Genomic DNA, 68940 nt, shown 5'->3' with positions numbered 1-68940 from the left:
GCACCCACCGGAACAAAATGCAACCGAGAAAGGCTGGTCCCCTTGCAAAAAAGTGCGACTTAAGCCTCCAAGCGAGTGCTAACACTCCCTTCGAGGCTCGGGGGCTACTGTCGGGGACCATAATTAGGGGTACCCTCAAGACTCCTAATTCTCAGCTGGTAACCCCCATCAGCATGAAGCTGCAAAGGCCTGATGGGTGCGATTAAGTCAGGGATCAGTCCATTCGAGCGACTCGATCGCGCCTCGCCCGAGCCTAGCCTCAGACAAGGGCAGCCGACCCCGGAGGGTTTCCGTCTCGCCCGAGGCCCCCCCTCCAATGGCGGACATATTTCCGGCTCGCCCGAGGCCCTGCCTTCGCTAAGAAGCAACCCTGACTAAATCGCCGCACCGACCGACCAAGTCGCAGGAGCATTTAATGCAAAGCTGACCTGACACCCTTATCCTGACGCGCGCCCTCCGGCAGAGCCGAAGTGACCGTCGTCACTTCACCGCTCCACTGACCGGCCTGACAGAAGGACAGCGCCGCCTGCGCCACTCCGACTGCAGTGCCACTTGACAGAGTGAGACTGACAGGCAGTCAGGCCCTGCCAAAGGCACCATAGGAAGCTCCGCCCGACCCAGGGCTCGGACTCGGGCTAAGTCCCGGAAGACGGCGAACTCCGCTCCGCCCGACCCAGGGCTCGGACTCGGGCTAAGTCCCGGAAGACGGCGAACTCCGCTCCGCCCGACCCAGGGCTCGGACTCGGGCTAAGTCCCGGAAGACGGCGAACTCCGCTCCGCCCAACCCAGGGCTCGGACTCGGGCTAAGTCCCGGAAGACGGCGAACTCCGCTCCGCCCGACCCAGGGCTCGGACTCGGGCTAAGTCCCGGAAGACGGCGAACTCCGCTCCGCCCGACCCAGGGCTCGGACTCGGGCTAAGTCCCAGAAGACGGCGAACTTCGCTCCGCCCGACCCAGGGCTCGGACTCGGGCTAAGTCCCGGAAGACGACGAACTCCGCTTCGCCCGACCCCAGGGCTCGGACTCGGGCTCAGCCCCAGAAGACGACGAACTCCGCTTCGCCCGACCCCAGGGCTCGGACTCTGCCCTGGCCTCTGCCGAACGACCTCTGCCTCGCCCAACCCAGGGGCTCGGACTCGGCCTCGGCCATGGAAGACAGACTCGACCTCGGCTTCGGAGGAGCCTCCACGTCGCCCAACCTAGGGCGCAGGCCGGCCACGTCAACAGGAAGCGCCATCATCACCCTACCCCGAGCTGACTCGGGCCGCAGAGAACAAGACCGGTGTCCCATCTGGCTAGCTTCGCCAGATAGGCAATGATGGCGCCCCGCATGCTCTGTGACGACGACGGCTCTCAGCTCTCTTACGGAAGCAGGAGGACGTCAGCAAGGACTCAACCGCTCCGACAGCTGTCCCTCCGCCAGGCTCCGTCGCTCCTCCGACGGCCACGACTTCACACCAGTTGGGTTCCAAAATCTCTCCGGCTGCCACATCGGCATGTACTTAGGACGCTAGCTCTCCCCCGCTAGACACGTAGCACTCTGCTACACCCCCATTGTACACCTGGATCCTCTCCTTACGCCTATAAAAGGAAGGACCAGGGCCTTCTTAGAGAGGGTTGGCCACGCGGGGACGAGGACGGGACAGGCGCTCTCTTGGGGCCGCTCGCTTCCCTCTCCCGCGTGGACGCTTGTAACCCCCTACTGCAAGCGCACCCGACCTGGGCGCGGGACGAACACGAAGGCCGCGGGATTCCCACCTCTCTCTCACGCCGGTCTCCGGCCGCCTCGCTCCTTTCCCCCTTCGCGCTCGACCCATCTGGGCTGGGGCACGCGGCGACACTCACTCGTCGGCCCGAGGGACCCCCGGTCTCGAAACGCCGACAAAACTGTTTGATGAAAGCAACTTAACTAAAGTCAAATAATTTTTTTTCTATCTAAATTCTCCACCACACATCCGTTTGGTTCCTCTGGTTAAAGTTGAGCTTGTGTCACATCAGATATTTGAATGCCAATAATAAGTTTTAAATATAGTCTAATAACAAAACTAATTGCATAGATAATTACTAAGCAATGAGACAAATTTATTAATTTTAATTACTCCAAGATTACTAAATATTTACTGTAGCATCATATAGATGCATCAAGAACTGATTATGTTTGATAGGTTTATCTTATCGTTTAGTCCTCGTATGGTTGTGGGTGCCGCTAAAGTCCCTGGTATGATCAAGACCGACAAATGTTGCTCCATTGTCTCATCGAAGAACGAGGAGGTCCTTCATGAATCATGACATTGTTAGTGCCACATGTTCCAAAGAAGTCCGGGGCTTCCTTCAAAAAAATATGTCTCATCATGAAGGCGCACATGATGTAAATTTGTATGGAACTTATTACATCAAAAAATATAATATGTTTGCCTCTGACTTATTTTGCAAGATCACAGGCATCTCTACCGAGCTTGCCACAGCCCACGCTCCTCTACGGGAGGAGGAGGTCCTCACCTTTCTGCTGACGGGGCTTTTTGAGCCACAGCTAACAAAAGTTATTCCATCAGTGAAGCTCAGCTGCCTAAAAAGGCCCACAGATAGACCTGCACAAGTTAGAGAACTAGGCAACTGGACGTGAGCCTAGGTTTAGGTCTTTTGTTGGCAATTATATGATATTACTAATACTCAAGTCATGAAGGTAGCAAGGAAGTTTTAAGTAATGACCCACCTTGATTTTACTTGATTTTACTTGATTTTAACCATTGCTCGTACATTCTGTGCAATGGTTACAAGATGAAGTTACATCTCAACAAAGGTTGTTGACGTTGAAAATAACTTGCTATTTGGAAATTTCAGTGCCATTCTACAAGCTTTCAAAAACGATATTTGGATTTTATGGAAATTTGTATTATCTGATTGCAGTATTAAGTGTTACTAGGTGAGTGCCCGTGCGTTGCAACGGGGACATATAATACCACGGTAACTTATATACAAAATGTGTGTTATACTGTTATGAGAAAAGGTTTCATAATCTATTTGTGATCCTGGCCATACATATATTTTGTTATTTTAATCTAGCAGTTTCACCACTGCATTGCAACCATTAGTATCATGCAGACTTTGATATATGTCATGATTTCTATGGTCTCATCATTGAAGAGCATGTCCCACATCTGCCGGAAGAAGTTCTCTCGTACATCGTCAGCCATCAGGCACACACCACCATACGCGCTTGCTCAAACAAAAAGCAAGTGTGTGTGTGTTTGTGAGGAGATTTAAAAGCAGACCAACACAAAAGCTACCCCGACGGTGGCGAGGATGACGAATTGATCATTGCTGTCGGTCCTCCTCTGCGTCACCTCCGGCGTCGAGATGACACCACAGTCCATGATATAGTAGTCGTCGAACGCGCGCGACATGGCGAGTACCGATGACTCTTGGGTGGGCTGCCAGATGAAGTGCACCTCAGGCTCATCAGCAAGGTAGTACACCTGGCCGTTGCACCACCGGATGCGCTACTCCTCTACATACATTATGTTCGAGGACACTCACACAACGTCAGCAACGACCGTCGTCCCAGGGCACAAGAATTCATGGCCGAGCAGTAGCGATTTACATGGCAGGTTGGGCTTCAGATGGACGATGAGTTGGACGACGTGATGGCGCCATCGTTGGATGCGGTGCCCAGAACAACCCGAGAGTCGCCGACGTTGGCAACGACCATGAGGTCCCGCTGCTTGACGATGGACAACGCGGTACAGCCGCTTTGGACCGTGTGCAAGCGGCGGCTGCGTTGGAGCTTGTCATACACAGCGGCTCATGCGACCATGTAGGACTGCTTCCAGAGGTCGAACTGGCAGTCGTCAAGCTTCTTCTTGTCGTCGACGAGCGACGCCAACGTGAGCGCCTCCTGCTAGTGGTGTTTGTTCAGGATATCCAAGCAAGAAATATGGATTCATTCTTGACGTTGGTTTATGAAAATGACTCACAAGTCAGATCCATGGAAAAAAATTACGGAGAATAAATGTCACACATGCAAAAAAAGAATTTAAGTTAAAACATTATTCAAACAAAAGAAATTGCATGCAAGGCTCTTCTAAATACTACTCCCTCCATCCAAAAATATAATTCAAGAATCTCTGTGAAACTTATATACTACTACGCATTGTGAAAGGGTAGCAGGTAGTCTTGGGGAGAGATGTAGTAGATGTTTTTTCTGTAATAGATGTAGACATAAACACACATGTGGTGTAGCGGTAGCTACTGCTTGCATTTGTCTGAAAGGTCGCGGGTTTGAATCCCTTTGGGATCATTTGTGTTTTTGATTTTAGCTAGACGTGGGCTATATGTGGGAATGAGAATGGGAATGGGCTTTGCGGGAAGTGGGAATGAGAAAGGCAGAACAAAGAATGGATTGTGCGGGGAGGAGGGAATGGGAAAGATAGAACAGGAAATGAAAAATAGCAGAACACAGAATGGTAGGCTACTCTTGCAGCCTGAATAAGTAGTAGAAATATGCATAAAAAGTTCCATAATGCATGCATGATGCCATCACCAATCAATTAAAAAAATCAATGCTCAGGTCTCAAAGCACATGACAGATGGATGACACCTACTATTTCTACACCATAGAATTGGGATCCTGCATTTTTTATAAAAAAAAGATTAGAAAAATATGTCTGAACATGGACACGAGGTGAATTCCGATTTACTGGAAGATAGATATAACCTTTTTCTTTTCTTTTCTTTTTGTGTGTGTAATTGGTCTGAGGTTGATGGCATCACCCATCTCACTTTCAGTCATTTAATTAGAAATTTTAATACTGTAGACAAATATTCGCTTCGGATTAAAGCCAACTGTTTAGATTGCTGCAGCTACAATCCATAAAGACAAAAATACTATAGAAACAGTAGAAACTGATATAAATTAAAGCTAAACGAACAGGCTAGGATAAGGCAAACAACCTCTAGGGAATGGCCGCCGATGTCGTACCTATATAAATTAACCTAAGGGAAATACATAGAACTGTTCATGATATAAAGCTTTGTTGATCTGATGGAATGGGACAAATCACCATTCATCAAACATGTAGGTCAGATGTGTCACGTGTGATTTCCAAGACAGAATCAAATCCCATCTCTAGTGTCTACTTTGATATTGTGCTACCTCCCATATCTGCAAGAATTTCATCTCCTCATGTCACATGCAATTTTTATCCACATCTACTATCCATCAGGAACAAAAGAATTGGGTTATGCGATATTCCGAGGTGAGATTTTTCAACAAAGTTTACTGGTCCTAAGTCTAGGCTTTGCTGCTACCAGCAATGGAATAGTAGTGTGCAATGTTGGCTCGAAGAGCAAGGACCATGAAGCACATGTGAGATTTCGCTGACAGATTTGAGTAAACACTGGGCCTGTAACCTTTCAGGCTTTGTGTAACTGAGCCATCGATGCGAGTTTCTTGTATGGAAAATCAGAAAAAACATGGAAATAACTCCTTTTTCTCTATATGAAAAAAAGAACTTGACGATTGGTAGCTAAAATTTTAGAGGGAACAATCCAACTTTCTTCAGAAAAAAAGTCGCGCCCAGTCTCTCCGGAAAACTATATAGCAAAATAAAAAGTTCAACTAATAACTGAGCATATGATAGTGCCAATTAGTTCCTATTGACATGTAAATAAAATGGTAGCGACCAAGAGGAACAGCAGAAGTATCATCTATTTTTCAGAAAAAGCCTGGCTGCAGTTGTACATAACAGAATCAAAAGAACAGCGACAACAAGAGTTGTTCCCAACTAACTTGTCGCCATATTTAAGGAGATTCTATGCTACCTTCTTAGAGGATTTAGCTCCCTCTGCTATCTACCCCTCTGAACCAAACTGCTTTCCTCGTCTGCTTCTGCTTTGCTCTTCATCTTCAGAGTGAACTTTGGTCCAAAGATTCAGAAGCGAAAGCTGCTAGTCGGAGTTGCACAACTGAGAGAACAGTTCCAGAGGTAAGATGGTGGCTGTGCTTTGGTTTGTTTTTTCTGTTTGTGATCCATTCATTCTACTGTATGCATAGGCCTCTAACAGTCTATTCTGGAACATGAACATCCAGGACACATGTGTATCCTTGTCATTCATGCAAATTGCATCCTTGTTTGATGTCTCTCTCTTTTTTGTGTGTTTCTTCCTTGCCATGTTTTAGTGTATATTTTGTAGCATGAAAGCTAAAATCTTCTCTTTGTACTACAAGGACATTTTGATCTTATTCTACATTCTTACAGGAGCTCTCTCTCTCTCTCTTCCTATCGAAGGGTTTCACCAGTAATGGCAATAAAGATGAAGGGGATCTTCAAAGGACTGAAGATAATCTCTCAAATGTTCGGTAATACTCTCATCCAGATTGCTTCTGCATTTTTTTTCATTACCTGACTTGAGTTTCTGTGGATTGGCTACTACATCCAGATTCTAAAAACTATAAAGGTAAAATGCATAAAAAAGCAGCACCAACCAACTCAAAAGCATACGGTGAAAGCACAAGTGTACCTGACCAGATACCTACTCTTTTGCAGTGCACAAGGAGCACGAGATGGAGATCGGGTACCCTACAGATGTGAAGCATGTGGCCCACATAGGTCTGGGCACCAGTGACACATCCCCAAGGTGGGTAAGAATGTGTGTGCGTTTTTCATACAGTTCTTCAACTGATGGCGATGTGTGTGTGTCTTTATTGTTAGACGGCTGAATTCAAGGGGACAGATGATTCATCAGCAGGCTCTGTGAGGAGCACGGCTGCGCAGTCACGGCAGACTTCTTGGACCTCTGCAGGTGATTCTTTTCAGCTCTCTGCTCATAATCATACTGGCAGCACGAGTAATCGTCTGCGCTTATGATTAGGGGGGCCTGAATCTTCTCGTCCTATTTCATACGGAGTAATGATTATTAGTGGCACGTCTATATCACATACACCAAGAACAAGAGCCTTGCTAACTGTCTCAGCGCTGCCTAGGTGGATCAAACAGGGGCAGCAGACCAATGGATTGCCATGGTCCGCTAGGGGACTCCTTGTTTTTCTCAGGTACTTCCTATGGTAAGGTCACATTTTGAATGAGAAAATTGGCTCACCGATCACCAAAACACACAAAAAAAGAAAAGGAGCATCAACCAATATATGTCTGGCAACATCAAGCGAAAAAGAACACGCTCGACATACTTGACGATAATAGCGTGCACCTTTCGCCTCAAATTATCCTTGCAGTGGCATATGTCAAGAATATGTTTGGGTTTCAGCACAGGAGCAATTAATTAGTCACGCTGAATGAACAAAGTTTTTTCATTCCAGAATAAGCAACGTGATTGCAAATTTCCTCACCTGTTCAGGAGCACCCTTGCTGACACGGTGTAGTTGCCATCGGCGTCAATATATGTTAGAGCAGTCCTCTTATCAATAGGGTTGAAGGGCAAAAAGTGGATTTCTCTGATACCAGTCATGGCTTCCTTAGGATCAGCAAGCATGCCATCCATGGCAGTATCGAAGGTGTCTTGGTTCTCAGTCCTTGACGCCCTTACAGCCAAGAGCAACATGTGACGATGATCTCGACGATGATGCCGACCACAATCGAGCAAATGCAGAAGTTACCGATTGCTGTCAAGACTTGGTGGAAGTGTCCAACAGCTTCAGAGCCTTGAGGAGGTTGCCTAGTTGACCGTCTTTCCTGGCACCCATGGACGCAACAGGGGTGGCGCCGTCGCTGGTGGCGATGGGGGAGCACAGATCAAATGATTGATTCCGCATAATCTTGGGAGGTTTCTATATACATAGAAAAATCGATTTAACCTCAAACAAAAACATAGAATTTAATGCAACTCTAGTTTTTGTTAATGAGAAAATGTACTCACATGTACTTAAGTTTAGGCATAGTGGAAACAGTTTATGGCACAGATTCAGAGAACTTTTTTCTGCAGGTTACCTGAAAACATAACATAGTTCGACTTTCCCTCGAACAACACCTTGTCTACCTTCAAAGAGTGCGCCTCACCTACCATTCAATGATTCACCATCTTTAAATACATAGAGCCTCCATCTAATCTCTGATTTTAAAGCCGCTAGAGAATCTAAATATAATAGTTTTACATCAGAAGTTGGAACAAAGTGTCATCTCTAAGGATAATGCAGTGTGCCCACAACACAACAGACACACACTATTTGCTGCCTATAATTAATGGTTTTACCATTTCAGCAATTGGATTCGAACGATTTATTTTGCTACAAAACAAGCAAATAGAATGTTTATTAGAAAATGGCAATTATTTATTAGCAAGGGAAACAAAGATCAGTGAATGGAGAAGTTTAAGTATTTTCAGATAGAAAAATTTCCTCACCTGTTCAGGAGCACCCTTGCTGACACGGTGTAGTTGCCATCGGCGTCAATATATGTTAGAGCAGTCCTATTATCAATAGGGTTGAAGGGCAAAAAGTGGATTTCTCTGATACCAGTCATGGCTTCCTTAGGATCAGCAAGCATGCCATCCATGGCAGTATCGAAGGTGTCTTGGTTCTCAGTCCTTGACGTCCTTACAGCCAAGAGCAACACGTGACGATGATCTCGACGATGATGCCGACCACAATCGAGCAAATGCAGAAGTTACCGATTGCTGTCAGGACTTGGTGGAAGTGTCCAAAAGCTTCGGAGCCTTGAGGAGGTTGCCTAGCTGACCGTCTTTCCTGGCACCCATGGACGCAACAGGGGTGGCACCGTCGCTGGTGGCGATGGGGGAGCACAGATCAAATGATTGATTCCGCATAATCTTGGGAGGTTTCTATATACATAGAAAAATCGATTTAACCTCAAACAAAAACATAGAATTTAATGCAACTCTAGTTTTTGTTAATGAGAAAATGTACTCACATGTACTTAAGTTTAGGCATAGTGGAAACAGTTTATGGCACAGATTCAGAGAACTTCTTTCTGCAGGTTACCTGAAAACATAACATAGTTCGACTTTCCCTCGAACAACGCCTTGTCTACCTTCAAAGAGTGCGCCTCACCTACCATTCAAAGATTCACCATCTTTAAATACATAGAGCCTCCATCTAATCTCTGATTTTAAAGCCGCTAGAGAATCTAAATATAATAGTTTTACATCAGAAGTTGGAACAAAGTGTCATCTCCAAGGATAATGCAGTGTGCCCACAACACAACAGACACACACTATTTGCTGCCTATAATTAATGGTTTTACCATTTCAACAATTGGATTCGAACGATTTATTTTGCTACAAAACAAGCAAATAGAATGTTTATTAGAAAATGGCAATTATTTATTAGCAAGGGAAACAAAGATCAGTGAATGGAGAAGTTTAAGTATTTTCAGATAGATAAATTTCCTCACCTGTTCAGGAGCACCCTTGCTGACACGGTGTAGTTGCCATCGGCGTCAATATATGTTAGAGCAGTCCTATTATCAATAGGGTTGAAGGGCAAAAAGTGGATTTCTCTGATACCAGTCATGGCTTCCTTAGGATCAGCAAGCATGCCATCCATGGCAGTATCGAAGGTGTCTTGGTTCTCAGTCCTTGACGTCCTTACAGCCAAGAGCAACACGTGACGATGATCTCGACGATGATGCCGACCACAATCGAGCAAATGCAGAAGTTACCGATTGCTGTCAGGACTTGGTGGAAGTGTCCAAAAGCTTCGGAGCCTTGAGGAGGTTGCCTAGCTGACCGTCTTTCCTGGCACCCATGGACGCAACAGGGGTGGCACCGTCGCTGGTGGCGATGGGGGAGCACAGATCAAATGATTGATTCCGCATAATCTTGGGAGGTTTCTATATACATAGAAAAATCGATTTAACCTCAAACAAAAACATAGAATTTAATGCAACTCTAGTTTTTGTTAATGACAAAATGTACTCACATGTACTTAAGTTTAGGCATAGTGGAAACAGTTTATGGCACAGATTCAGAGAACTTCTTTCTACAGGTTACCTGAAAACATAACATAGTTCGACTTTCCCTCGAACAACGCCTTGTCTACCTTCAAAGAGTGCGCCTCACCTACCATTCAATGATTCACCATCTTTAAATACATAGAGCCTCCATCTAATCTCTGATTTTAAAGCCGCTAGAGAATCTAAATATAATAGTTTTACACCAGAAGTTGGAACAAAGTGTCATCTCCAAGGATAATGCAGTGTGCCCACAACACAACAGACACACACTATTTGCTGCCTATAATTAATGGTTTTACCATTTCAGCAATTGGATTCGAACGATTTATTTTGCTACAAAACAAGCAAATAGAATGTTTATTAGAAAATGGCAATTATTTATTAGCAAGGGAAACAAAGATCAGTGAATGGAGAAGTTTAAGTATTTTCAGATAGATAAATTGCTATAATCATCATCTATAATATTCATCATGGATCACGCACCACCTCTTATTTTGCTTCAGGGGCTTCTGTGTCTGCTTTAATTCTTGCCAAAGTATCAGGATCTCCCTCTTGACCAAAATAAGAAGAGTTCACTGTTACCAAGTACAAATCACTGATCATATCTAACGGATTAAGAACAGAGGCTCATAACATGACAATCAATATAGATGATGGATATATGTGAAGCTAAAAGATAACATAGATACATTTTTGTGTCCAGATCTATATTTGAACTTACCATGTTAATAAGAGTGGTCTTTCCCAAGCCATTTGGACCAAGAAAGCCAAAGCGCTGACTATGTGACATGGCAATGGATATCCCTCTTGTTGCAATTTTATCTGCATTTTCATATTTTCACTGGTACACTTTCTCAAGATTGTCGCATATTTCTGAATAGGATCTACAAGATTCTTCTGATATCACAGATTAATCTAATTCTATATTTCAAGCTCTAATGTTTTAATGAATCCTAGTATTTACGGTTACATTAATAACCACTAAGCTGAAAATAATCTTAATTGTGACTTTTTAGGTAGTACATAGTTTAAACTCATGGATTATCTCAGCAACCTGCTGAATCTATTTCCCAAAAGAAATTAGACTTCTGGATATGTATGAAACTAATTGGAGTGTACCAAAGAAGAGAGTAGAGCACACCTCATTTACCAAATATGTTCTCTCCAACTGAATGGAAGCTCTGAACTCCTGAAGTTGTATGTTCTACTGCTGAGCTGTTTCAAATGGTTCCCATCTATGCGGGAGTGAACAAGTAGTGCTACTTTTCTCAATATGTATATGAAGGAACAGAAGTGATCCAATAGAACACAAATAAAAGGATTACACCTGCCAATCCACTTTCTTGATTACTCATACAACCCACTGAATCCCTGAGGAGGCCATATGATTCTCAAGTTGGGCAAATCGTGAGAATTCATAGACAAAGTGATACAAGAAAATCCAGGTAGAAGGCACTACATCAGCTTCCAGTAAACTCAAGTCCAACGAGATCAAAACCAAAATCCCTCACCGTGCTGAGTACAATCTCGCACTCTGACACTGCGAGGAGGAACATGTTGACCCAGCAATAATTAGAATTTCCATCACATTATGTTGCTCAAATAGCCACAAGTACTGCCTTACAGCATCTGAAGTACCCTGAGAAAATATAAAAGAAAATCAATACTTGTCGTAAGCTAGTGAAGTGCGCTAGCAAAATTCCTGTAGATTAGAATGCATTTGCAAGGCATGATGGTATAATAATATAATTCAAAGATCAAAGGTAAGTGCACATATCAAAACCAGAGATCAGTTTGCCGGGGAACAGAGCAGAAGAGATCTCTGGAGGTCGATGGAAGCAGTGACTCCAAATGTCCTAAATCTTACATGGCATAGTATGGGAAAAAATAAACTGATGACTGCTAAGTCCTCCGCGTCCGGTGTAGGTTTAGGAGTGTAAAAGATTCACACCACAAATCAAAAAAGAATAGGAAGACGAGGGTTCGATCGGAAATGGGTGCTCACGTGGATATCGTGGGAGAAGGGGTGAGATGTGAGGACCCCGGTGCAGGTGCAGCCTGATAGCTTAAGCGCCGCGATGTCGTTCGCCACCTTATTGGCGGCCACGGTCGCAGATGAAGACAACAAGAATTCCACCACGGCCTTGCCTCCACTCTCGGCGGTCGCGGCGGCCTTCCTCTTGCTGGCCTTCGACACCTCGATCAGGTTCAGGGGCGCTAGAGTTATTGGGGATGTGGTGGCTGGCGGGTGTGCTGTAGCGGCGTCGCACGGCGGGATACGCGCGCGGGATTCGTGGAGCGGTCGCGGCGGGGGTTTTGCGGCAGGCGTAGGGACGGCCGCGTGCGTGGGGGTCGCGGCGGGCTGTGCGGGCGGTTCCCGCATGCGTAGGGAGGAGGCCGTTGCGGGCGTGCGGTGCGGCATGGCTGGCGGGTGTGCAGTGTGCTGTAGTGGCGTCGCGCGGCGGCATTCGCGGCGGGATTCGTGGAGCGGTCGCGGCTGGCGTGCGGGCTGTTGGCGGCGGGGGCAGTCTACACTGCCCCCTTAATAGTTAGTAGAGATTTATTACAATGTATTTCATAGGAATGCAAGGCAAAGGCTCATGCCCATTTTACAAGCTCAGTGAAACCAAATGTTTATATGATCTGTTGCCCATGACTAGGACATGTAGTGCACTATGCGCAACACAGAGTATATGACTTTACTCCCCTGAACCCATACATTTATACACGAAACATAGTGAAAATTAATGGCGTCTCTTTTAGCATGATACTATCTAAATCTCAACTAGTGATGTTGCCTTTAATGGCGAAGAACATGTGCTGACATTTGCCATACCATATCCTAGAGCATGATATATGTATGCAGGTTTCCTTCTTATTTACCATTCTTTTGTTAGATTGTGACGCCAATGAATCATATGTGTTTTAGTATGCCACGAGCCTTGCTGCTGATGCACTGGCATAATGTCACAAGAAGCAAGTCATCCATAGGGGAATCAGGCCAAAGAATTTGCTACTAGACATCGAGGATCGACGCTGACCCCTTCTTTATCAAGTTGTTGCGGCTGATATTATTTCTAGTACTATATTTGATTTTTGCATTATTCTGTTGCCATTTATCGTTGTAAGCTAATTTATCTTTGCACGTATTTGTACTTTGGTTTTTGTGTTCCTGTAATTTTTATTACCAGACGGTCTTATTCTACACAGAATGGATTCTAAAATAATTGTTAATGTAAAACCAAGGAGACTATGTTCCTAATCAAGAACAAGGTGATGATTGATGAAGGACAAGGCATGAATGAGTTTTGTGACATTATTGTAAATACTTTGTTCAAAATATGAGGATGAACATTGTAATTGTGTAATTAGATGTATGTTTTCAATATAATTATGTGTTTATGTCAACAAAAATTATGTACTCCCTCCATCCTAAAACAATAGTCGTTTTAACTCTTAGTTTTTATGTTTATATTCAAATGGACAATGATGAATCTAGACATATGCAAAACATATGCATCAAGAATTGTATGAATCCACTAATTCTCTAAAACGACTATTGTTTTTTGGGACCGGAGGAAGTAAAAGAAATTTTGATGTGGAGCTACTGTGACTGTAGATTAATAATAAAGATCATGTATTAAAGCATTGAGATAGATAAAGAATGATGATAGACCTATGTGGTGTTGGAAGCAACGCATGCTACACCATTTTAAGGATTAGAAGAAGCTGGCAGGTCCCATGGAGACTAGAAGCTATTATCCTTCTAATCTGGTGCATTTGGAAAAGTAGAAATAATTGGGTGTTTAATGAGATCCCGCCCATGGTGGATGAATGTCGGGAAATGTTCAAAACAGAATTGCGTCTACTGTGTCACTGAGTCAAACTAGAGATAGGGGATAAAATTAGGACCTAGATTCAGTGCTATGTATTGTAATTTTTAGTTTACTTCCCTGTAATTGTTTTTCTATTTTTTATTTTGACTAAGCAATAAAAATACTGTAGGCCCTCCCTACAGTAATTTAAGCTTAAGAAAATCTTGTCTTTTTCATGGTCCTGCCACTTAGGGCCTGTTTGGGAATGCATTTTTGAAATACTGTAGTTTTGAGATACCATAGTTTACAATTGTACATGTCAAAAATACTACGGTATTGCTTTACCATAGTAAAACTACAGTATTGCTCAAAACCGAGATCTGTTTGGTTATATTGGAAAAACAAAGTATATGTAGAGAGAAAAGAAGAAAACCGAGGTCATGAGTGGAGTTTCGAAAACTCCAAAAATACCACAGTTTTGGGTAAACCATGGTATTTAAAACTGAGTTTTGACTATACAAACCAAACACCTTTTGAGCTCAAATACTATAGTATCATCAAATACCATAGTATTGTTTCAAAACTGCAAAAATACTACGATTCCAAACAGAGCCTTAGGGCCTGTTTGGGAATGTAGTTTTGAAATACTGTAGTTTTGAGATACCATAGTTTACAATTGTACATGACAAAAATACTACGGTATTGCTTTACCACAGTAAAACTACAGTATTGTTCAAAACCGAGATCTGTTTGGTTCTATTGGAAAAACAAAGTATATGTAGAGAGAAGAGAAGAAAACCGAGGTCATGAGTGGAGTTTCAAAAACTCCAAAAATACCACAGTTTTGCGTAAACCATGATATTTAAAACTGAGTTTTGACTATACAAACCAAACACCTTTTGAGCTCCAATACTATAGTATCATCAAATACCATAGTATTGTTTCAAAACTGCAAAAATACTACGATTCCAAACAGGACCTTAGTGTGTACGTTGGAGCTTTTGCGTCGAGGAATTTCGGTGCCAATCTCTCGTGCGTTGAGAGTCAGTGCACGCACCGAGGAGACATGGTCCCAATCAGCAATGTACAGCTATATAACACGTTCCCAATTGTCGCTGCTTCTGCAAAAGGCCAGCGGCGGCTCGGCCCAACTGCGCGAAAGGCCGTTTTGGGCTTGTTTGTCTTCCAAACAAGCCTGCCAGACGACCCGAGCATTTTATCAATCTCGCTCACCGGGCTCACACGTCAGCCTGTGCTTACGGCGTATACCACGAGCGCACCAACCACCACCACCATCCTCATCCTTCGCGAGGAGATCCCTTCGTCGGGGAAGAGAACCCGCCAGGAGACCTACCCTTCCTCAATCCTCCGACCCTCCATGGCCTCCTCCTCCCTGGCCCTCCCTCCAATCTCTCTCCTCCTCGCGCTGCTGCTCCTCTCCGCCCCCTCGCCGTCCGCCTGCGCCTCGCTTTCCTTCCTCACCGCCTCCTCCAACGGCTCCGCCTCCACCTCCGCCGACCCGGAGCTGGAGGACCTGGCCCCGGAGCCCACCTTCCTCGAGGAGGTCATCGACGCCGTCTCGGAGAAGTACGACTGGGATCCGGACGCCGAGGTCAGGGTCTGGCCGCTCGACGCCGGCGCCGTCCGCGTCGGCTCCGTGCAGCGGTACGAGTTCCGGGCGCGGGCGGGCGGGTCGGCGGCGCTGGCGCGGTTCTCCGACGAGGCCGTGGAGTGGAGACTCCCCTCCGCGCCGGCCGTCGAGGAGGTGGATGGGCCGGACGGGGTCGACGTCGTCCCCGCCGAAGGCGCGTTCGGGTTCGACACCGGCGTCAGGGACGTGGAGCTGGTTGGGCCGGTGGAGCTCAAGCTTGCTGGCAACCAGGACGGTAGCCTCGTCGAGCTCCAGTTACCTTCGGTGAGTGGATTGACTTTGACCTGTCGCTGTTCCCGATTTTGCATCCGATCCCGATCGGTTGCTTGCATGTTAGTTTTCGAGTAAAGGTTGGTGTAAAAGCTGTGTTAGCTCAAAGCTTTGATGGTTATGGTTCAACAGCTGAGTTGATTTAGCAGCAGCTATTACTGTTGAAGTATATCTGAACCTGTATATCCCCCACCCCAGTATTTAGTGTTGCTGATGACTTTATATTGTTTGTTTGTAGTAGTTGAATGTTAAATCAGTACGGACCCTTGTTTAGTTTGTTTTGTGTGTTCAACTTGTAGTGACACTTGGATAGCTTTGCCCAATTTTTTTATGCCATTGCGCATTGGTATGGTATTGTGTAGAATCAGAATTCAGCTTGATTCAAGGTGCTATTCTAACTTGTCTAAATTGGGGATATTAAGTAACGGACCATTGATGGTGAAGGTTAAGCATAGTGTAATAGATTGTGTTCATTTAAGTTTCAGTAGGTAATCATTGGTGCATGCTATATGGAAATTTGTCATTAATGAATACAGATAGATGGCAGTATTTGTAGATATTCAAATTAGGATGCTTCTGCCTTTTTTGTCCTCATTTTACTGATGCAAGTTTAGATAGATGGTGGTTTTCTTAGATAGAAGTGGATGTAACTTTCTGATTGTTTAAATTGGAACAAATGTAGCTCAATAAAAAAAACAAGATGGAACGACTGGTGACACATAAAATAAATGCTGTTTTTCTGGCTTGTCATGTACTGTGAGTATTGCTGGCTTTGCTGACTATAATGGAGAAGAGCATGAATAGGATAACAGGACATGGAGATCTGCTTTGGTTATGGAGTGAAGCCTATGGTTCTTTTTGGAGGGGTTTAAGTATTGCTGCAATGATCTTGCTATTATGTTTAGTCCCTTCCATTACCTGTTAAGAACTTCACGGTATTATTAATGCATAAAGCCATACAGGGGCAGAGGACCCACTGGCGGGGTATGACGCCCGCCATACATTGATTCCTCCTAAATAACCCTAGCGAATCACTTGACACTATCTCTTTTCTGCCATCCGGTGTCTTAGTTTACCATAGCTTTCTAGCGAAGCAACGAGAAAGAGAACAAACAGTTTTGGGCTATTATTTGGGCTTAAATGTACTAAAGTGCTAATGAACTTCTCTTAAGGCCAGCCCCCATACGGTGAGTGGCCACGACGCCGACACATTAAGTGATATAAAGTGGCCCATTCGGCCACCGGCCACCACCCAAGTCTAGCACGACTACACGAGAGCTGGCTGTTGAGTTCATATGATGTGCATAGGTCAGAAATTTAGCTAATTAGCACATGATGCGCAGCTTGTTTACTTGTTTATTATTTTAGTTGTTTTTAATTCATTGTTGTTAAGTAAATGGTTTGTTGATTTACAATGCTTTTGTGAAAGAGGTCAGGTAAAGAATAATACACTTGTGAGATCAACTCATGGCATCTTGTATTTGCATGCGTATTCAAACTTCTGTTTTGAGTCTTACACCATTGTGTATACTATCATATTCACCATACCTAAAATTTATTTCGTCCTCTGCCACTGGATATGAAGCCGGTGAGAGTGGGTGTTCTCAATATCAAGTATGAGCATGGTGTGCCACTGCTATACCTAAAATTTTAGGCTCCATCGGCCACAGAAGCCATACATTTTGCAACACCATTACAATAGCAGCAAAGCAACCCCGTCGATGCTTACCAGTTAGAACTTTGCTGGATAGATTTTAGATATCTGATTTTGAGTTATGCTGCCATTGTCACTTTTGAACCTGTATTAATAATTCACTTTTTAATTGACATCTGATGAGCATTTGACAAAAGCATATGGTTTCTTGGTTTTCTGCATATAGTACCCATTCTTTGATGAATTAGTGACCACTTCATATTCTGTGCTAGTATCTTTTCACTAACTTACAACAATCATCACAGGCTATTGTCGTTAGTAGATTTTGTATGCCATCCTGTTTCATTGAAAGTATGCTTTGTCAAGTCATAGCGTTAGGAAATGTGCACTATGATCTGTTCCTCGATTGTTTGCCGAATATTATGTCGCACTTATTAATTCTTATGCAGGGGAATGCCACATACACAAGGCTTAAGAGGATATTTGTTGCGGATGGCATTGCATTAAAGGTCATTGGTGCACAGAAAGTTTCTGTAACCCACCCTCACAGTATAGGTCTTCTATCAAATGGAAGTTTGTTGGCTAGTAACAACGACCTAAGCCAAATATGGCCTTTGAGCTACTCAACCTGTGCCCCATTACTTCAAGTGGGTATTGTAGGATCAGTCGTAATTGTTGTGCATCAAACAAGTGTATCTGGAGGCCATGTGAAGACTTTCTTAAGGTCACATGACACTATAGAGTTATTGTCAGACAAGTATAAAGTCCATATATCAAATCGGTTGATCTCAGAATTTTTGTTCTCCTCAATTAGCCCAAGACTGATAAAGCTTGAAAAGATCTTGAAGACTTGGTTTAGCAAAAGAAACCAGGAGAATAGTTCAGTGCACTTCATTGAAGCTAAAGTGACATCGATACCTCTGGTGAAATTCCGTTTGGAGTTTGAAAGGGATGTCACTGAGGATGATCCCATCTGGGAAGATGTTCCAGAGTGGAAAACGAGACCCATGGTCCAGCGAGTTCCAGTTGACATTATAGCTAGAGTGGAAGATGACGATAGGCTGAAGGCTATTTCGGTGAAGAAGGTTAGGAGGCAATTTCCAGTAGTGGACACCACTACTTGGGGCAGCCTGACTTCAAATATTTCCTTCACAAAGTTTCTGTCATTCATTTTGCCACCAGAACCGCTGTCGCTGGATGTAAAGTGGTAATAGATTCTGCTGTCATCTACTTCTCGTAGGGCTGATAGGAAATTACACATATACATCGATTTCATGTATACTTAGGCTGGAAGTGTGCCTGAACGTGAAATGGGTTGTAACATAATGTTCAAATTTTGTATTGCATCTAGCAATGCAGGGGTACAATCTTACATTGTTCATACTGCCTTCTTGCAATCATGCAATGACTATCTTTAGCACCTTGCATCTTCTGAGTACATATGCCTTCTTGTTAAATTTTATAGCCGTGCATGTATTGTTGATTTTTCAACCCGTATTATTTTAATCTTTACTGCATTATCTGCATTTTTTATGGTACTCCTGGCCATCAGCTCAACGACTGCCCGTTTCAGAACAGTAAAATACTCCGTCCATTCTAAAATAATCGTCCTCATTTTCTTTTCTTTCTAGAGAATGTCAACTATCCTCATCTTGTTTTTTTAGCAATTTTGGCAGTTATATCTCCATTCCTTTTCCTTTTCCTTTCCATTTTGATTTCTAGAGAATCGATTCCATTAGGCGGTTATCCAGCATTAAAACGCATCCCAAGTTTTTAGTTTTATTTAAGACAAATTTGAAATCTCACAAAGTTGTTTATATATTTTTGAGGTGGAGAAAAAAAAAATACTCACTCCATCCTAAAATATAAGTCATTCCAAGATTTTTGGAGAACCAAAAATTTTAAAGTTTAATCAAAAGTATCATTTTTAAAGTTTAATCAAAAATATTGCGAGAATTATAAAGATTTATGAGATATAGTTTAAAAATATATTTAATGGAGAATCTAATGATATATAATTGATATCGTACATGCTATGACTTGTATAAATAAATTTAGTCAAACTTGAAAACACTTCGACTTTCCAAAAAAATTGGAATAACTTATATTTTGAGACGTAGGGGTACAAACTAATAAGTTTGTCATAAATGTCATCTATTGAACGAAGGCATAATTCTTGCAGTTTCCAGGGGTGTTTGGTTTCTATGGACTAAGACCGTCCACAGCGCATTGCCGCGTCGTGCCTCCTTCCCTAGCACTATATACGTGTAGGGGGCCTCTATGCCCGCAATGGTGGCCTCCAAAATGCTCCCCTACACGTTACGGGAGGCCACGCCGCTCCCCCAGATCAAGGGGAGCACTGTAGGGTCCCTTACACAGTGCTTACCTATTTAATAGTTGAAAAATAGTAATAAAAGATAAATATGGTTAGATAATAATATTTTATAGTTGTAGTATGGTATAGGAGGATAATAGAGGGAACCGCTGCGGGAGATGAAAAGTTAGGAAGTAAAATGTTGATGATGTGACGCAAAAAAGTGATATAAGGGGAAAAATTAGGTCGCCGCTGTGGACAGTCTAAACCCCTAAGGGCTAGTTTGGTGAACAGGGATCACAAGAGGATTTATGGGGAAAGAATCCATTGCTATTCAATTTGAATAACAAAGGGATTCCTTCCCATAGATTCCCTCGTCATCTCTGTTCATTAAATCAGTCATATGAAATATCTGGTAAACAGAGTACCAGATGAAAAATATACAGTTACAAAGAAAATAACAGACAATAACATCAGGCAACGTAGTATTGAACCCGCACTGCGATTGAACAAAGCAGGCCAAACAGAACTATGCTCACAAAGTTGTATTACATCATAAATGAATACAGAACTAAAAAACACTAAATACTAGGGCAAATGCTAATCCAAAATTGCACCATCAAAAAACCTTATCTGGCAGGATACAAGGATTCAACCAAAACCTTTGCACCAGGCTGACTTTGCCTTGAATCTTTGATCCAAGATCAAGGAATGAAAAAAATACATAACACAACTTGGGCACTCTTCTATGCTTCGTATTTCCTTTACGTAAGTTTAGAGCACCATCTCATCTCATAAAACAAAAGAACTGCCATCCTCATCCTACACTCCTTGATGCTTATCTACTGCAACATTTATATGGCATTCATTCTTAGCTACGGAGTACAAGAATTGCTGTCTTTAAACAAGCATCTGCCCGTAGGGAGGGAAAAAAAAACTAATCTGTCAGCCAAGCTGCCCAATCGACATTTGAGGCAAGGCTACAACAAATAAATAAAGAACCCCACGGCTAAGCATATCAATTGTCAATAAAGCTATGCAGGGAAAGGAGAAATTGGCGTGCACCACGTGGTATTGCCACAATGTATTATCAGGATGCAACAGCTGTGTGCTGCACCATGTCATGCTGATATATTGTATCTGTTATCCTAGATGGTGGCCAGTATCGGAGCACAGATCTCCCGAGGATGTTCTTAACTGGAAGTGGACCCCTGCAGAAACAACAGAACACATGAGCTATTGCTGTAGAAACTGGGGTTAAAACTGAAACATAAAGCCTCTATTGGTGGTTTAGCATACCAGTTATGTGAATCAAAGCTGTTGTTTCTGTTATCCCCCAGTACAAAGACATAGCCTTCAGGCACAGTCTGGCCAAGCAACAACGATTAATCAGCACGTGTATATAGATTCAGTGGATGAAAGTAGTAAACTTAATATATGAACATAGAACACAGGAATACTTTTGAGGTCACAACCAATTTGTAACAATTCAAAAGTCAAGAATTGATGCCACATAACTATGATGGAGGCGACTTACTTACAGGACTACAAAATAGTGGCTCTTTAGTAGCATGTGGTAAGAAGATTAGTTATTATACCAGCGGATCCATTTCGTAGTCGGCTGGTTCCAACACAAATTCTTCCTCCTGAACTACTCCATTAACAATCAAGTTACCATCACGTACCTATTAAATACAAGGGACACCAGTTGGTTCATATAATCCCCAAAAATAAAAAGTAATGCCAAAATGAAGGAAAACATAGAGGTTACTACCATTGGGATAAAAGCTTACTTCAACGATATCCCCACCCTTAGCCACAACTCTCTTGATAAACACATCACCTGCGCTGTAGCCCAATGCCTACAAAGATTGTTCTTGTTATAATAAGCTCTGATGAACTACATTAGACAATGCACAAACATTGTATCACACCTGAAGGACTGGAGGTGCCCGAAAGATCACAATGTCCAGAATTTCCGGTTCCCGGAAAATGTACGAAATCTACAGTCACGATAGGGGCTACACATTAGATGCCTGTTCACCAATATAAGCAAATGATACAAAATAAATACACATTGGTATTCACATAACAAAAGGAACTGAAATACAGCATACCTTCTCAGCAAGGATCCGATCACCAACATCAAATGTTGGGAACATTGACCTGGATGGGATGGACCTCGGCTCAGCTAGGGATGATTTATAGAGCAGTGGCACGGTCACAGCGGCAAAGACGGTCTTCGCATCATCTGAGCATGAGCTCACCCACCTTGAGAGCCAACCGGTCTTCCTTCCCACCCCTGCACCAACAGGAAGACTAGCACCACTCTTCTTCACCATTCCAGCTGCACCAGAGGCAATGACCCCTCTTCCAATCCCAGCTGAACCTGAGGCGATGCTAGCACTATCAACCAATGCTTGTATGCCGACCTTGGAAGGAGCAGCAACAGCAGGTGACGGCACTGGTACATGACGGGGCGATGGAACGGCTGCGCATGGTGCAGGACGGGGCGATGGAGCGGCTGCGCGTGGTGCAGGACGAGGCGATGGTGCAGCTGTACGCGGTGTAGGTGCAGCCGTTGCACCTGCTGGGCGTCCTGAGCTGCGCGACGTCGTTGCAGCAGCGACTATGTCGCTACAGGGGAGCCACTTGCTCGCCTGCAGGAACGGGAGGAGCGACGCAGGGTTGAGCCCGGTTGATATTGACGGCGACGCAACAAGGGAGGATGCACCAGCAATGCCGCCAGTCGATCCCATCCCAGACGCGAACACCGACAGCAGCCCCACGGCCAGCGACGCTGGGGGGTCATCCACCGGCGGCGGCGCCTTCGCGGAACACGATCGCGGCAGCAACAGTGAGTAGCCATCTCCTCTTGCTGCAACGGCAGGGGACAGAGCCTTGGGCCCGGGCTTCGGGTGGTTCTGATCCTCGGCGTCATGGTGGGGGTCGACGTGGCGGGAGGAGGCGAAGAGGCAGAAAGGGCGGGATAGCGCGTCCTGGAGGAAGCGGCACCCTGGACCGGGCGCGGCGCCAGCGCCCGCAGCCGCGGCGGCGGTGCAGCGCAGGCCGAAGGACGCGGCCAGGTTCTGCGCCAGGTAGCCCGAATAGGATACGGTGATGCGGATGGCCATCGCGGCGGCGCTCCGCGCACGCGCGAAGGCGGAGGGGGGTACCCCTGGGTCCTTGGACCTTACTGAAGATGGCGGCCCATTCCGATCGGGTAGCCGTCGGCGGGAAGGAGCGCGGGGTATCGGAGATCTAGGGTTCCGCGGGTGCGCGGCCGGAGGAGGCTACAGGGATCCTCGGAGTAGGGATATAAGATCGAGCAGCGGGGGTGGTGGTGACCGGCGAGGTGCGACCTCGCCGGTGGCGGCCGCCGAGGTCAACGTCAGAGGCGGCGCGGATGGGGAGGAAGCGGAGAGATGCTAGGTGCAGGCCAGGAAGCCGGGAGGGAAGGGACGACGCGGCTCTTTTATGTCGTTGCAGCGGAGGAGTTCGTGGAGGCCGGCTCCCCTCAGATTTTTTACGGGGTGGTCCAACTAGGTTGGAACGAGAGCGGTGGGCGGTAGGTGGACACCGTCGTATTGGTTGGCATTGCAATGCAAAGTTCTGGGAAGAAGAAAAAAATGAGAGCATACAGCAAGAGAGGAAAAACAGTGACACGTTTGAACTTTGGGTCATTTGGTTTTTTTATTATGGATGATCATCTCTTTTTGCTAGTTTGTTAACCTTATTTTCCTAAGAGATTTCTTTTTTTTCATGAAAAAATAAACTAAATTTCCTTTAGAAAAATCTCTTAGAAAAAAATGAGGTTCTCAAACTATCTCTAAAGAGATAGGACAATGGACAAACCATTCTCACATCTCAGAAAGATCAATGAGGCTGGATGGATGGAAAAGAACATTCTAAGCATGTTATGTTCATCTCACAAGATGGAAATCTCATTGGTTCCTTTTTTTTATTCAAATACAATTAGCCAAGGGTAACACAACAGATGGATGCGATATTGTTAGGTCAATTCACAGCTGCATAAATTGAAAGAGCCTTTGATGGCATGGTCGCTATTCTTTTTTTTTTAATAAGGAACGTTGGCACATTGTGGGCGAGAGAATAGTTAAAGAAGTTCAGAAAGTTATTATATATAAATGGCGGATAGATGCATGGAATGACACAAAATATTGTTCTCGTACTTGAGGTGCTGGCGAATTGCTTGAAGAAGACTCTTCCAGAAGTCATGTCAAATATCCAAAGTGCTTTTTGTTTTGGACGGCTCATCACAGATTCACGGATAATGGTTTTGTGGCTTATGAGGTAGCTGGAGAAGAAAGGCGAGCATAAAGGTGGTGAAGATTTTGTCACAAGTCACCTAAATTGACATATTAGTGTTTATTTTTTTTATTGAATGCTACAAATTCGGTTTCTATGGAAACAAGGAAGATATTGGATGACTATGAGAGAGGCTTTAGAGAAGCTGTTAATTAATAAGGACTAGTTAGTAGTTACGTTCAGTGCTAATTAATGTGTCTGATGAAGTAAAAGGAAGTTGCATGTAGAATATAGGAATCTCATATGCTATTTATAATGAAAAGTATTTGAGCCTACCAGGCTTCGTCGAAAAATTTAAGTTTATATTTGAGGCTGGAAACAGAGTGGTCTCAAAAGCCATCCCTGTCTATGCTATGCATTGCTTTCACCTCATCAAATCACTATGTGATGACATATAACACCAATGATTTTGTGAAATTATTGGACGCAACGATAAAGACACACAAAAAAAATCATTGGTTGGAAATGGAGAAACCGGTGAAGCCAAAAAACAGAGGTGGATTAGGATTTCGTGATTTACACGCTTTTAACATTGTTATGCTAGCAAGAGAAGGATAGAGAATATCCTTTATCTTTGTGTGATCGGGTTTAAATGCAATTCTCTCTCTCTCTCTCCAAAATTCGATGTTCTTCATGCTCACTAAGGATGTGTTTGGTTATGGGACAAATGAGGATGGAATAGAATGGCCCCTGGGTTGGGGGATGGAATGATTCCTCGTATTGTTTGGTCAGAAGGATGAGATGATCCTTGTTTTTTGTTTGGTTAGAGGTATAACTGGGGATGGATTGGTCCTGTCCTTTGTTTGGTTCGAGAACAGAGCACAAAAAAATATTTGCAGCCATTGCCCCCATCTCATGATATGTTACAACTAATATTAAGTCCACAAAACACACATATTATTAATTCCACACAATACATAATAATATGTCCTAGCATTACACATAATATCAAGTTTAAGGCTTCCACAAAATCTGCATGTTCAAGCAAAATCAGATGACGTACTTAGACCACATTTCATTGTTTGATGTGGTTCAAGCAAAAGAACTGTCCAAGCCTATCTACTAACTGCCCTCACAGTCCTGGGTACACATAAATCACAATTCATTGTTCTATGTGGTTCAAGCAAAAGAACCCTCCAAGCCTACCTACTAACTGCCCTCACACTCCTGGGAACTTTTCACTGACGAAATTGCGAGCCCAGATTAACTTGTGGTCGAATGGCAACTTGTTGAAGGCTCTAGCAATGTGAGGGTGCGCCACCAGATAATTGAAATAAAGAGATATGTGGGTTTGCTCAAAACCTGCAAAGTTTAGCAAATTGTCAAAAAATATGTTACAATAGTTTTCAGGTTTTAGGTTACAATAGTTTTTATTGGACAAACAGATCAATAGAAAACAGGTTACAACATTTAAAGTTAAGAACAAAGCACACACACCTGGAAGGTTTATCAAACTGTCAAAAAGATCATCTGGCACATCAGTGTCCCCTGTGGCAACCTTCTCAATAGCACTGGATAAGGTATCCCCGACACTTTTGAATGCAGCAATCAACCCCTCCTCTTCACTATCACGTTTTTTTGCCTTCTTCCTGATCTTGCTTGTAGAAGATGTTGTGGCATTATCATCACAATTGGACATCCTTTTAGTGAAAGCATGTGCCATCACCTCTTCATTATCAACTTCATCATCTTCGCCTAAAGCTGCATTAGAATCCTTTGCAAACTTACCTGTGGCCATGGTGTTTCCAAATATTGTTTGCATCTCAGCAAAGTGTTCAAGAGGCTTATTTAAACAATCAGCATCATTCTTGTGATCCTACATTTGGACAAACAGATCAATAGAAATAATACCAACTACTACAAGCATCAGATTATAGAAAACTAAATAGAAAACTAAATAGCAGATTATAGAAAACTAAATAGCCAACATATTGCAGATTGAACATATATTGTAGAAAACTAAATAGCAGATTATAGAAAACTAAATAGCAGATTATAGAAATATTACCAACTACTACAAGCATCAGATTATAGAAAACTAAATAGCAGATTATAGAAATATTACCAACTACTACAAGCATCAGATTATAGAAAACTAAATAGCAGATTATACACATATTGCAGATTGAACATATATTGTAGGTAGAAGAAATAATACCTTAACATAGCCATTATAGTGCTCTTCATCCATAGTAATAGTAAAACTATCTTCATCCCAGCCTATACCACTCACTTTTCTTATCCTATTTATCTTGGCAAACCTTCTGGACCAAGTTTTTAGATGATTTTTAATCTGCTCGCCATTGAGGGCGATTTGGAACTTTTCATTGATAGCTTTTGCACAACTATTGTAGTGAACTTTCTTAAAACCAGACGATGTCCTTTCGCCACTTGACACCACATTGGACAGGTAGGACAACATGAAAGAGGACATTGCTGATGTCCAGGTAGCATGCCCATTAGTGAAGCCTTGTCCTTCAGCTTCCATTTCTTCCCTACAAGTATCAAGATCATAAAAATCAGCAAACAATACTTCCTTACAATAACATAGCAACATTAAAATTAGCAAACAATACTTCCTTACAATGACATAGCAACATTAAAATCAGCAACCAATATGCCCTTACAATAACATAGCATCCTTACAAATAATTCTTACAGATAAAAGATACATCCTTGCAATAACATAGCATCCTTACAAATAGTTCTTACTGATAAAAGACAGTAGCCAATACATCCTTGCAATAACATAGCATCCTTACAAATAGTTCTTACAAATATTACAAGATACTAGTTTCCATTGTAGTTCTGATGGTCTGTCCACATCTGGTCTGCAATTCCTTGCCTCAAAGCAACCATAGCAGCATGCTCACTTGCTTGGCCAACTAAAGATGTAGCATGGCTATGACTAGGCCAATTAGAATCTTGTATAATAAAATCATCACGACCATCTTGTATGACCCAATTATGAATGATACAACAAGCAACAACAATATCGACTTGTGTTGGAAAAGGGAAGAAAGGAGATGCATCATCTAAAATCTTGAATCTTCTCTTCAATGACCCGAATGCACGCTCAACTGTGACACGAAGAGATGAGTGCCTTAGATTAAACAACTCTTTCTCATTTTGTACGGGATTATTGCCCCATTCGTTTAAATGGTATCTCACACCACGGAAAGGAGGCAAGAATCCCGGTTTTGCTCCATATCCCGCATCAACAAGGTAGAATTTACCTATAATATAATAATAATATATATATTATGGTCATAATTCCATAAACATTGTCATTTACAAGCACATAAGTGAAACTATTACCTTGTGGAACGCGAAGGCCATTCACACGTTCTAAAGCATCTCGTAATACATTAGCATCATGAGCTGTTCCCTCCCAACCAGCCAACACATAAGTGAAGCGTAGATCAAAATCTACAGCTGCCATTACATTTTGAGTCGCATAGGACTTCCTACCACGAAAGGCATGCTCCATATCTCTAGGAACAGTGGCTCTTACATGTGTACCATCAATAGCTCCAATACAGTCCTAGTTTAAGGGCCATACAAGCATGAAACATTAGGGGCCGTATGTGCAACATGAATATAGACCTAAAAACAAAATAGTGATGAGTTTCACACCTTAAAGTACGGATCCCATCTGTAGTTCCCTGATATTTTGGTTGGAGTGTCCAATGAAGGTGGCCTAATTAGTTCGCCTCGTAGCTCACCAATTGCACGAAGAACTTTATTGAAACAACGACTAACTGTTTCCCCAGATCTACCAAAATTTGTGCCAATCAACCTATTTCTAAGGTTATGCCCAATTGTATTTAGAAACATGGCCACTTGTTGTTCAACACACATATGGACAGTGTCCTGAAGTAAACCACGCTCTCTATTTCACGAAGAACTTTATTCTAGTGATAATATTTTTCTAGGGACGGTCCCATCTGATCCTCGACTCCCAACCAAACAGTCTAATGTGTGGGATCGTCCTGTCTCATCCCGTCCTGACTCGCAACCAAACACATCCTAAAGGGACGGAATGTCATATACATCGAGAAGCATGAAAGCATATAGATCCCAATTTAAGTTTTAGTGAGTTGTAGTGGTTTGGTGTAAAATTTGATTTAAATTTCACACTATCTCAGTTCAACACATAGACCGAGGTCAATGAATGGGCATCCAAACAATTATGTTTTTCGTTTGCAAGGCTAAGTACTTATAGGTGACAGATAGCGAAATAGTACCGTGAGAAAAAGTGAAAAGAACCTCTCAGTAGGTAATGGAATAGAATTTGAAACTGTTTTGAGCTCATAAACAGTGGTAGAGAGGAAAGTGATATCTCACGCGCGTGTTGAAGAATGAACTGACGACTCAAGTCATTGGCTTGGTTAAGGAAATAGAATTTCCGTCTCTATTAACTGCTAAGGCATCGATCTCAAAAGAATTTACGAGTAACCTCTTTTTATAACTCTTTTTATAAAACTTCCTATTTTTAGAGGAAGTTGAATTTTGGCTCCATCCTTAATAGAGGTATGTCCTAAACCATTCGATGAGGTCTATCTGGAATAACAATGAAGAATTTCTACATTCTCGCGAACGCTCACGGTTGTTTTTTCTCTCATTCTCATCATCGTCGGGGAATTTATCTCTATAGAGAATCTATACTCGCCAGTAAATACAATATTTAGAAACAAATTCGAATTCATTATATGAAATAAATATAAATTAAATAAACAAGAGCTAAAATTATAAGAGTTATCTACTTTACACTTTGGTTTGTATATTTTATAATATGCTATGTATTAGATTTTTAGTATAATTTTAACATATCAAATAAACTAATTTAAATCAAGAGAAGCCTGGGGGAGGATACATGAGTAACAGAGACGACGGAGACTGAAATTTCTCACACATACGATCCGCTAGATTTTACACGTTGCAGTGACGGTGACGACACCTCTTTACACGTCGAAGGAAAGCAAGGCTAGCATTGACCAGCCTCTGGTGGTTGGGCCGATGCTTCGTCGCAGCTTCCCCATTCGCAATCCAGGTCACAGATTACCTCACGTGGTGGCCGCCCACGAGCCATAAGAGAGAGATGCATGACCTCACGTCTTGCACCGTGCACAGGCATGACCTCCAAACTGCAAGGGGAATTCAAGAAATGCAGTTAGAACCGTACAGGAGTTGAACAAGTTCAGGTTCCAACAGAAAAAAAAGAAAATTTATAGTATATCTTCAGATTTTATATTCATTCGTTGTATGTCACTAAGTGACATATAGATACATTTTTTGGTGTCTATGACATATGGGGTCAATGACACATAAAGAACAATTATATTTTTCAATGACATATAGAGAATTGACCCTAAAAGAGAAACATCTGAAATTTCCATCTTAGACTATTTCTAGTAGCTTATCTATCTTTATTCTCGTATTTAAACTTTACTCTAGGAACAATACAGTCTACGCACTAAAAAAAGTATTTTGGGTGAGCTGAACCCGGTCCCAACTCTCAGCTAGTTAGAACGATCAGAGTACCAGCACAGGGTCATTACTCAGCTTTAAGTAACAGCTTTTGCTCACAAGCAGAAGCGAAGAATCGTCAGGTGCATGGTAGAGAAGTAGAGAACTCGAAACTTCAACGGCTGAAGTGCCCCTTATTTTATGCTTCTGACATAGGAACTGCCGTAAGCGCTGACGTAGACAGATGCAGGTACATTATTTTTTTTGGAGGTAAGGGTTAAGGAGAGGCAACAACAAGTCAACAACCAGACTCGGCAAACCACCAGACTCTGAACGAAACGACAACGTGCCATTATAAACACGTCAGGACCCTCCTCCATGAAAACTTGAAAAGTGAGAAGTGGCACACCAGGACCACCTGACGCTATGGCGTGTCGTTTTTTTTAGCAGCACAAAACAAGATAGGGCGTGCCGTTTTTTTAGCAACACAAAACAAGATAGGAGTAGGCTCGGTCGAGTTTGAACTGACTCGTTTAACTCATGAACCACAACAAAAAACAATATGTATATAGATATACAACAATATAATCAATTTCTAATTCATATAGACCAATTTAATATTAGAATAGACTAAAAATCCTCACTATTTCACATATCACATCAATTCAATACTAAATTAACATAGATCATCACTTATTAGTTTATCTAACACAAGTGAAGGTTTTGTTTTATTAACAAATGCTAGCTCGTTCGAGCTAGCCTCATTAACAAACCGAGCTGAGCTGCCTGACAAAAATGAAACGAATCGAGTCAAGCTTAGTTGACCACGATCCGAGCGAGCTGACGAGCCACGCGTATTTTGTACAGCCTTACGTGCAGATATTTATAAGTAGATATAAAATCAACGCTCCTAAATAGGTGTAGAGGTCATGATCTGAGAGCGTTGACTTCTCTAATCTCACCAAAGGAGCTGAACTTTTTTGGCTCAAGTATATGTAGTAAAAGGAACGCGCAATAGTCAAAGCTTTCAACGTGTGCACGATAACATTTGGCCGTGCATTCCAAATACGCGGAGACCAGAGCAATGGTGACAAGTTGACCACAAGCAAATACAAAGAAACGGGGTTAAATAGCAGTAGCGCACGCTGGGCGGAGCCAGCCCAAGACCCAGCAGCCACCCAGGACTAGGCACCGTCCAGCTAAAGGCCGGCTCCTCCTCCTCTTGTGCTGGGCCGTGGAATGAAGTCTGGGCTGTACGAACAGACCAGATCTTGGCTCCGCCAATAGTGCCACACAGGACTGGAGGATGATATGCTATATACATAGGACATGACTACGGCTGGCGGCTTCTAGATGGTTTCCTTCCCTGTGGATCAGAGCCGGCCCTGAGCCCATGCAGCAGAGGCGACGGCCGGGGGCCCAAAACTAATAGGGGCCCAATATTTAGTATCTATATCACAATATAATACACTAGTTTACACTTTACAAAACTCATCCAACCAAATAATCCACACACTCATAATCTTTACTAAATCCACCAAACAAATTGCACTCATACTTAACACAACATCAAAGTCAACGGTTCAGATCGTTGAATAACATCATCTCTCTTGCGCACACAAATCTAATGGACAATATTATTTGGATCATCCTTCAGCCCTTACGTCCTCACATCCACACCGCCGTCAATCCCTCCCCTCGCGCCACCACCGTCGTCGTTCACCCCACTCTATCCCTTCTTAGGAACGTAGTGTTAACACAGGCTATATACTAGTAGTAAAATAGTATAAGTAGCAAGCCGGTAGGGCTGGGCACACGGACGCCCGATGCACATGGACCACGCGACATGTGTTGCCCACTGCCTAGTCATGACGCTCACGTCGTCGCGCGTTTGTACGACCATACCCTCCGTGTGATCGTCGTTCGCCATCTCGCCAATCCAGCCCTCTAGGATTCTAGGGCACTGGGCGTCACTGGTCCAGCCTCCAGGCACGCACGATCGAGCAATCAGGATTCATGTTATTCTGTGACCGTCGTTTTTATTTCTTAACTTGCGAAGTGCTAATCTGCATCGATGTATATTATCTAGCGTTTTAGATATTTTTAAAACCAATTTCAATGCACATCATTATTTACATACGAAATATTAATTTGCTCCACTGTATATCATAAACTTTTTTATATAGTCTAGAGGGCCCACTATAATCAGTTCGCCCGGGGGCCCTCAAAATCATAGGACCGGGGCTGCTGTGGATATGCACAGAAAACTGGCTTCAAATCAATAAAAATTGAATAGCAATCAACACACGCCACAGCTCTGACTCTGTGAAGTCAACTAACAATAGAAGGTATGCCAGAAGCTGCTGCTCCACCTGCATATGAATATTAAGGCACGCCATTAGGTAATTCTTACTAATAAGGGAAACCTGGAGGCTGGAGTATAATTATTTGGAAAAACAATAGCCAAAATAAGGCAGGAAGTAAACTAAATCCTGAAAACCAACAATCAGTCACAATGACCAAAGATTAACACAAAGTGCAAGCAGCGAGACAAAATGAACTGAAAGGGTTGGTTGGTGTGGAGCAGGACTGGTTTGTGTGCTTGGATGGGAGGCAAAACAGAAGAAGGCAATAGAACAGTTGGATAAGAGATTGGGGAAGTTGCTACAGTAGGGAATGAAGTTTGCTGTGGTTGGTTTGCTACCATTGGCGCGTCAGCCAGCGTTGGCGGCTGGCCTGGAGGTGTTAGATGTAACATCGGATGGACTGTTCTGTCAGTTGCTTCTGGCTTAGCTCCATCTCTTTTATTTGCCTTGAGTAAAGGATTACTCTCCACCCCTGCGCCTTCGATCATTCAGATACTGAGTTTCCACTGTTGTTTCAGCATACCGATGAAAATGTTCCACCAGCACAAACAAGAATGTTCATCATAAACGAACATGCCAAGATGTGTAGTTTCCAAACAGGGACATTCCCCGTTTACAATATATTAGAGGGGAGAAAACATAATGCACATGAGGGATTTAACTTCATGTTTGCAATTCTGATACGCAGCAGTTCACATTTTTTTATCATAATTGCAAACAGGAAGTTAAAAAAGATGGACATGAGCTAGCAACTCTGGGAAAGGAGACTGAGTGAACTTAGCATTCCCAGCAGACAAGTTTGAAGAAGTTGATTTGTGAACTCTGTTATCATGATAGAAAAAAAAATGCATGCCGTGTTAAGTTCTGGAGTAGCTGTGATGGTTATTATCCATTATGTGTAAGATTTACCTTAATGCCACATGGATTAGATAGTCATGAACATTACACATAACATTTGACAGACAGTCCAATGATTCAGCAAAGGCCTTGCCATCCTTCATTTGGGCAAGTTGTTCTAGTTCTAGAATCAATTTGCAGCAGCAGCCAAGATCATCCTCAAACATGGCAACGATGTGTTGCACAAAAGGAGAAGGAAGGCCGCCTGGTAGCGCTATAACAATGGAACCTTGGTGACATGGTCAAGAGCTGATGGAAATCAGAGTTTGCACTTTCAGCACTTAGACAAACCCGATTTCTTTGATAACAATCATTAAGCTCTCAATAGAATTCCTCTCTCTCTCTCTCTCTCTCTCTTCATGATGGTAGAGATAGGTATAGCCGCCTGCTACAGGAAGAAAACAAATCTGGTTATGACAAACAGTCTCAAAATTATAAGTGTTACTTCACCTAGCTGGATTAACACATTGTGCCAAACACACAGAGAGAAGCTATAAAAGAGCCTTGTGAAGAATGAAATACATTGTAAGCGATCTCAGCCTTTGGATCAAAGATCGGATGGCCAGTATTAAGCTTGACGTGGGCGTGCGAGGAAGTAGAAGTGGTATACGAAAATAAGTTATATACTCCGTATAATATAATAAGGTATACGGAGATGCAACAGTACACAGAACCTCGAATAAAACGTTCAGCTATTTACCACATATTTACAGCATAAAGCACACACCGGTTTTCATTAGTACAATTGGAAAAGAGTAAGAACACCCTAATCTGCAATTCTGCATAGATACAAATCTAATCTTACCACATACCACAGGCCATAAAAGGAGCCTCAGATTACCATGCTCCAAAAACTCCCACAAGGGACACTAGGATGGTGGGCAACTCGATTCAGTCGGTCTCATGATCAGGGCGTGGGGTGTACCAATCAGGGTACCTTCCCATCCTTCTCAGCAGCCTCGTGTATGGAGACTCCGGCATCAACGCCTCTTCTTCTTCAGCGAGCTCTTCTTGCGTTTTCGGTATCCCATCAGGCACGGGGAACGGCCTTGGCTTTGCGGCTCTACTACCCTGGGAGCTTGACGGTACTGAATTGCGAGACTTCTCTGCCACCTTCTTCCGCAGATCCGAGCGATGGTGGATGCTCTCTATCAGGTACCTCACGTCACCCTCCGAGTCCTTCACCATCCTTGCGATTTCGTCTTTGGGCAGCTCTTGCTGTGAAGATAGAGTTGGATGAGTCCAAGCAGTGAGACCCGTGGTTTCAAATATCTGTTGACGAGATTAGCGCGTACTGTACCTCAAGTTTATTCAGTTCAAAGTAAGCGTCCCAACAGCTGCAGCACTCATCGCCTTCGATGGCCGTGCAATAATCTGTTCCCAACAAGAAGAAGCATATAAACAAATCTGCAATAATCATGATGGCAACAGAACTATAAACAAATCTAAACTACACCAAACCATGGCAAGGACACCGCATGACACGCATAAAAGAACAATCAGAAAAACAGAATAGATCACGGAGCAACGAGGCGAGGGCAGTTGGGCCGCCGAGCAGCGTACCTGTGATCTGGTCCTTGGTGCGCTGGATGAGGGGCTTGTCCTGCCTGAGGAACTCGTGGAGGATGCTGCGGCTGGAGCTGAAGGGCTCCCGCTTCGGGATGGAGTCGTAGTTCCGCACCGCGCGCACCGCCGGCGCACGCCGCCACGCTGCGGGCGAGGAGCAGATGGTGAGGTGTGCCGGCGCCGGCGCCGGCGCCGGCGGTCGGAGTGTGGTTGAAGATAGCATTTGCTCTCGATTCCTTCTTGTAATTTTTTTTTGTTCAGTGAATCACTAGTGATTTTCCGCGTAGGTGAACTGCGACTGCGAACGGGATTACCTTCGGCAGTATATAAAGCAGAGGGTGAGGGTACAACGGATAAGGATCGGACTACATGATAAATATCCTTTTTCCCTACTTTTGCAGGTCGGTCCTTCATTAATGAAAATTTTCGCAAACAAGGAGTACCTTGCATTCAGAGCCTTACAATAGCCAGCAGAGAATAGAAAAAAAAACTTGTGAAGTTATAGGACTAGAATGCTTAGTGCGAATTCTGAGAAGTCGCGGTCGTCTTCTAGAAAGAGTACAAACCACACCCTAGAAAGGATACAGAAATATCTTCAGATACTTCAATTCTAGTTCCATCTGCGTGCGCGCACCCGGTATTGGACTTCTTTCTTGGGGCTTTACTGGCGCATGTGAGCCGTCGGTATAGAAGACGTAGATCCTGAGATCCATAATCCATTGGTGCTAAGCAGCTGTACAGAAATAAATATTACAAGACCGATTCTAGAATATGTAATTATGTAAATAAAAAATATTAGTGGCAATACTTTTATTAAAAAAAGTTTTGGATCTATTTTTAACGTAAAAATAGAGAATACCATTTAGACTCGTTTCTTACTCGATAACACCAACCTCGTCTATCTATACTAATCTATTAAGAACATAATTGTTGGAGGACTTCTTTTTTAAAGGTACTAAAAAACACGACTAACCATATGTTTCTAGTGTGACATGGGTTATTTTAGAGGGGAGCTTCGGGATAAAGATTTTTCTCTTATTACAAGATGTAAATACAATCCGGAGGTGATGAAAATGAACGACGAAGCTATAGCCAAAGAGTTTCGGCTTGAAGTGATGACGAAGACTAAGTACGATAATGGATGAGAAGGGACAAAGACTACTTAATCCCTAATAATTCATATTATGTTCATAGATAAATGTTGAGGTCATAAATATATTTTCACCCGGGCTACGTCTCGTGCCTATAAATAGATGAACAGTAGCATCGTGTTGTTCACACAATATTGTATTCACTCTCTCGCATCCTCACCTTCGAGCAAGCCGAAAGTATCAATGTAATATTAACATTGTTGTCATTCATATATATTTTATGAAATGCAAGAATAAATAAATTATTAAGATATAATTATCTTATTTATTCCTTTGCATTCCTTTCCTAGCATTGATATGATGAAGGTATGTCATTCTTGACCTTCGTCTGAGAAGCATTATATCCGTAAGGAGATAATGCTTCGAAAGACAAATGTCCTTAAAGATTAACAATTGTGTTATTTTGTTCTTGACTCACAACATTTAAGAACAAGTGACCAACAATAATATTGAGCTGGTGCTACCACGATTTACCCTCCGCGTTACCACATCGTGCAAAAAAAAAGTGTAAAGCAACCACTCAAATCCACAATCCTTTACTCAAAACATTTGATGTAACCAACAGAAAACACATAACTTAGTGTTTATAAATAAAAAAATAATTATATTTGAATAAGTATCTCAATACCTATTTATCTTCTATACTATTATATTAAAAATCTAATATGGGCATCTGGTGCTACCACAGCTTCACCCTCAAAGCCACGCGTCCTGACTGGTTCTCCCGTCCCTCTCTTAGCTATTGCCCCGTGGACACGATGACACTCTAGGTTGTCTGACTAGTTCGCCCGCTCCTCTCTCTACTGCCCTGCGGATCCTAGCGCTCACGCAGCCAGATACTGCGTCTGCTCACCGCGCAAAAAAATGCAGAGCGAGCACTTGAACCTGCACCCCAGCTCTAGAAATTTGGGGCTAACCACCAGACTATACATATCTTAGTGTTTAAAAAACAATAATTATATTTAAATAAATATTTTAAACTTATTTATATGATATATAAAATCCGTAGTAAAGCACAGATATCTGACTAGTATATTCTTTAATTTAGTATGGAAACGACATGTGTTTTATTTTATTAGGTCAAATGAATCATAAACACATATTACATATGTTGACTTAATTCAGAGGCGTCGAGGTCTTCAAACTCGTCGTGGCGTGTTGTGGCTATAGCCAAGATGTGCCCGTGCTATGTAGATGTGCTTGTTTTTTGCCACTTAGATCAGTTAATGGAAGAGGAAATGATTGATTCAGTAGAGGTGTAATCAACTTATAAAGTACAAATAGTGGACGATATGTTACAGTGATTACTCCAGCATATGATCGCCCCTCGCTACTAAGTCGTGTTGCATCGGAGTCCTCATTCCAATCATCTACACACAGTGTTAGGAAAACATGCCTGTATCTACAACACCTGCTCGGATGCACTTATGGTCAGGTTTTCGACAAGTGTCGCAGTGACTGTTCGCTGATCAAATCAAAATATTATCTTGTTCCTCTTCTTTATAGTGGATGATTGATCTCCTCGGTGTCCATGTTAATTGTGATCAGCAATTTGAGCAACACACCATGTTGACTTGTGCGAATGGATCCACCAAGACCTTGAGCATGTAATCCTTGACATGGTATAAATTTAACCCTGGATTTATTAAATCCAGTATGTTTTTTGCTATGACCAGTACATATATATTTTTTGTATGTGATTGCTAAGTTTGTGAACAGTAATATTTCACATGCACGTGTCATCATAAATACGGTATCGTGTTTCTAGATTAAATTGAGGTAAAAATGTCTAAATTCCTAATATTCTTAAAACTTAATACTAGACCACTTTTTTTGTTAGTAGTTTTATGTTGTGTTAGAAGCCAAGTGAATCTAATGGGGCTTTTTAAGAGAGATGACGTGGTAAGGCTAGCTCCAACAAGACTCTCTAAAGGGTCCTGTACCCTAAATTTAGAGAACGAGGACGTCCTCTACTCCCTCCAGCAACGTCCTCTAAACGGTCCTCTAAATTTAGAGAACGCTGCTGGATCCTCTATATGTAGAGTTTCTCTAAACGGTTCTCTATCTATTTGAATACTGTAAACAACCGGTTTAATAAAACTAAAATATGTACAATATATTTGAGAGTATGACAAATACGTATGTACAAAAATTAAAAAATTAAAAAAATGTTTAATATAGGTATTTACATATAGAGGATATGATTTAGAGGACGTTGTTGGAGAGAAAGTAGATATAGGAGATGGAATCTTTTAGAGAAGACTGTAAAGGACAGATATAGAGTATGCATATAGAGGACGTTGCTGGAGACAGTCTAAGATGATAACCGCTATCAAATTGAGCACGAAGGCTCCCAAAGTTTTTTTTTTTAAAAAAAACTTAAACAAAATAATTGTATTTCACGCGATCTGGAAATCTGGCAATTCAAATGGAACGAAGGCCTGCTTCCACATGGCGCAGCTCTGGCCAGCCGGTACTTTATTGTGAGCCGTTAGGCCTTCTTTTGTTTTGTATATTGGACCAGTCATTTATGCTGAATTAGCCCAAATACAGCCCATATGTGAACCTCTCATCTTATTCTCTCTGTTATACAGGATAGCATAAAAAAATGTGGCTAAGGCTATAGAAAGTGTGAGCAAGTCAATTTTTGTGGAGTTTCATAGAGACATGGCACGAGGGCATTATTTGGGCTCCAAGTGTGTAGAGGCTGCAGCTACAGACTCCATACGTGCTTGCCCTGAAAGAAGTGTAAGCTTTTAATTGTTTTGCATCAAAGGGTAAAAGAGGCAGGAACAGGGAAGCTCTGCCTGAAGACAAGCTAGCTTGAGCTACCGCTCCTACCGGAAGCACCTAAGCAGAGAATAAATTTGAGCTAAGCTAGCATGTAGCCATGTACCATAGCGGATATGTAAATCAGAGAAGTGCCATTTTAGCGAAAGCCGCAGTTGCAGCTGTACCAGCATGGCAGCATGTATGGATACCACATACCAATACAGTCTTATCTCCAATTGGAGCTGGTCCTGCCTTCAAAAGCTATATACGGTTTAGGTGTACACGCTTTCGCGGTTTGGCCTTTGGCCAAAAGCCTTCCCTTAGCTGTGACAAAGGGGCTTCAAGAGGAAAACAGCATCATGGCATTGGCATGGGCCAGTTGTGAGATAGATTTGGCTTTTGACCCTTTCCTCCTTTTTTTTCTCCCCAACTCTTTGCTGCTCGGTGGAGAGAGAGAGACAGAGAGAAAACCAGACTGTTCCACACAACATTTTCATCACCTGTTCACGTCCAAAAAAAAATCTAATTTTTTATTTGCATCAGATGGTAGACTGAACACCGTCTATAATTGAGATGTGACCTGTGAGCTTGTGTGGTATCAAGAGGAACCAGTCTAATAAACACATTCTTCTAGAAATAAAGCTACTGTATGCTGAATCATGGACCTCATGCCGCGCTTTAAATTAGTGCCATGGACGCTGCTCCACATGGAGAAAAAGACAAAAAATAAATAAATAAATAAGGGAGAGATCGCCATCCATGGGCATTGACCTAAATTAGTTCAATAATCTTCCGTCGTTTTTTTAAGGATAGAGATACTGTCGCATTGGTGGGCTTTTGTCCGTCCAATAATGTTGCGTCGACCGGGTCATCGCGCGCATGATTGGGTTTTAATAAAGTCAGAGCACTTATGCAGTCAGTTTAGTGGTACGCATAAATTACTGTTTAGGCAGTCAGTTTCGACTCATCAGCTGCTGCTGTTGTATATGGGGAGGGGGAAAAGAAGTCTGTGCAGGTATTCTGGCTGCTTAGAATTATAAATTGGAACCGATGGAGTATTAATTAGTTCATGTAGTGTTGTGTTATGGAAACCCTTTTTCTTTTCACCCCCAGAATCTGCTGTGCGCATGTGTGTTTGCTGATTGCTGGAAACTGGAGGGAGCTATGAGTTGTGCAGGTGAAGGACTGATGATGCCTGAACAGCGAGGAGCGTCATGCACAGCACAGCACAGCAAGCAAGGAGCTTGCAAGGCGTCGTGAACATGGCCGCACAGAGGAAGCCAAGGGCCACACACACGCAGTTTCTACGAAAAAAAAAGTATCTCCAGCCAGCAGGACAGGCTCTCTGCTCTAGTCTATTATTATTATTCACATCGCAGCTCCGATGGCGGCACGGCGTCACCCGGATTTCAGGTTGACATTGGACCAGTCGAGAGTTTTATCTGCGTAATTAAACACCGCCATCGCGCTTATTACGCAACGCAGCAAAGAGTCCTCGGCCTAATCAGAAAGAGTAGTTACTGAAACCAAGCCTCGTCGGCACCTGGTGCGGTTTCTTTTATCCCTAGTGGTTCATGGTTACGCTACCACCACTAGCAGCAGGTTTATCGGTAACCGTGGTCAAATTCCCAAACGAGGACCCCCCATGTCTGAGCTAGCTGACATTCGGCAAGAGTTTGGGCCAAACTACTTTTATTACTTGTACGGGCGGTGTATCAATAATTTACACTTGATCTGCACCGCCAAAAGTGTGGTTTGGATGCTTGTACATAAAGCTGACGGCCATGCTGCAGCAGCAGAACCCAACTCGGGCCGGGGTGGTTCTGTTCATTTGTTGCCATTGCAAGAACCACAGCATGGCCTTGAATTGAAGGGTTTTAAACTACACTCTCTTCCCCACCCTCCCCCCACAAGCTACTCCACTTGGGACTGCTACGCGATGGTAGCTAGCTTCAGCCCTCCCTCTCGCGTACTTGCTGGGCTGCCAATGTACGTGTGCTGCAGGGCGTTTCTGCTACGACTTGTTTATATCTATCGCAGTGCTAGCCGTCAGTTAAGCACTGATGATCCCTGGACGACATGGACGCCGGCCAACTGTCAGGAAAGTGACTCCAGGATGAGAAACACCAGCTCGCTTCATCGTTCGGGCAAACCTGTCTTCCACATCTCTTGAAAGCTGGGAGCAGGACTAGCGATTCTGAGATTAGTTGGGCATGGCGAGCTGGCGATCATGTGTTAATTTGTGGGCTGCAATGCCCTCTCTGTGCATTATTATTCAGTTTCGTTGGCATATCATCCATAGCGCGCGGTACGGTACCGTGGGGGAGAAAAGAAAAGCAGTAGTTGGCTGGGCATCATTAGGTTTGGAAAAACAAAACATGTAGGATTAGGACTTGGGAGTTCCTAAATTGCGACAAGAATCAGGTCGGGTCCCATTTTGATGCAGCGTTGAAGAAGCTCTTTTTTTGTGTGTGCTGAGGTTGGACTTTTCTGAGCCATGGCCAATTGAACGTACATGAAAAACCAGTCATTTCAGATCAGAAGCTGGAATCCCGGCCCCAAGGAGAATATCTTTACTTTCCTCGGGACAAAGTCAATGCACATGACCCATCCCGTTTCCACTCCCATCTTCTCCGACAAACCAAAACTTTCAGCGTAACACAATGTTCAACCCCAAGGTGTAAACACGTATAGTGAGAAGAATAGAAAAAAAATCAAATGACTATGTTTTCTGCTTGAAAAATAGTAGAAAAATGTCATGTAAGACAAAATGAGGCACTCTCCGTACTAAAAATAATTAACGCTAAATTTAAAATAAGCCACACTTTATAAAAATAATAATATCTACATTTGTACCTTGAAAATCTATTTGTTATAAAGATATATTCAATATATCCGGTGAAATAAATATAACGTCTTGAACTATCTTCAGTAGACTCTCTATCTCACTCTTTATTTATTTTAAATTTCACTTTATAAATAATGTAAAATAATATTTTATACGGTAGTTGGTCTTATAGATTTAGTTAATTATAAATTTCCAGAAGGCGAGATTTATTTTAATTTAAAAGTTGTCACCGGCTCACCGCCACCGGACAAGGAGGTTTCTTAAGGACTCTAGTGCAAGCAGTAATTAATGAGTTCACCAGCAATGCAAATCTGCCACAGCTCATTTATCTCCAAAGATTGTTTGATTCAGTACAGATTGCATTTTCGAGCGAAAGGCAAATCTGGGATATCTGTACATTAGTTTTTTTTTCCGTAGATGAGATCGAAATCTATCTACCGATGAAGCAAAATCCAAAATACAGCCAAACAATTTTGTGGAGTCGCCATTAAATGCTTGGATTGGGACCCCCTGCTTTTAATTCCGTGCAGACGAGTTGGTGTGCTCCAATAACTCCCTTCCGCTTCCTCCTCCTCCTCCTCGTCTGTCCTCTCTCTCTCCCCTTCGGCCCTTGCTTCCTCTTCCTTTCACTCCTCCGCCTGTCCCCTTCTCTCTCTGCTCTGTTCCTTGATCCAGATTCCGCAGCGGTGAGGGCACCCAGCCCGATCGTCCGTCTCCGTCGATCCCTCGAAGCCCTAGGAGAGACCCTTGTCCGCGTCGAATTCGATCGCGGGCTGATTTGATCCCGAGAATTCGCGAGGGGGCCATCGGCGGCGGTGGGGAATCGGATGTTGTAGGAAAGGTCCCGGATTTCTGCGCGGGCAGGCGGGCGGGCGGCCATGCATCTGAAACTGTGGAAGCCGCTGTCCCACTGCGCCGCGCTGCTCCTGGACAAGAAGAACCGTCCGCCGCGGACGCCGCCGGCGGGAGCGGGCGCGGGGTCCGGCGGCGGGCGACGGCTGCAGGAGAGCAAGCTGCGGGAGGCGCTGGAGGAGGCGTCCGAGGACGGGTCCCTCGCCAAGTCCCGCGACGTGGCGCTCCTCGATGGAGGGGACGGCGGTGCGGAGGAGGGGTCCGTGGGGCGGTCGCGGTCGCTGGCGCGGCTCCACGCGCAGAGGGACTTCCTGCGCGCGACGGCGTTGGCCGCGGAGCGCGCGTTCCAGTCGCCGGACGCGCTCCCTGTGCTGGAGGAGGCGCTCGCCAAGTTCCTCGTCATGTACCCCAACTACGCGTCCGCGTCGGACGTGGACCGCCTCCGCGCCGACGAGTACCCGCACCTGGACAAGGTATGCCTCGACTACTGCGGCTTTGGCCTCTTCTCCTACCTCCAAAGCTGCAACCCTGCGGACTCGTCAGCGGCGTTCACGCTCTCGGAGATCACCGCCAACCTCAGCAACCATGCGCTCTACGGCGCCGCCGAGAAGGGCACCGCGGAGCACGACATCAAGAACCGCATCATGGATTACCTCAACATCCCCGAGTCCGAGTACTGTCTCGTCTTCACGGTCAGCCGCGGCTCGGCCTTCCGGCTCCTCGCCGAGTGCTACCCCTTCGGCACCAACAAGCGCCTGCTCACCATGTTCGACCACGAGTCCCAGTCCGTGAACTGGATGACGCAGGTCGCGCGTGACAAGGGAGCCAAGGCATACTCCGCCTGGTTCAAGTGGCCCACGCTCAAGATCTGCACCACGGAGCTCCGGAAGCTGATCTCCACCAAGAAGCGGCGGCGCAAGGACTCCGCCACTGGCCTCTTCGTGTTCCCTGTGCAGTCGAGGGTGACGGGGGCAAAGTACTCGTACCAGTGGATGGCATTGGCTCAGCAGAACCACTGGCATGTCCTGCTTGATGCTGGGGCTCTGGGGCCTAAGGACATGGACTCGCTGGGGCTGTCTCTGTTCCGGCCAGACTTCATCATAACTTCATTTTACAGGGTGTTTGGGGCTGACCCAACGGGCTTTGGATGCTTGCTGATCAAGAAGTCGGTAATGGCTTGCTTGCAGAGCCCAAGCGGCGGGACGGGGGCAGGGCTAGTGCGGATTGTGCCGGTCTTCCCACAGTATCTCAGTGATTCAGTTGATGGGTTTGATGGTGTCCTCGACGGGCTGGAGGATGATAACATCATTCCAATCGAGGAGGGGTCAGCCTCGAACAGTCACCATGCATCCCAATTGCCTGCATTCTCAGGCGCATATTCATCGGCGCAGGTGAGGGAGGTTATCGAGAGCGAGATGGACCAGGACAGTTCAGACAGAGATGGTGCCAGCACAATATATGAAGAGAGCGAGAGTGTTTCTGTTGGAGAGGTGATGAAGAGCCCCGTGTTCAGTGAGGATGAGTCATCGGAGAACTCCTTCTGGGTTGATCTGGGACAGAGCCCACCTGGTTCCGACCATTCAGAGCAATCAAGCAAGGGGAAATTGGGCTCTCCGTTGCCAGCGTCCTGGTTTTCTGGCAGGAAGAAGGCGTCGCCGAAGGTGCCATCCAAACTGTCAAGGAGCCCTGTTCATGACAAGCATGTCTTGTCATTTGATGCAGCCGTGAGGTCGGTATCACAAGAGCCAGGGCCTGTGGAAGTTGTTCCAGAGGAAGACCATTCACGTAACGGCATCAAGAACATTCATATCAGTGAGATTGAAGAAGACAACAGAGATGGTAAAGTAAACAAGAGGTTCGTAAAGTTTTCTTGTGCCAATGGCCCTGCTGAAGGCAGTGCAACCTCCGTTTTCGGGACCTGTACCGCCCGCGAGAACGGCTCCACATCGGAGATCTGCTCAGAAACCCAAGCGGAGACCAAGGAGAGCGCGATCAGAAGGGAAAACGAGGGCGACTTCCGCCTGCTGGGAAGGCGGGAAGCACACAACGGAAGGTTCAACGGAGGAGGAAGGTTCTTCGGAGTAGAAGAACCGGAGCGCGTGTCGAGCATGGGGCGCAAGGTATCGTTCACCATGGACGACAGCAGGCTCTGCCGTAACTCGGATGCCGGCGAGACATCTGGATACGCGATGGCAGACGACAACGACGACGACGCGTACAGCGACTACGACGAGGCTCAGGACGGAAGGAAAGAGCCCGAGATCGTCTGCAGACACCTCGACCACGTGAACATGCTGGGGCTCAGCAAGACCACGCTCAGGCTGCGGTACCTGATCAACTGGCTGGTGACGTCGCTGCTGCAGCTCCGGCTGCCCGACTCAGGGGACGGCGAGGGGGCGGCAGCGGCAGCGGCACCCCCCCTCGTCTACATATACGGTCCGAAGATCAAGTACGACCGCGGGGCAGCGGTCGCGTTCAACGTGAAGGACTGCGGGTCCGGAACCTCCCTGATCAACCCTGAGACCGTGCAGAAGCTGGCGGAGAAGGAGGGCCTCTCCTTGGGCGTCGGGTTCCTGAGCCACATCCGGCTCACGGACAGCCAGAGGCACGGCGCGGCCGACGTGGGGCTCAGCTCTTCCTCCTCGCCAGCTGCGGCGAGCGGCCGCCGCGAGAAGAAGAATACTCGCAAGAACGCTGTCGTCGGGACGGAAGTGGTCACCGCTTCTCTCGGGTTCCTCACCAACTTCGAGGACGTCTACAGGCTGTGGGCGTTCGTCGCCAAGTTTCTCGACTCGTCGTTCCTTGAGCAGGAGAGGCTGTCGTCCATTCCGGAGGATGCAGAAAGATAGCATCAGATGGTTTCATAGTAGAGGGAGGGTGGGTGGTGGCGGCAGCACCAGCGTAACTGAAAGGGGTGTGGGGGTAGAAGAAGAGAGATGCCAAGGTGCTTCTGCGTAGTATTGTTCTTTTGTATCCAAATGCCTCAGCATGGCATCGACTTGGCGGCGCGGCTGTTTATATTTCTTCATTCTTATTTCCTCCCCTTTTTTTTCTTCTAGGCATGAGACTTTTTTTTTTGGTCTGTAGGTTTTGTTGGAGATCTATATGTACCCACCTACACCTACTAATTGTTTTGAGGAGCATCATTTCCATGTACTCGCTTGTAAATTGGCTCCATTGGCCATGAAATTAGGTCCGGTCGCCTGTATTGTTGTTGCGGCATGAATATTGAATAGCAGCATGATGATAGGTGATTCTACCCTTTTCGGTTTTGCTGTTGAATCCTCACCTGTCCCAAGATGTGTAGTGTTTCAGATGATGCATTTTCTCTCTGTCTCTCTTTTGCCTCGTTTAGCTTTACTTATGAAGTAAGCGCGACAAAGTCGTCCAGTCAGTCATGTGACGGTTAAAAGTGTGGATCCTGGTGGGACTGAAATGGCTCGTGCATTAGCGTTTGGTTGAATAACCAAGTAGAACGGAGCCGTTCTGTCCCAGTTTTATTGTTGTTTGGTTATAAAGTAACTAGAACAGAATGGCTTCAATTAGGGAATATTCTCCTCAGATCCGGAACCATTTCGCTCCAAAAAAATCAACCGAACGGAGCCGCTCCGTTCCCATCCCGCTCGCACAGTCACGCTCCGTTCCGTTCACTTTACAACCAAACAAAAAACAGAGCCGCTCCGTTCCAGATTACCAAACACAGAACAGAGCGGCTCTGTTCCTATAATCAGGGATGGAACGACTCCGTTCTACTTAGCTCCTCAACCAAACACTACCTAAGAGCATCTCTAAGAGCTTCCTAGAAGTCTCTTCTAAATCAAGTTTTTTTTAGAAAAGCATAAAAACGTGTCTCCAACAGTTCTCGTAAAATGCTCCCAACTTTTTCATAACCCTTAAAACTCCCTCATTTGTAGATACAAATGAGGGGATTTTTAGACTCCCCGGAAACAATCTGCTGCTTTAAGGGATCTGTTGGAGAAATGATTCAAATCTATCCCCACTAATTTTTTAGATGCCGCTTAAACTGATTTTAAGAAGTTATTTTGTAGAAAGCTTTTTGGAGATGCTCTAACATTTGCTGACATTTTGCTGAGGCGCCATTAAAAGTTGTAAATTTAGGGACTAAAATAATAAAATAGAGGGAATAAAAATTAGTTCTAAAAACTAAACGTTCTTTAATCCGGAGGCTCGTCGTTGTCTTGCGGGAGAGTTGGATTTGTTACGGAGGCAGGCCTTGCCTGCATGGTAACCGTAAGAAAAAATGTGTAGCAAAGTTGTGCAGTAGCTGACCAGGGAGATCGCCGCCTGGCTCGACCACCACCAAACGCAAAACGGCGTGCTGTTTTGCGGCGGATCCGGCTCGACCACGAAAGGCCAAAACCGCCCCGCCTTTCGCGCGGGCTCTCTGATACCGTTCGGCGACTCCAACGCCCCCCGCCCGTCACGTCCCCGTTGGTGGCCGGCGTGCGGGATGGTTGGTGGTGCCTGACAACTCGCTGCCCCCCGGGTGGAAATCGCGCGCGCCCAGGCCCAGCTTTTGGTTTTGGGCGGCCTTTGCTTTCCCCTCATCGGCGCGGACGTGCTTGAAAAGAAAGAATGAAAGGAAGGAAAAAAAAAACAGGCGACGCGCGGCGGCGGCGGCGGCGGCCGAGTTGGCGAGAGCGACGGCGGCACGCGCTGGCAGCCGGTCGGCGGGCAGCAACGGCAGCAGCATATCCCTCTCCGGCTCTCCCTGATCCCCTTGCGCCTTGCTGGCACTGCCAGCAGCCCAGCACGATCCAGAAGCTGTGGCACGCACAGATAGATGATGCTACGCCACCTGCTCCACTCCAACGGATGCGAGCTCCAGCCTCCAGCAAGTTGTTGACCGTGCACCGACCAGTCCACGTGGCCATGTGCCCAATGTCAGTCGGTCCTCGCCGTAGTACGAGAACATGGACGGAGTTTCGTGGCACGAGCGCTTACCAGATAGATTACTTTCCTAGTCAACCCTGTCGGGTTTGACAATACAATACCCGGCCGAGTACGACTACGATACGAGGTGTGAACCGAACAATGCCGGCCGAGCGGTGAATACTCCCACCACCCTACACGATGGTGTCGAGTCAGTGTCGACACATGTATGGTGTGACTCTGGTTATTGACTAGCTAGCTAGTAGTACGTACTAGAGGCTAGACTTTTGACCTGGTTTGTTTTTTTTACAACTAATACAAAATCGTTGTCCTTCGTAAACGTCAAATCCTACGTACGTGACGCAGAGAAAACACCACCGTTTGGACTTGTCATCGATTCGGTCCTGCTGCAATCACAGTCAGATGGGCGAATAATTGCTCGCAAGCATACGACGGGGGCCAGACCACAGCACCTGGATGGAAACGCGAACAGCCACGTAGTAGTACACAGTACGGGCGTAACGTCGTGTCAGGAAAACGGAACGACTTGCTCCGCCAGTCGCCACCTTTAGATCATCAGATTACCAGCAGCACTGTTACGGCCAGTAATAAGCATACAAGCGGAAAGATACAAAATTTAGTGGAAGGCCATGCTGCTGGCCAGTGGCCTCACCTAACCTTACCTTCCTCGTGGCATGGATGGATTCCATGATCCATCGCTACGCCGGTCCAAATATCCCAGCGATTCGTACTCATGGCATCGGTCGCCGGGTCCGCACTCGTCCGTACCGTGACTTGCTGCCGGCGCTCATAAATACGCTCGCTGTCAGGAGCCGCCGGCCGGGGTCCCCACGCCGGCGAGGAAGCGGTTGGATCCGGCAATGCTAGCCCCGGAGAACTTTTGTGGGCTGTGGAGGTCCGGGGGTGGACTGGTCATGTTAATCGGTAGTCCAGTGGGCCGTTGCAGCAGGATTCGGCGGGATTGTTGAGCTGTTCCTGCAGCAGGATTCGGCGGGATTGTTGAGCTAGGCTTGTTCCTGCCATTTTCCGATAGAGAAGCAGAGTGTTTTGGGCTGCGCCTCCTCCAACGAGGCCCGTATGAATGGAATCGCGCCAATACCCCCACCCCAAAAAAAGGAGTTGTGAATAAAGTCTGGACATGCGGTTGCTGTAGATCCCTCGCACCAAATCGTCCAAGCATTTTGTACTATGACAAGTTCGTACATGGATACCAGTGTTTACTGAAACGAGAATGGCTGCATTGCACGCACACGCTCGAATTAGAGATGAGAGTCACATGACGTTCTGATGAGCAACGCAACAAAGAACAAACTTCATCCTAGAACTATAATAATAGAACGATCCTGCTGTGGAGAGCCGCTGGTGAACGGCAGCCGCAAGCCCGCAACATAATGGAAGCGGGTCGCAGGCTGCGTGTGCGTGTGCGTCCCACGGATGCCTCCGGGAGATCGAAGGCATAGGCTTGCCTCCTGTGTGGACCTCCATGAGTCCCTGGTTCCGCCCACCAAATGAACCTCCTCCATGTCACTCACCACTAGAGATGGCAATGGGGCCCCGATCCCCGATTCCCCGCGGGGAATTCCTCTATTAGGGGATGGGGATGGGGAAGGTTCTCCCCCCGCGGGGATGTAAACGGGGAAAAATTCTACCCCGATGGATAAACGGGGACGGGGATGGGGAAACATTCCCCGTCCCCGTTCCCCGCGGGGACCCGTTAAACTTATATATGGTGATGTTTTCATGTAATATATAATGATAAAAATAAATAATTACATTGTTAAGAGATAACTCGTTGTACAAATATGTTATTTTGATGTACACATAATGAGTTCTAACATCTGACAATGTATATAAGTGACAATGTTTTGTATTAATAACAAAGAAAGTATGTCATAATTATAATTTAAGCGGGGACGGGGATCCCCGATGGGGATTTATCCCCGTGGGGAACGGGGATGGGGAAGAAATGCCCCCCGCAAGAGTTCGTGGGGATCCCCGTGGGGAAATTTTTTTGTCGCGGGGACGGGTATGGAGAGCCAAAACCCGACGGGGATTTCCCCGTTGCCATCCCTACTCACCACCGAGGATAAACTCCCCCTTGGCAACCATCCATTCCGCGCCCCGCCTTATCCTCCTCTCATCTCCCGTACAAAAAAACGCGCGCTCAAGCCATCCCATCCAGTTCCACCCCCGCCGGCCACACTCGTCTCTCTCACGAGCCACAGCCCACAGGTAAGCGTCGTCTTTTCACGCCGCGTTCCCATACTCTGCGCTACAGTTACAGTCACGGCGCGTCCGTCCTGACGCTCGCCGGCCTTGCATTTACCGGTTCTCACCGCCTGTCCGCGCTGCCCGTCGCCAGCAGGCTAGCTCTCTAGCGGTCTAGCCAGTCCACGCAGCGCAGGGATGGCGTCGTTCGCCGTGGCAACGGCCCCGTCGCTAGCGGCCCCGGCAGCCAAGAGGAGGCCCGCCGCCGGCGTCACGTACGTGGAGGGCATGAACGCCTACAGCGGCCTCAAGGGGCTCAACAAGGTGACCATGCTCGGGGTGCGCAAGACCGCCGACTACTCCTTCGCCAAGGTCGTGGCGTCGCTCAGCCCCGCGGGCAGGAAGCGGCGCGGCGGGGCGTTCGGCGCCCAGATGAACGCCGCCGCCGAGATCTTCAGGATCGCCGCCACCATGAGCGGCCTCGTGCTCGTCGGCGTCGCCGTCGGCTTCGTGCTGCTCCGGGTGGAGGCCGCCGTCGAGGAGGCCGAGTAGGGCGCTCGCGCCTGCTTCATAAGCCGTGATATATATATAAAAACGTGATGTATGCTTTCGATTCAATCTTTGGTATGTACTGTATCAACGATGACAATTGATGAATACTGTGGAAAACATGTTTTCAGAGCCGAGGTCGTCTGACATTGATCTTCAGGCGTTCATATGAAGAGTGAGAGGAACGCAACCAAACTTCTTTTTATTCATCTGATCTTTACGCTGGATGATGCGACCAAAGATAGCATCTGTCTGAAATGCACACCGTAATAACGATAAACAAATGTTTCAGATCAAATGCCTACCTGAGCATCTGTTACAGAATTAACTCATTTGAGTCATGGGTTTCTGCTCGACAGTTCTCTAAGTCACAACAGATGTTCTGTGACCGAGCGCCAAGAAGAGTTGTGGTCCAGAGTTCAAAGAATCATCCTAATTCTTCCGAGTTCCGACGTATCAGGAAGCATCCTCAGCAGCTTCAAACTGCACGTAAAATTGGCAGTGATATGGATGTTTCGTCACGTCGGTCTCTGACAAGCCGAGAACAGCTGCCAGCTGATCAAAGCCATAACAAGAGAGGAGATGAGCTCGAAGCCAACCACCTTTGGTGTCTGCCACTCCAATGACCTCCTCAAGTAGCTGCATTATTTGAGCATGTTTAGCCCAGTGAACAATACGACTAGGGAGCATGGAACGCACAAATCACAGCGAAATCAATAAACAATCGGACCTAAAGGTGATGGCTAAAGAATGGTATTTCCTGGTCAGTGGAGAGTATAGAACATATATAATCTTCCTGAGTTCAAACTAACTGACAACACAAACAACAACAAAGAAGCCTTTTAGTCTTGATTCCATACAAGTCATGCTAGAATAATCTACAGACATGGCTTAACAACAAAAAAAGGAAGACATACACATCTAGAAATTATGATTTCTTGTAATAAAGCCCTTTCTGTTTCAGAAAACAGGGGAGATATGAACAAATAAACAAAGCAGAACGTTGTTTACCCGGTAATAGATGGCATTGTTGCTAAGAGCAGAGCACATGCATAAATTATCGGAACCAAAGTCCTAGGCTTGTTCTTCCTAAGCCACATCAAGGATCCCAATGCAGCAAGGGAGAGGGTCATCACCTGTAGAAAAACATAAATCAGCATTCTTATTGTTGACAAATAGGTTAAATAAACACCATGAGTTTAGGAAGTTGCTTTCTACAAATGAAGGAATCTGGTATTATATTTTCACATGGTATTGAGTGCATACAAGATTAGCATTTGCTTCAAGTCCTTGAAATATGTACTCCCATGTAAATTCAAGCCCTCTTGCTCCAATCCAGAGAGGTGCCAGTCGGTGCAGAACTGAAGCAGCAAAAGCCCAACCTGAAAACCCCAAAACAACCAGCCTTTGATGATAAGTGACAACAAAGTTACGATACACTGAGAAAGGGCCAAAATCTCATGTTTTTCCACAAATGTATGCAGAGAAACTAACAAAACAAGATGTTGTCAAATTTCTGATACCACTGACAGTAACCAGTAAGTCCCTAAATAGTGGTTTGGGTAGATTCTGGATTCTGGATAGTGAATGTAGAATCTGAATTCTGGATTAAAAATAAGGGGTGTTTGGATCTCATTCTCATATATAGAGTGATTATTGCCTTTGCATGTCAATATAGCTAAGCAGCCATGCTAATCGGTAGTCCAGTGGGCCGTTACAGCAGGATTCGATGGGATTGTTGAGCTAGGCTTGTTCCTGCCATTTTCCGATAGAGAAGCAGAGTGTTTTGGGCTGCGCCTCCTCCAACGAGGCCCGTATGAATGGAATCGCGCCGATATAATAGAACAATCCTGTTGTGGAGAGCCGCTGGTGAACGACAGACGCAAACCTGCAACATACCGCGTGTTTAGTTGGCTTCTCCCGGTAGCCCGGCTGCATGAGCCAGGTCGTCGGGAGCCTGGCTCTAGAGATACGACCAATTTGCTTGTGTCTGCAGAGTCTGACCCAGGGTGCTTTAAGTGTCGTTCGAGTCTGACTCCATACCTGCATGCAGGTAATCAAACACATATCTCGCACGCGTAGAGCCTAGTTGACAACAATCAAACACCATCTCATTGGATTCCGCGATGTAAGCATTAGCAAATACAGTCAACCAAATAATGGAAGTGTTTCTTCGAGAAGCATGCAGGGGTCGCGAGAGATTTGACATTATAAAACACGACGGATGCGGCTTCAACGAAATAGAGGCTCAGGCGAGGGTTTCTCCATTATAGAAAAGCTGGGCATAGTCAATACTCTAAAATGGACATGTCAACTTCATTAACAGGTAACGACGATCTCAAACTCACATCGTCATATTTCCGTTACCATATACGTGAGGCCTGCTGCTCGCTCTTGCTGCCGTCCACGGACATGCACTGACAGTGTTGGAGACCACCGAGCAGCAGCTCCTCCCGTGCCAGCAGTCCGTCGAGCAGGGCGCTGGCGATGGCGGCAACGGCAAGGCCGCCGCCGCTGGCGCCGAGAAGGCTACCGTCATGCCAAAGGAGACGGGCCATGGCGGCGATGTCGACCGGCCGGACAGGGACCACATATGGAGCATGATTCAGGCACAGAAGCCACCGCTCGGAGACAGGCTCGGACGGCTTCTCCGATACCGACGGCTCGGCCGCCACCGACCGCTCGTGCCCGGGCTGCGGCGACGACGAGCGCGGGGGAGGAGGAGGTGGCCCGCACGCGGCCCAACCCAGGGCGTTCCCGTCGCCGCTGCCGTCGCTGGCGCGGCGCAGGGTGGAGCCCACCACCATGGAGATCTCCACCACACATGGATTTCTCCGGGGTCTGCGGCCGCCGTAGCCGCGCCGAGCCGGTCCGGTGGCTCGAGATCGCCCGGAAGCTACTCGCCGCGCGGGACCTGGTCGGCTGCAAGCGACTGGCGGAGCGCGCGGTTGAGGCTGACCCGTACCTCCCCGGTGCGGACGAGCTCCTCGTCGTCGCCGACGTCCTCCTCGCCTCCCAGCGCCTGCTCCCCTCCGGTCGCCCCGATCCGGTCGGCGTGCTCCAGCTCCAGCCCGCCCCGGGCCTTGACCTCGCCGCCGCCAAGTGCTCCTTCCACCGCCTCTCGCAGCTCGTGTCTTCCCCGCGTAATCCCCGTCCCGCCGCGGACACCGCTCCATTGGGAAGTGAAGCAGCACAACCTGCGGCGCAGACGGCAGCATTTCCAATTCCATCGTGCTATCTACAACCACCAACACCTTCGCCGGTCTGTTCGCGTCCGCCACAACAAGCACCACTTCCCAGAGCAGATCTCTGCGCGACCTCATCGGTGTCGATCCCACCTTCCTTTGCCTTGCGATCGGAGCACCCTCTCTGTTCCCGCAGACAAGCGCAAGCAACTCAGGCACCTTCGCTCCGCCCCCGGCGCCACACATGTCCGCGACAGCGCTCCTGCAGAAGGCAACAGAGGCTGGAGCGACGCAATCGAGCTCATCGTTCTTGAAGGAGTTTAGGCTCGCCTCCTCGTCGTCATCGCCTCGACCAAAGCAGCAGCAACCCCATGGAAGGGTTGCTGAAATCAGCACGGACCATGGCAGTACCGGAGCAGTAATCAGCAAATGGAGATGGAGTGCCACCAGAGCCATCAACGGAGGGAGATGGAGTCCAGTTCGCAACCATGGCAGCACCCCCGTAGTGCCCAGCAGATGGAGATGGAGCGCCACCAGCACCGGAGTCATCAACAGAGGGAGATGGGGTCCAGTTCGCAACCGTGACAGCACCCCTGCGACCAGCCGGAGACCGAGCAGCAGGCCGACGAGGAGAACGCGACGGGGGATGGAGGAGAACTGACAGCGACGGCGCTGGGGATGGAACCCGGTTTCAACGAGACTAATACTGCTCTGAATCCGTTAATGGAGTTGGTATGTTTATTTTAGAGTGTTAGCTATGCTCAGCTTTTCTATAATGAAGAAACCCTCGCCTGAGCCTCTATTTCGTTGAAGCCACATCCGTCGTGTTTCATAATGTCATCTCTCAGGGGTCGCAGGCTGCGTGTGCCTCCAGGAGATCGAAAGGCATAGGCTTGCCTCCTGTGTGGTGCGGACCTCCAGTCCTCCATGTGTCCCTGGTTCCGCCCATGAACCTCCTCCGTGACACTCACCACCGAGGATAAACTCCCCCTTGGCAACCATCCATTCCGCGCCCCGCCTTATCCTCCCCTCATCTCCCGTACCCAAAAAAAAACGCGCGCTCAAGCCATCCCATCCAGTTCCACGGTTCCACCCCCGCCGGCCACACTCGTCTCTCTCACGAGCCACAGCCCACAGGTAAGCGTCGTCGGTTCACGCCGCGTTCCCATACTCTGCACTACACTTCATTACAGTTACAGTCACGGCGCGTCCGCCGCCTTGCATATACCGGTTCTCACCGCCTGTCCGCGCTGCCCGTCGCCAGCAGGCTAGCTCTCTAGCCAGTCCAGTCCACGCAGCGCAGGGATGGCGTCGTTCGCCGTGGCAACGGCCCCGTCGCTAGCGGCCCCGGCAGCCAAGAGGAGGCCCGCCGCCGGCGTCACGTACGTGGAGGGCATGAAAGCCTACAGCGGCCTCAAGGGGCTCAACAAGGTGACCATGCTCGGGGTGCGCAAGACCGCCGACTACTCCTTCGCCAAGGTCGTGGCATCGCTCAGCCTCGCGGGCAGGAAGCGGCGCGGAGGAGCGTTCGGCGCCCAGATGAGGTTTTACGCTTACACAGGTTTACGCTCATGTATCATCTTATAGAAACAACCGCTCTACCTGGCCTTTCCGCGATGGCTGAAACTAGAATTTCAGTGGTGACGGTTGCACCACGTGAGCGAGCGCAGCGAAGCCAACACAACTGCCGGCGGACAAGTGTCCCCATAGACGAGATCCATGGCGGAGCGCCGGAAGAGCGTCTCCTCCGTGCTGTTTGCTTCGGCGCGCGCCGGGAGGGGATAATGGCAGCAGTGAGCTCGGTCTCTATTCTGCCCCTCGCGTCGCTGAGGCCTCTTCCGTTGAGGCGTGCTGCTAGGAATGTGTTGGAGGGAGGAGGGAGAAGGGCTTCGAGTCCCCTGCTCCTCGCGAGGTATGGGCTGTGGCGCGGACGCCCGGCTGCTGCTGTGGGCGGCGAAGCAGAGTTGGCCCTCGAAGATGCGGATGCCGCGATGAGGGTGGCCGCCGACGACGACAGCATCACGGCCACGGTGGTGTCCGTGCTGCTCACACTTGCGTTCGTCGGCCTCTCCATCCTCACCCTCGGGGTGCGTGTCCTTCCATGAAAATCGTGAGCTGGGTTGCGACTTGTCGCTTGCGAGCTGTTGTGGTATTGGAAGGTCGATGCTGGTCTCTCCAGATACCAGACTGTGCTTTTGGCTAGCTCACGATTCTCTTTGCAATGCAGGTGATCTACCTGTCGGTGCAGGACTTCTTGCAGAAGAGGGAAAAGGAGAAGTTTGAGAAGGAGGAGGCCGAAAAGCAGAAAGAGGAGGCGAGGAAGAAGAGGGCTAAGTCGAGGCAGAAGAGAAGAAATTATTGATCTCAGGATGAACTACCCCCACCAATGTGACCATTTCTTCTTCTTTTCCACCATGTTTCTTGTAATAGCAATGATTTTGTATGTAGTGTTGCACCTTTGGTATCACATTGTGGTTTTCCTTCACTCCATTGTCGGCTCTTAGATGCTGTAACACTGAACTCCATTGCCGGCTCCATTGCCCGGGGTTGTGCTCACGCCATCAGTTTTGGAGTCTCTTGGATGCTGTAACACTGAACTCCATTGCCGGCTCCATTGCCCGGGGTTGTGCTCACGCCATCAGTTTTGGAGTCCGGAGGAGGTAAGACACTCACTATTCTCGTTTTCCCCAAAATAGAACATCTCTTCCAACATTGTTACTGTCCAGTTGTACATATTGTCAAAATCCATCAGAAATATCTAACTGACTCTTGTTATCGATAGCTCTCCTACTCGATTTGTTAAATATCTAACTGTCTGTTGATATATGCAGGGAGGAAAAGCAGGGTAGCCAGAATCTCTATTGGCGTCGCCTGTTTCATTGTGTTCATGATGATCCTTTCAGTAATAGGCCTTTTTAGGAAGTAAAGGAAACGTTTGTGCTCTGGTTTCTGCAAGAGGTTTGCACATAAACAATTTTTTATTGCTGTCTAGGCTCCAACCTTTGGTTGATAAACACTCACAATAAGTAACGAAGGAATAAGAATAAATGATGAGAGATATAAGAATATGAAAATGAATAAATGATGTGACAGGTTGTTGTAGAGCAGCATGATCTAAGTGAATGCATAACTCTACTCTTATATTATATCATTCCTCTCAATCCATGTCTTTTAATTGGTGAATCATTTTAGGTTTCTTTTATGCTTTATACATGCTTACACAGACCTGTTTTGACAAGAGACCGAGCAGCGATGCTTCCATTTCGGACCACGACCTAGCTAAAGGCTAATGGTTCCAAATGTCTCAAGTACCAAAGACAAGGCTAGCTCCTCGTTTTTTGTCATGTCAAAAAAATCGTGTATGATTGCAGCAATTTTGGCAAAATATTGTTGTACTTTATATTTTGATATACTGTGAACAAAACAAGTGCCCTATGAGACCATCGTGATTTATGTATGTTCAAACTAAATTTTACGACACTTTTTGTTGTGTTTTATGTTTCCATTAAAAAACAGTCTTACTGCGTTTTACGCCAAATTTATGACACTTTTTGATGTGTTTTACAGCAATCTCTTGCGAAGTGAGATTGTGCGCGTGTTTTGCACAAAATTTCGTACTCATTTACGATGTTTTAGCTCACATTTTACGCTGAAATCATTCGAGCCAGAACCCGCGTACGATCGGCTGCATGCGATTTTCACGCCGTAATTTTGGACCCGTTTGCTGTTACAAAACAGAAATAGGATTTACGATAAATTCCGTACTCATTTACGCTATCTAAAACAGTATAAATGAGTACGAAATTTGTCGTAAATCATATATCTGTTTTGTAACAGCAAACAGGGCCCAAAATTACGGCGTGAAAATCGCATGCAGCCGATCGTGCACGGGTTCTGGCTCGAATGATTTCAACGTAAAACGTGAGCTAAAATAGCGTAAATGAGTACGAAATTTAGTGTAAAACACGCACACAATCTCACTTCGCAAGAGATTGTTGTAAAACACATAAAAAGTGTCATAAATTTAGCGTAAAATGCAGTAAGACTGTTTTTTAATGGAAGCATAAAACACAACATGAAGTGTTGTAAATTTAGTTTGAAAATGCATAAATCATAAATCACGATTGTCTCATAGGGCACTTGTTTTGTTCACAGTATATCAAAAAATATAAAGTACAACGATATTTTGCCAATATTGTTGCAATCATGCACGATTTTTTTGACATGACAAAAAATGAGGAGCTAGCCCTGTCTTCGGTACTTCAGACATTTGGAACCATTAGCCTTTAGCTAGGTCGTGGTCCGAAATGGAAGCATCGCTGCTCGGCTCTTGTCAAAACAGGTCTGTGTAAGCCTGTATAAAAGCATAAAAGAAACAGAAGCCTAAAATGATTCACCAGTTAAAAGACATGGATTGAGAGAAATTATATAATATAAGAGTAGAGTTATGCATTCACTTAGATCATGCTACTCTACAACAACCTGTCGCATCATTTATTCATTTTCAGATTCTTGTATTTCCCACCATTTATTCTTATTCCTTCGTTACTTATTGAGAGAGTGTTTATCAACCAAAGGTTGAAGCCTAGACTGCAATAAAAAATCGTTTATGTGCAAACCTCTTGCAGAAACCAGAGCACAAACGTTTCCTTTACTTCCTAAAAAGGCCTATTACTGAAAGGATCATCATGAACACAATGAAACAGGCGACGCCAACAGAGATTCTGGCTACCCTGCTTTTCCTCCCTGCATATATCAACAGACAGTTAGATATTTAACAAATCGACTAGGAGAGCTACCGATAACAAGAGTCAGTTAGATATTTCTGATGGATTTTGACAATATGTACTCAATTGGACAGTAACAATGTTGGAAGAGATGTTCTATTTTGGGGAAAACGAGAATAGTGAGTGTCCTACCTCCTCCGGACTCCAAAACTGATGGCGTGAGAACAACCTCGGCAATGGAGCCGACAATGGAGTTCAGTGTTACAGCATCCAAGAGACTCCAAAACTGATGGCGTGAGCACAACCTCGGGCAATGGATCCGACAATGGAGTTCAGTGTTACAGCATCCAAGAGCCGGCAATGGAGTGAAGGAAAGCCACAATGTGATACCAAAGGTGCAACGCTACATACAAAATCATTGCTATTACAAGAAACAGGGTGGAAAAGAAGAAGAAATGGTCACATTGGTGGGGGGTAGTTCATCCCGAGATCAATAATTTCTTCTCTTCTGCCAGGACTTAGCCCTCTTCTTCCTCGCCTCCTCTTTCTGCTTTTCGGCCTCCTCCTTCTCAAACTTCTCCTTTTCCCTCTTATGCAAGAAGTCTTGCACCGACTGGTGATCACCTGCATTGCAAAGATAATCGTAAGCTAGCCAAAAGCACAGTCTGGCGTCTGGAGAGACCAGCATCGACCTTCCAATACCACAACAGCTCGCAAGCGGCAAGTCGCAACCCAACTAATGATTTTCATGGAAGGACACGCACCCCGAGGGTGAGGATGGAGAGACCGACGAACGCAAGTGTGAGCAGCACGGACACCACCGTGGCCGTGATGCTGTCGTCGTCGGCGGCCACCCTCATCGTGGCATCTGCATCTTCGAGGGCCAACTCCACTTCGCCGCCCACAGCAGCAGCAGCCGGGCGTCCGCGCCGCAGCCCATACCTCGCGAGGAGTAGGGGACTCGAAGCCCTTCTCCCTCCTCCCTCCAACACATTCCTAGCAGCACACCTCAACGAAAGAGGCCTCAGCGACGCGAGGGACAGAACAGAGACCGAGCTCACTACTGCCATTATCCCCTCCCAGCGCTCGCCGAAGCAAACGGCACGGAGGAGACGCTCTTCCGGCGCTGCGCCATGGATCTCGTCTATGGGGACGCTTGTTCGCCGGCGGTTGTGCTGGCTTCGCTGCGCTCGCTCATGTCGTGCTACCGCCACCAATGAAACCCTAGTCTCAGCCATTGCGGAAAGACCAAGTAGAGCGGTTGTTTTTATACGATGGTACATGAGCGTAAAGCTGTGTATAAGTAAGCTTAAACATTATGGTGGGTGGACCAGACGGTGCGCCTGGTCAATCGGACTGGTGGTCGGGGCTTCTGTAGTTAAACAGAGTCCAGGACTCTAAATACACATATATATACTTTCGATTCAATCTTTGGTATGTACTGTATCAACGATGACAATTGATGAATACTGTGGAAACATGTTTTCAGAGCCGAGGTCTGACATTGATCTTCAGGTGTTCACATCAAGAGTGAGAGGAGTGCAACCAAACTTCTTTTTATTCACGCGTTCTGTGGGATACCTGAATTATCTGATCTTTACGCTAGATTATGCGACCAAAGATAGCATCTGTCTGAAATGCACACCGTAATAACAATAAACAAATGTTTCAGATCAAAGGCCTACCTGAGCATCTGTTACAGAATTAACTCATTTGAGGCATGGGTTTCTGCTCGACAGTTCTCTAAGTCACAACAGATGTTCTATGTAAAATGTTCTGTGACCGAACGCCAAGAAGAGTTGTGGTCCAGAGTTCAGAGAATCATCGTAATTCTTCCGACGTATCAGGAAGCATCCTCAGCAGCTTCAAACTGCACGTAAAATTGGCAGTGATATGGATGTCTCGTCACGTCGGTCTCTGACAAGCCGAGAACAGCTGCCAGCTGATCAAAGCCATAACAAGAGAGGAGATGAGCTCAAAGCCAACCACCTTTGGTGTCTGCCACTCCAATGACCTCCTCAAGTAGCTGCAATATTTGAGCATGTTTAGCCCAGTGAACAATATGACTAGGGAGCATGGAACGCACAAATCACAGCGAAATCAATAGACAATAGGACCTAAAGGTGATGGGTAAAGAATGGTATTTCCTGGTCGGTGGTGAGTATAGATCATCCATAATTGTGTAGCATGAAACATATATAATCATCCATAATTGTGTAGCATGAAACATATGCCAAAGTTGGTCGTAGCTTAGGTAAACAAGAACTACCATATATCCTCGAAGAAAAAGATTAATTACTACGAATGCCGCAGTTGAACAGAAAATTCAAACACTCTTTGGGAAAAGAATTCAAGGTATTCATGGAGCTTTGCACATGATGATGATATATCCAATGGAGATGGAAAATTAAGACATCTAAATTAGAAAAGTTTAGGGTTGAGAAAAAAAATAAATGTGCTATCTATCCATCAGGTGTTAAGCATGGTGTTGACTGTTGAAGCGGTTAAGAACTCAGATAATCTTCCTGAGTTCAAACTAATTGACAACACAGGCAACAACAAAGAAGCCTTTTAGTCTTGATTCCATACAAGTCATGCTAGAATAATCTACAGGCATGGCTTAGCAACAACAAAAAAGATGACATACACATCTAGAAATTATGATTTCTTGTAATAAAGCACTTTCTGTTTCAGAAAACAAAGCAGAACGTTGTTTACCCGGTAATAGATGGCATTGTTGCTAAGAGCAGAGCACATGCATAAACTATCGGAACCAAAGTCCTAGGCTTGTTCTTCCTAAGCCACATCAAGGATCCCAATGCAGCAAGGGAGAGGGTCATCACCTGTAGAAAAATATAAATTAGCATTCTTCTTGTTGACAAATATGTTAAATAAACACCATGAGTTTAGGAAGTTGCTTTCTTCAAATCAAGGAATCTGGTATTATATTTTCACATTGTATTGAGTGCATACAAGATTAGCATTTGCTTCAAGGCCTTGTAATATGTACTCCCATGTAAATTCAAGCCCTCTTGCTCCAATCCAGAGAGGTGCCAGTCGGTGCAGAACTGAAGCAGCAAAAGCCCAACCTGAAAACCCCAAAACAACCAGCCTTTGATGTTAAGTGACAACAAAGTTACGATACACTGAGAAAGGGCCACAATCTCATATTTTTTCCACAAATTTATGCAGAGAAACTAACAAAACAAGATGTTGACAAATTTCTGATACCACTGACAATAACCAGTAAGTCCCTAAATAGTGGTTTGTGTAGATTCTGGATTCTGGATAGTGAATGTAGAATCTGAATTCTGGCATAAAAATAAGGGGTGTTTGGAACTCATTCTCATAGTGATTATTACCTTTGCATACCGAAAAATCTCTAAATAGTGGTTTGGGTAGATATTTGGATTCTAAAATCTCATTCTATAACCCAAGTGTTTGGATCTCATTCTCACTTTTCTAAGGAGATCCAAACAGGACCTAAGTGTGCTTCCTTCCATATATCCATGCCAAAACCATGTAATGGAAAAATAAGTGCAGTGTAACTCAAGATGGACACAAGTAGTAAAGCCTAAGATATATTTTCAGCACATAGCACACAAGGACAAATAGAAAAGGCACAGAATAGAGATGGTAATTTAGAAGAGAGAATAAATTTCACTATGGCCATGGATGCAGTTTGATAATCTGTCATGAATCAAATTTCAGAGACAACTCTGTACTTACCAAGACCAACAGCCTGGAACTTATGATTCTGAGATATGTTTCTGTGGGTCAACTGTGTCAAGGCAAAATACAGTCCAACTGCATCTATGAATCCAATAACAACTTTCAATAACTCCTGCAAGTTCAAACAACAGGATAGATAAGAGGGCACCAAGTTGGAATCAAAGTGTATTTTGCGAGTCCCATAAAGTGTAGCAAATATACCTGACAGGGATCAAAGCTATCATTCTCAGGTACTTTGAGCAATGTTGCCAAGCAAACAAGCTGCCAATATGATATAGTGATGTTAGCAGCCAATTAATGACGTTGGTTCACTGAACTTATCGTGATAATAAGCATAGAAAAAAAAATAGAATAGTATGGCAAGGAATTACAAGTAACGTCAACCATTGAAAGTTAACAACAAAACTTTAACCATGCAGAATAAACTATAGAAAATTGAAATCAGGAAAAGGCTGAATAACTTCTTTGACACAGTGCCATGTTACAGTTACGCACACGGCAAAAGTTTGTATCTAAAAATCAAAAGAATGTATATATATTGCAGAATATATTAAGGTTATAATAGGAAAAGCTACTGAAATGAGCATCAAGTGTTAATAAAAAAAAGGTAGACACAACAAGGTAATGAGAACACAAACAAACAAGAAAAAAAATTTGAATAGGTAAGCGATCGATTAATGATACATTATTTGGCTAAACAACCATGGTTCTCACTGGGAAATATGACAAAACAGGTGTACACCAAAATAATGCAAAAAAATAAACCCAAAAGTTTTGGGTTTTACCCATCTATATTGAACAAGTCAATAATCCAGAGGAAACATCTAATTTTACTTTTTTTTCCTTGTGGAATTTTTCATGTTACTTGGTGCCCAGATAAAAAGACTTGTTTTCCCAAACTTGCACCTAATTGGTTTTGCACTAGATGTATCCCTTTACTGCTTCAAAATTTACAAAAGCTAAGAATCCTGGGCCGGTGGCTGACCTTTACAAGTGCAGTTCCAAGGTAAACAGCAGCTGCTTTTACAGAAGTGCCGATCGTATCATACTCTGACCTAAAAACAGGTAATTGGATAAAAAAAATGTTCAGTCGAGGGAACCTTTGAATGCAGAACACTGTTTTCTTGTCATGTTCAGATAAAACTAGGTCAGGTCAGCTCAGCTAGGTATGCATTGCCAAGAATCCATGACCTAATGTACATGTTCCATGGGTTATGGGTAGACGCTGCCCTCATTGCCGGAGTGGGTGACGGCCAGAAAATAAGTAGGGTTTAGTTGCAGTGGATGTGGACTATTGCATTAGATGAGAAATGAGATATTCAGACCTTTTTTATGTAACTGAAAAGGCCACAACCTTAAAGCTACATAGAGAATATACTAGCAAACATTTAGTATAATTCAATTTTCGGCCTGTTATTTACATGTATATAGTTTCAGTGTAATCTTTTCCACTCCAGAACGCACTTCATGATTTCATAGTTATCATGTGGTTACTCTCTAGTCTTGACTGACAGTACGGATCCAGTGGCAGATCCCGTATGTTTAGCATACGGATCTCAAGGGGAGGGAGGGAGGGAGGGAGATGTACAGTGGGGTAGCGGAGTAGTAGACGACGTGGGGGCCAAAGGTGAGGAAGGCGCAGTTGAGGAAGTGGAAGACCGTCATCTCGCCGCCTCCGCCGTCGTCTGTGGAGCGGCGAGGCCGATGCGCCTGAGACCGTACGGTACGTGCGAGACGATTAGGGGACGCGGTGGGGGTAATTGGGCTCTAATCGGACCCGGCAGTGTGGAGGGGAATGCTAGCTAGGCTTTTGCACTTGATGGTCTGATGGGCCTGAACTTGCGTAGCACACACCGATACGGCCCACGGAGCTGCAGACTTGAGGTCAGTTTTTTTTTATGTGACTGCTCTTTCGAAAAACAAAAGCGTTACTGTTACTGTACACAAATGTTTGGCTTCCCTGACGGAAAAAAAATGGTTACCCGTCCGCCACACTGGGGTCTCGGGAAAGCAGAAGTCAGAACGGTTCGACGTACGTGTCCTCTGTGAAACACCTGATGGTGCCGCTCGGCGGCTACTCACTCCTTGGACGCGCGCCTGTTGTCGCGTACGTAATAACCACACGTGACGCCGGCCACGAGCCAACAAAAACTCCGTGGCCTTGTCACACCTGCTGCTGGCTGCTTTGCCTTGCTTCAATCAACTGACGCCGGAGTTCTTCGACCGCCTAGCAAGCAGCAGTCCCCCCGCCCGAAACCCGTCGTCAGATATATACCAGCGTTGGCAGTGGAGAAATCATCATGGGTTTCCGGGCCGTGGTCCGTGTCCGTCCGTCCCAGTCACCGTACCCCCCGACCTTCCGTCCAGGTCCAGTCCATGCATGCCACCGAGCCGGACGGCGACGGAGCCGGCAAAACGTAAAAAGCCGAGGGGAGGCCGCAATGATCGCATGCACGGAGAAAGGCAGCGCGGTTCGATTATTTCCCACCCGACACGGCCGGGAAATCGCCGCGCGCCCGGGGGGGCCACACCACGGCTGCCCGCTGGGCTCGCCATCGCCATCGCCTCCGCGCCGGGAACCGCGGCCGGGCGAGGTCGGACTGGCCGGCTGGGGTGTGGGCGATCAATCATGCGCTCCCCCCTCCCACCGCGCACATGCGTTCGCCGGGGAGCCGGGGCTACTCGGCGCGGCAGGCAGGCAGGCAACTTTTTGGTGGCGACCACCACGTCGCGCTCGCTACCTCGACCAGTACGTGCCCACTCTTGCCCTGCTGCACCGACCACTGCGGCTTTGGAAGAAAAAGGAAGGGGGGTCACTTTGGGGCCGGATCAGAGACCACACAAGTTCATTGTAGGCAAGGTCCACGCGGGCCATCGAGTACTACCAACTACGTACGTACGGTAGCGGTGCACGGCGCGAATAACTGGGAGACGACGGGCGCGTGCATCATGCGAGGTGCTGGGCTTTCATTCGGTTCATTGGTGGGGTGGGAATCTTGCAATGGAAGCATGCAATTGCGCAAGCAACCTGGGGATCTCATGTCCTAGTGCACCATCATCATCATGCATGCATGCATGCATGCATATGGATCGCGGGGATGTGCCGTCTGGATTGCTCTATAGATAGGCGCAGTGACGTCGCAGAGAGCCTCGAATCAGCCGGTGGACAGAGACAACACCGACAGCGCCACTCTCTGGTTTTGGCCTTCCCACTACGAGGGCCTTGCGCGTCTCATGCCACGCACTGTGGCTAGGCTAGGGCATATATAGTGGTGTCTAATATAGAGGGTTTTGAGTTGTCTAAAGGCGTACTCCTTTCGTTTTTTTAGTTGTCGCTGGATAGTTCAATTTTGCACTATCCAGCGACAACTAAAACGAAACGGAGAAAATATTTGTAAAAAAAAATTGTGGAATCGTCTCTGTCTCGTAAACCAAATAGCAACAGATGTCACACTTCTACTGTACAAAATCGTTATATGTTCTATCGATCCGATGTTGTACAAACGCATTTAATTCTGTATTTATTAATAGGCTATATTTATAGACACTTTATTATATAGTAAAGTCTCTTAGTTGTCTTGTGGTCGGAGAATCCTTTTGCTGTCTCTCCACCCTAACACTTGCATGCTTTTGTTGCCTCTGCCTCTAGCCAAGTACCTAGCCAGCAGGGAGATGGATGCCAGGCAGCGGTGAGGCTCGTCGGTCGGTCGGTCGGACCCCACTGTACGGTGTAGCGCTTTTCAGTAGTACTAGCGACTTTTGAGTTTTGACTGCTGGTCTAGTTAAGCTCGGGGTAATGCCGTTTGCCCCGGATCGGAGATGCATGCATGCATGTGGCGGCTTATTATTGAGAGATTATTGAGTTGGCAAGAGCGTGCAGTAGGGCACGAGAGAAGGCCGAGGACGACGACGTTGCGCCCGTACCACGCACGTCGTCTATCCATCTGTTGTGGCGACATACGCACGAGCGTGTTCGAGTAGACGACAGCATCTCCTACCAATTCCCCGTGACATTGAGCGTACGTATGTAGGCTGGAATATAGTACACAGTACGTACATGGCTATACATGCTCTACCACACGTACGCGTGCATGCTGGCAGTAGTGCCATACTAGCTCGTACTACGTACGTACGTACTCCACTAGGCACGGCCGGGGCAGCAGCTAGCAAAGGAGGGATCGGAGGCAGACAAGGGGCTACCGACTCGCAACACCGATTAAACAAAGGCAAGCGGCTAGCGGACGTGGCCTCGGCGGCCCAGACCAAGAACGACCAGGGCACGCACGTACGCACGCACGCACGCACGCAGGCGCTTATATGCATGCATCCATTCCGCCGATCCGCGATTCCGCTTCCGCGTGCACACGGGGGAACACGCCCGCGCCGCGCCAACTTTTTCGCGAGGAACACGCCGCGTTAGGCGCTGACCCGGGCGCTAAACAACGCGGGCCAAAATTCCCTCCCTCGCTTGCCCGCCGGCCTCGAGAAGTTCCTCCGGTTTGTTGGCATCATCTCCACGGCTGGGCGCGGGCGAGCACACGAGCAGCACTCCTCTCCCCTTGTTCTCATCCGCTGTTGTTTTCCGCGCGGTTATAGGACCCGTACTTTTATTTATTTGGCACCCTAGCTAGCTCCGATCCATCAGCTCTCTTTCTCTTTGTTTACGCTCGCTCTCCGGCCGGGCCGATCGATCGGCCGTAGTACGCATCAGCCCGGGCCTACCTTGCGCTCGTCACGTGACCGGCACACGTGCGTACGTGTGCCGATTCTCGACCTAGCTGCTGTGCTACCTTCTGCGTGCAATATATTGTATTGCTTTTGCTTGCTCGTCGATCGGCCGGCCATATACATCTTCAGGTAGTATATTATACACTACCGGAATCAACATCTTCGCCGAGTGCCGGAAGCACTCGGCGAAGCCTTAAAAACACTCGGCAAAGGCTTTGCCGAGTGTAACACTCGGCAAAGAAGGCTCGGCAAACAGTACATCGGCAAATACTTCTTTGCCGAGTACTTTTTTTCGGGCACTCGGCAAAGATCTTTGCCGAGTGTCATGGTGCACTCGGCAAAGAAAAGCGACCGTTACGGCGCCGGTTGACGGAGACGGCGGCTTTGCCGAGTGTCAACGGTGACACTCGGCAACGAAGATATCTTTGCCGAGTGTCCTCCTGGCAGCACTCGGCAAAGCCGCCTTCTTTGCCGAGTGTCACTTGGGACACTCGGCAAAGAGCCCGCCAGGGAGGGTCCCCATGTCAGGCTCTTTGCCGAGTGTCCCAACTGGCACTCGGCAAAGCCGACCTCTTTGCCGAGTGCCAGCGACACAACACTTGGCAAAGAACCTAAGCCGGTGCCCAGGTCTGTGCTCTTTGCCGAGTGTTTTGACCCAGACACTCGGCAAAGAGCCTCTTTGCCGAGTGTTACACTCGGCAAAGTGACCAGTATGTACCTTTTTTATTTGTTTTTTGTTTTCCATCCACACAAACAGAAGATATCACATATATATCACATATATACATCACAGATATCATCACAGACATAAATAGCCAACACAAACATAAAACCGTGACCACAAACATAAATATCCATCACAAACATAAGTGTTCAACACAAACATAAGTCTCAAACGTCGCAAGCTCTCACATAAGTATCAAACAGAAACATAAGTATTATACATAAGTTGTGAAGTCTAAAACAACGACTCATGGAGGTGGGCGGTTTGGCCGGGGTTGCGTTGGGCTGAACCCTTCCGGAGGGTTGTTGGATGCCGCCCCAGATTGGCCCTGCACAAAGAAGAGATAGCATGTGTTATACCAGATGCATTACAAACATCTAACTACAATTTTGGTACTCACAGGAGTGTGGAAGAGAGTAGGGTCAACTGGGGGGAACAATGGAGGTGGCGGAGCGATGCCCTGTGCGGCGCCAAGGCTCTGCATGTACTGGAACATCTCCGCCATCCTCTGATCAGCCGCCGCCCGCTCCGCCATTATCCTCGCCTCCATCTCTTCTAGTTGGGTCTGTAATATTACAAGCCAACGTTATAGTAACTCAAAGACTAGGTATATAACTAAAGGAAGGACGAGTTACAGAAGCACTAACCTCGAGTTGTGAAATGCGATGTTGTGAGCTGTCGTGCCGAGGTCGAATGGCTGGGCTCGAGCCAGTGCTCCTTGCTCTCACCTGAGACAGAGTGGGAGTGGAGGACGAGTCGATTGCCCCGTCGGCAATCCAGTACCGCCCATGTCTCTTGCCTCCTCCGACCCTCATGAGCACATCGGGGTCGATAGGCTCGGTGCTCGGATCATAGTCTGGGCCATGGACCTCCTGCGCCATGGCGGTGTAGTCATGGAGGCGGCTGTAGACGGCGGGGTTGGTGTAGGCCTCGGGCCCGTCATCCGGGTTGTAGGTGACGTCGGACGTCGCCTTACCCTTATGGGCCATAGCATAGGCCGAGAAGGTGGAACAAGGCCTGCCACCATGTGACGCCGACTGCAACGAAAACCAACGAGATAGTTAGAAATAATATCTAACTTAGTGCTATATATCGAAATAAAAAGGTGGCGTACCCATGCTTCGGCATATTGGCCCAGGCTCCGGCTGCCTTGGTGGTGCGAGGGCCCTTGCATCTGCAAACGTCGTTCCCGGCTAGCTGTGTGCACCTCGTCCCACTCAGCCGAACACCACCTATCCACCATCTGCTCCCAGCAGAGAGGATGTGCGGCGCACCAATGTGGAATCACCTGCAAAGTAAACACATAAAGTGCATATCAGAAGATAAAATAAAATTCATGCATGGAGTACTGGTACCAAACATGCATGACTTTACCTGCATGTACTGCTCCCTGGTCAACGACATGGTTCGGGCTTGAGGTTTGGTCACCTTCTCCCCAAGGACGGAGCCGTGGTAGGTGATGATGGCCTGGATGCGGGCCTCATAGTGCATGTCCACGACGAGCTTCTTACAGCACGTGGTGGCCACCACATCCGCCCTAGCCTCGTATCCAGCATCGCATCTGAAGAAATCCTGCATACAAAAACGATGTATCCATACATTATTTCAAGAATTTGCAACGAATGCGACATATTTTATATTATACTAAGACTTACCCACAGCTCTTGCTTCACCCGCTCCGCCTTGTTATTGAATTCCCTGCCGTCCCGGTCTACTGCATCGGGGGCGACGGCGTAGTGGTCGAAGGTGAAGGCTGGGCCCGTCACTCCGGCGTACTCCACAAGTCCAGGGAAGTGTTCCCTGCACAGCAGGCCGAGGATGTTGTTGGGGGGGCGACGATGACCCCCAGCATAATCCAAAACCGTCCAAGACCTGTCCAAGTGATAAATAAAAAGTATTAGTTTATATTATGATTTTGAACACATAATATGAACAAGAATGAAGAACATAAAGTTACATACCTCTCCCCTTCCGGCCGAATCAACGGTCGTCTGTCCCGAAGTATGGGACGCGGCGGGAGACTCGCGGGGCCTCGCAGGTAGATGCTCCTCGAACTAGAGCCGCCTGAACCTGAGGCGTCCTGCTGCTGGTCGTCGTCGTCCTGCTGGTCGTCGTCGTCCTGAGGTGCCGGCTGCTGCTGCGCTGCCTGCTCTGCCTCCTGCTGCTGCGCTGCCTGCTCTGCATCGTCCGCCGTCCTACTCCTCCTCCCCCTCCTCCTCCTCAGGAAACCGCCCACCATATTTGTCCAACAACCTGCAATTAAGAGTAAACAAATAAGCACATATAAAAAGATG

General features: G+C 46.1%; 8 protein-coding genes and 2 pseudogenes across 20 annotated transcripts; 4 read left to right on the top strand and 6 right to left on the bottom strand.

The window, feature by feature from the left end:
* Nucleotides 1-6967: 6967 nt before the first annotated feature.
* Nucleotides 6968-7763, bottom strand: LOC109939509 (plasma membrane ATPase-like; annotated as a pseudogene).
* Nucleotides 7764-14948: 7185 nt separating this feature from the next.
* On the top strand, nucleotides 14949-18754 carry LOC100276491 (uncharacterized). Its single transcript, NM_001150265.2, has 2 exons — nucleotides 14949-15655; nucleotides 17765-18754. Exons 1-2 carry the CDS (start codon nucleotides 15119-15121, stop codon nucleotides 18524-18526), a joined length of 1299 nt encoding a protein of 432 aa, NP_001143737.1. The 5' UTR covers nucleotides 14949-15118; the 3' UTR covers nucleotides 18527-18754.
* Nucleotides 18755-20092: 1338 nt separating this feature from the next.
* On the bottom strand, nucleotides 20093-23219 carry LOC100502377 (uncharacterized). Of its 5 annotated transcripts, none has more exons than XR_004849260.1 (6): nucleotides 21747-23219; nucleotides 21564-21632; nucleotides 21404-21491; nucleotides 21171-21314; nucleotides 20929-20996; nucleotides 20093-20840 (listed from the first exon to the last, which is right to left on the bottom strand). XR_004849260.1 is itself a non-coding variant. In NM_001366998.1 (6 exons), the coding sequence occupies exons 1-6, from the start codon at nucleotides 22761-22763 to the stop codon at nucleotides 20720-20722; spliced, it is 1431 nt and encodes a 476-aa protein (NP_001353927.1). In that variant the 5' UTR covers nucleotides 22764-22907; the 3' UTR covers nucleotides 20129-20719. The 5 variants fall into 5 exon arrangements, 1 of the variants encoding a protein (NP_001353927.1); XR_004849259.1 differs by having other exon boundaries at nucleotides 21228-21314; XR_004849258.1 differs by having other exon boundaries at nucleotides 21423-21491.
* A 10135-nt stretch (nucleotides 23220-33354) lies between these two features.
* LOC100275443 (uncharacterized) lies at nucleotides 33355-34582 on the bottom strand. The gene is made up of 3 exons (NM_001149817.2): nucleotides 34254-34582; nucleotides 33991-34064; nucleotides 33355-33908 (listed from the first exon to the last, which is right to left on the bottom strand). The coding sequence occupies exons 1-3, from the start codon at nucleotides 34477-34479 to the stop codon at nucleotides 33582-33584; spliced, it is 627 nt and encodes a 208-aa protein (NP_001143289.1). The 5' UTR covers nucleotides 34480-34582; the 3' UTR covers nucleotides 33355-33581.
* Nucleotides 34583-41677: 7095 nt separating this feature from the next.
* On the top strand, nucleotides 41678-45127 carry LOC100501764 (uncharacterized). The gene has a single exon (NM_001196426.2). The coding sequence runs from the start codon at nucleotides 41906-41908 to the stop codon at nucleotides 44726-44728; it is 2823 nt and encodes a 940-aa protein (NP_001183355.2). The 5' UTR covers nucleotides 41678-41905; the 3' UTR covers nucleotides 44729-45127.
* A 3772-nt stretch (nucleotides 45128-48899) lies between these two features.
* On the top strand, nucleotides 48900-49705 carry LOC100283789 (plastoquinol-plastocyanin reductase). Of its 3 annotated transcripts, none has more exons than XM_020553376.2 (2): nucleotides 48900-49025; nucleotides 49156-49705. In XM_020553376.2, the coding sequence occupies exon 2, from the start codon at nucleotides 49200-49202 to the stop codon at nucleotides 49551-49553; it is 354 nt and encodes a 117-aa protein (XP_020408965.1). In that variant the 5' UTR covers nucleotides 48900-49025; nucleotides 49156-49199; the 3' UTR covers nucleotides 49554-49705.
* Nucleotides 49706-50042: 337 nt separating this feature from the next.
* LOC109939508 (uncharacterized) lies at nucleotides 50043-51488 on the bottom strand (annotated as a pseudogene).
* Nucleotides 51489-53652: 2164 nt separating this feature from the next.
* LOC109939611 (uncharacterized) lies at nucleotides 53653-56215 on the top strand. 7 transcript variants are annotated; one of them, XR_004849340.1, is made up of 6 exons: nucleotides 53668-53872; nucleotides 54003-54296; nucleotides 54374-54822; nucleotides 54963-55123; nucleotides 55240-55395; nucleotides 55567-56215. XR_004849340.1 is itself a non-coding variant. In XM_035958935.1 (4 exons), exons 2-4 carry the CDS (start codon nucleotides 54041-54043, stop codon nucleotides 55095-55097), a joined length of 831 nt encoding a protein of 276 aa, XP_035814828.1. In that variant the 5' UTR covers nucleotides 53664-53872; nucleotides 54003-54040; the 3' UTR covers nucleotides 55098-56192. The 7 variants fall into 7 exon arrangements, 2 of the variants coding, with proteins under 2 accessions (XP_035814828.1, XP_035814827.1); XR_004849342.1 differs by having other exon boundaries at nucleotides 53653-53872; nucleotides 54374-54845; nucleotides 54963-55395; nucleotides 55567-56192; XR_004849341.1 differs by having other exon boundaries at nucleotides 53664-53872; nucleotides 54003-54279; nucleotides 54366-54822; nucleotides 54963-55395; nucleotides 55567-56170.
* Nucleotides 56216-57357: 1142 nt separating this feature from the next.
* Nucleotides 57358-58947, bottom strand: LOC103631928 (uncharacterized). Its single transcript, XM_020537853.2, has 3 exons — nucleotides 58223-58947; nucleotides 57655-58086; nucleotides 57358-57481 (listed from the first exon to the last, which is right to left on the bottom strand). Exons 1-2 carry the CDS (start codon nucleotides 58743-58745, stop codon nucleotides 57953-57955), a joined length of 657 nt encoding a protein of 218 aa, XP_020393442.1. The 5' UTR covers nucleotides 58746-58947; the 3' UTR covers nucleotides 57358-57481; nucleotides 57655-57952.
* A 93-nt stretch (nucleotides 58948-59040) lies between these two features.
* Nucleotides 59041-62979, bottom strand: LOC103643020 (transmembrane protein 147-like). The gene is made up of 7 exons (NM_001153761.1): nucleotides 62783-62979; nucleotides 62180-62249; nucleotides 61396-61455; nucleotides 61192-61306; nucleotides 60436-60551; nucleotides 60181-60305; nucleotides 59041-59488 (listed from the first exon to the last, which is right to left on the bottom strand). The coding sequence occupies exons 1-7, from the start codon at nucleotides 62857-62859 to the stop codon at nucleotides 59368-59370; spliced, it is 684 nt and encodes a 227-aa protein (NP_001147233.1). The 5' UTR covers nucleotides 62860-62979; the 3' UTR covers nucleotides 59041-59367.
* Between the last annotated feature and the right edge of the window lie 5961 nt (nucleotides 62980-68940).

This window comes from Zea mays, chromosome 5 (genome assembly GCF_902167145.1).
Source record: "Zea mays cultivar B73 chromosome 5, Zm-B73-REFERENCE-NAM-5.0, whole genome shotgun sequence".
NCBI lineage: Eukaryota > Viridiplantae > Streptophyta > Magnoliopsida > Poales > Poaceae > Zea > Zea mays.
The sequence above is the reverse complement of the archived record's forward strand: the minus strand, read 5'-3'. Positions and strand labels throughout refer to the sequence as shown.

Bases quoted from the DNA above. Each gene is read 5' to 3' on its own strand.
- LOC100276491 (NM_001150265.2), top strand. From the start codon at position 15,119: ATGGCCTCCTCCTCCCTGGCCCTCCCTCCAATCTCTCTCCTCCTCGCG. The intron at 15,656-17,764 runs GTGAGTGGATTG...ATTCTTATGCAG, and splicing joins TCGAGCTCCAGTTACCTTCG to GGGAATGCCACATACACAAG.
- LOC100502377 (NM_001366998.1), bottom strand. From the start codon at position 22,763: ATGGCCATCCGCATCACCGTATCCTATTCGGGCTACCTGGCGCAGAAC. The intron at 21,315-21,422 runs GTAAGCTTTTAT...TGTATTTAATAG, and splicing joins AGGGTGGGGATATCGTTGAA to GTACGTGATGGTAACTTGAT. The intron at 20,997-21,227 runs GTATAATAACTA...TTGCTTGGCCAG, and splicing joins ACTACGAAATGGATCCGCTG to ACTGTGCCTGAAGGCTATGT.
- LOC100275443 (NM_001149817.2), bottom strand. From the start codon at position 34,479: ATGCTATCTTCAACCACACTCCGACCGCCGGCGCCGGCGCCGGCGCCG. The intron at 34,065-34,253 runs GTACGCTGCTCG...TGTTGGGAACAG, and splicing joins CACCAAGGACCAGATCACAG to ATTATTGCACGGCCATCGAA. The intron at 33,909-33,990 runs GTACAGTACGCG...CTATCTTCACAG, and splicing joins TTGAACTGAATAAACTTGAG to CAAGAGCTGCCCAAAGACGA.
- LOC100501764 (NM_001196426.2), top strand. From the start codon at position 41,906: ATGCATCTGAAACTGTGGAAGCCGCTGTCCCACTGCGCCGCGCTGCTC.
- LOC100283789 (XM_020553376.2), top strand. From the start codon at position 49,200: ATGGCGTCGTTCGCCGTGGCAACGGCCCCGTCGCTAGCGGCCCCGGCA.
- LOC109939611 (XM_035958934.1), top strand. From the start codon at position 54,041: ATGGCGTCGTTCGCCGTGGCAACGGCCCCGTCGCTAGCGGCCCCGGCA. The intron at 54,297-54,373 runs GTTTACGCTCAT...CTAGAATTTCAG, and splicing joins GAGGTTTTACGCTTACACAG to TGGTGACGGTTGCACCACGT. The intron at 54,823-54,962 runs GTGCGTGTCCTT...TTTGCAATGCAG, and splicing joins TCTCCATCCTCACCCTCGGG to GTGATCTACCTGTCGGTGCA.
- LOC103631928 (XM_020537853.2), bottom strand. From the start codon at position 58,745: ATGTACCATCGTATAAAAACAACCGCTCTACTTGGTCTTTCCGCAATG. The intron at 58,087-58,222 runs GTGTCCTTCCAT...TTTGCAATGCAG, and splicing joins CATCCTCACCCTCGGGGTGC to GTGATCACCAGTCGGTGCAA.
- LOC103643020 (NM_001153761.1), bottom strand. From the start codon at position 62,859: ATGACGGTCTTCCACTTCCTCAACTGCGCCTTCCTCACCTTTGGCCCC. The intron at 61,456-62,179 runs GTCAGCCACCGG...TCATATTGGCAG, and splicing joins TTGGAACTGCACTTGTAAAG to CTTGTTTGCTTGGCAACATT. The intron at 60,552-61,191 runs GTAAGTACAGAG...TGGGGTTTTCAG, and splicing joins GTTCCAGGCTGTTGGTCTTG to GTTGGGCTTTTGCTGCTTCA.